Here is a 71852-nt window from a genome sequence, read left to right as displayed (position 1 = left end):
CTGGATGCGTCGTCCGGAGGGGGCCACTGCCCGAGTTCTCCTCCCTCGCCGTCCGGGACAGGATCGAGGCTGAGGATGGGAAGGATGTCCACTCCCTCGCCGTCCAGCACGGCCTGAATTCTGAGCCAAGGGAGCTCTCTCTCGCCGTAAAGGTCGGGCTGGAGGCGGGTGTGGACTTGGGGGACGCGTCCCCGGCCGAGGCGGTCTTCTGCCTCGCCGTCCAGAGGGGTCTCAAGGCCGAGGAGGTCATCCACCTCTTCGTCCGGAGCGGGATAAAGGCGGAGGATGCCATCGCCATCGCCTTCCGTACTGGCCTAAAGGCCGAAGGAGAGACACATGCTCTTCTGCTCGAGCAGCTGCTCGCCTCAATTGCTAAGCGACGCAAGGACCCTGAACTATATGAATGGCAGCACCCTCTTATTCGGTCAGCGAAAGGAAGAAGATAAACCCAAAGTGCCCCTTCTTTCTCTTCAAGATGAAGGCGTCAGCCAAGAAAGCCCCAAGTATCATGGTGGCAGAAGCAGTACACCCGCTTCCCTCCGGAGCGAGCAGGGTACGTATACGCTATGCGTGTCGCACGCCTGATTACCGGACCAGATGGACTTCATCTGGAGCAGCCAGGGGAGGGTGGGCAGCCCGGTGCGCTCTCCTTCCAAATTGATGGCACGTACATGTTGGAAATATGCCCTAAAGGCAATAATAAATATGTTATTATTATATTCCTTTGTTCATGATAATCGTTTATTATCCATGTTAGAATTGTATTGATAGGAAACTCAGATACATGTGTGGATACATAGACAACACCATGTCCCTAGTAAGCCTCTAGTTGACTAGCTCGTTGATCAATGGATGGTTACGGTTTCCTGACCATGGACATTGGATGTCGTTGATAACGGGATCACATCATTAGGAGAATGATGTGATGGACAAGACCCAATCCTAAGCCTAGCACAAGATCGTGTAGTTCGTTTGCTCAGAGCTTTTCTAATGTCAAGTATCATTTTCTTAGACCATGAGATTGTGCAACTCCCGGATACCGTAGGAATGCTTTGGGTGTACCAAACGTCACAACGTAACTGGGTGGCTATAAAGGTGCACTACAGGTATCTCCGAAAGTGTCTGTTGGGTTGGCACGAATCGAGACTGGAATTTGTCACTCCGTGTAAACGAAGAGGTATCTCTGGGCCCACTCGGTAGGACATCATCATAATGTGCACAATGTGACCAAGGAGTTGATCACGGGATGATGTGAGTTACGGAACGAGTAAAGAGACTTGCCGGTAACGAGATTGAACAAGGTATAGGAATACCGACGATCGAATCTCGGGCAAGTAACATACCGATAGACAAAGAGAATTGCATACGGGATTGATTGAATCCCCGACATCGTGGTTCATCCGATGAGATCATCGTGGAACATGTGGGAGCCAACATGGGTATCCAGATCCCGCTGTTGGTTATTGACCGGAGAACGTCCCGGTCATGTCTGCATGGTTCCCGAACCCGTAGGGTCTACACACTTAAGGTTCGATGACGCTAGGGTTATAGGGAAAGTATGTACGTGGTTACCGAATGTTGTTCGGAGTCCCGGATGAGATCCCGGACATCACGAGGAGTTCCGGAGGTAAAGATTTATATATGGGAAGTCCTGTTTTGGTCACCGAAAAAGTTTTGGGTGATATCGGTAATGTACCGGGACCACCGGGAGGGTCCCGGGGGTCCACCAAGTGGGGCCACCGGCCCCAGAGGGCAGCATGGGCCAAGTGTGGGAGGGGACCAGCCCCAGGTGGGCTGGTGCGCCCCCCACCAGGGCCCAAGGCGCCTAGGGTTTGGGGAGGGGGCGCCTCCACCTTGCTTGGGGGGCAAGTTTCCCCCTCTCCCCCCTTGGCCGCCGCCCTAGATGGGTTTTGGGGCTGCCGCACCCCTTGGGGTGGAAACCCTAGAGGGGGCGCAGCCCTCTCCCTCTCCCCTATATATAGTTGAGGTATTAGGGGCTGCAAACACATGAGTTTTCCTCTCCCTGGCGCAGCCCTACCTCCTTCTCCTCCTCTCCCGCGGTGCTTGGTGAAGCCCTGCGGGATTGCCACGCTCCTCCATCACCACCACGCCGCCGTGCTGCTGCTGGATGGAGTCTTCTCAACCTCTCCCTCTCTCCTTGCTGGATCAAGGCGTGGGAGACGTCACCGGGCTGCACGTGTGTTGAACGCGGAGGCACCGTTCTTCGGTGCTTAGATCGGAATCAACCGCGATCTGAATCGCTACGAGTACGACTCCCTCATCCGCGTTCTTGCAACGCTTCCGCATCGCGATCTACAAGGGTATGTAGATGCACTCCCCTTCCCCTCGTTGCTAGATTACTCCATAGATTGATCTTGGTGATGCGTAGAAAATTTTGAATTTCTGCTACGTTCCCCAACAGTACATGGGGAGACCATGGCGCCAAGATGGTGTCTTCGAGGAGGCCTGCTCTATGCCGCTAAGGGAAGTTGCCGTTATCAAGAGGTTGCCTAACAGTGATGGGATTTCTATCATGTCCTATATAAAAGGGCTTGGTGTGAAACTTCGTGACATTCTCTTTACGTTGCACTGCCCATCCGCCACCGTGGCCCTGACTTTCACAGAACGATGGTTCTATGTCTCTTCCGAGTTCACGGAGGAGCCACTATATGCCAGTGCTGGTCTTGATTTCATTGACATTGCTGTTCCCCTGGAGAATCTGATCAAGAAACTTTACCAGATGTATGAGCAAGACGAGCAAGAAAAAAAGGCCATGGATGAGAAACAACATCATGATGATACAGATACAGAGGCGATGATGCAGCAGCAAAAGGAGCTAACGGTTCAGGTGGAGGAGCATGAGAGGAACAAGTTGGAAGAGCTGCAGAGGAGGAGGGCCGAGAGCAAGAAACAGAAGCACCGGCGTAAGGAAATGAAGGAGGCAGCTAATCGGATGAAGGGGGTAGCAAGAACAGAGGAAGAAGCAAGAACAGAGGAAGAACAAGATGATGCTTACTTTTGCACCCCGACATTCACTAAACCCGAATAGAAGAGAGATCAGAGTCCCAGAGTATAGACAAGGAGTAAAAGATCCTAATACCACCCAATGGCGACGTGGGCCCGTAAGACACACAGCCATGTTAGTAAAAGTTTTTGCAATGTCTAGACTCGACTTCGGCCAAGGAGTTGGAAAGGGGGATTCCTACAGGCAGTCGGCTCTGATACCAACTTGTGACGCCCCCGATTTGACCGTACACTAATCATGCACGCAAATGTGTACGATCAAGATCAGGGACTCACGGGAAGATATCACAACACAACTGTAAAACATAAATAAGTCATACAAGCATCATAATACAAGCCAGGGGCCTCGAGGGCTCGAATACAAGTGCTCGATCATAGACGATTCAGCGGAAGCAACAATATTCTAGTACAGACATAAGTTAAACAAGTTTGCCTTAAGAAGGCTAGCACAAACTGGGATACAGATCGAACGAGGCGCAGGCCTCCTGCCTGGGATCCTCCTAACTACTCCTGGTCGTCGTCAGCGGCCTGCACGTAGTAGTAGGCACCTCCAGTGTCGTAGGTGTCGTCGTCGACGGTGGCGTCTGGCTCCTGGCTCCAACATCTGGTTGCGACAACCAGATAGGAAGGAAGGGGGGAAAAGAGGGAGAGAAGCAACCGTGAGTACTCATCCAAAGTACTCGCAAGCAAGGAGCTACACTACATATGCATGTGTATATGTGTAAAGGGCCATATCAGTGGACTGAACTGCAGAATGCCAGAATAAGAGGGGGATAGCTAGTCCTGTCGATGACTACGCTTCTGGCCACCTCCATCTTGCAGCATGTAGAAGAGAGTAGATTGAAGTCCTCCAAGTAGCATCGCATAGCATAATCCTACCCGGCGATCCCCTCCTCGTCGCCCTGTTAGAGAGCGATCACCGGGTTGTATCTGGCACTGGGAAGGGTGTGTTTTATTAAGTATCCGGTTCTAGTTGTCATAAGGTCAAGGTACAACTCCGGGTCGTCCTTTTACCGAGGGACACGGCTATTCGAATAGATAAACTTCCCTGCAGGGGTGCACCACATAACCCAACACGCTCGATCCCATTTGGCCGGACACACTTTTCTGGGTCATGCCCGGCCTCGTAAGATCAACACGTCGCAGCCCCACCTAGGCCCAACAGAGAGGTCAGCACGCCGGTCTAAACCTATGCGCGCAGGGGTCTGGGCCCATCGCCCTATGCACACCTACACGTTGCGTACGCGGCCGGAAGCAGACCTAGCCCCCTTAATACAAGCGCGAGCTTACGGTCCAATGCGGCGCGCGCCACTCAGTTGCTGACGTCAAAAGAGCTTCGGCTGATACCACGACGTCGGGATACCCATAACTACTCCCACGTAGATGGTTAGTGCGTATAGACCAAATGGCCAGACTCAGATCAAATACCAAGATCTCGTTAAGCGTGTTAAGTATCCGCGAACGCCGACCAGGGCCAGGCCCACCTCTCTCCTGGGTGGTCTCAACCTGCCCTGTCGCTCCGCCACAAAGTAACAGTCAGGGGCCGTCAAGAACCCAGGCCCACCTCTACCGGGATGGAGCCACCTGTCCTTTCAGCCCCCTCATCAGAATCACTTGCGGGTACTCCTCGAGCCGACCCGGCTTTAGTCACCACATGTGTCATGTATATAATGTATGTAGTATATACCCGTGATCACCGCCCAGGTGATCATGGCCCGATAGTATAGCACAGCAGACGGACAAGAATGTAGGGCCACTGATGGAACACTAGCATCCTATACTAAGCAGTAGGATAGCAGGTAGGGGAAACAACTGTAGCAACAATGACAGGCTATGCAACGGAATAGGATTAATCGAAAGCAGTAACATGCTACACTACTCTAATGCAAGTAGTAGAGAGTAGAGTAGGCGATATCTGGTGATCAAGGGGGGGCTTGCCTGGTTGCTCTGGCAAGTAGGAGGGGTCGTCGACTCCGTAGTCGAACTAGGCAGCAGCAGTGTCGGTCTCGTAGTCTACCGGAGAAAAGAGGGGGAAGAAACAGTAAATACAATGCAAACATAAGCATGACGATGCGTGACATGAAAACGAGCGGTGCTAGATGTGACCTAACGCGACAGTAGATGGTACCGGTGAAGGGGGGAAACAACCGGGAGGTATTCCCGATGTTTCTCGTTTTCGGACAGACGGACCGGAGGGGGAAAGTTGCTAGTTCGATAGGTTAGGGAGGTGTGGTGGACGAACGGACTGCGTATTCGGATTCGTCTCGTCGTTCTGAGCAACTTTCATATAGAAAACATTTTCATCCGAGTTACGGTTTAAAAGATATGAATTTTCAAAGTTTATTTGAATTTCTGGAATTATTTGAATTTAGCAAAAATGAATTATGACGTCAGCATGAGGTAATGCTGACGTCAGCAGGTCAACAGGTCGGCTGACCAGTCAAACCAGACAGGTGGGTCCAGTGGGACCCACATGTCAGCCTCTGTTAATCTAATATTAATTTAAACTAAACTAACAGTCTAATTAGATGGGTGGGCCCCATATGTCAGTGAGTGATTAGTTAATCTAATTATTTTTATTTATAAAACATTTTTTTTAATTTTTGCGGCGGGGCCCGCATGTCAGTGGCTGGGCCTGCCCAGTCAGCAGTTGACCGGGTCAACCCAGTCAACTGGGCCCACGGGGCCCACTGGCAGTGGCACTGGGGGTGGCCCCAGGCCAGCCACGTCGGCGGCCGGCGCCGGAGCGACTCCGACGAGCCAAACGCGGCGGCGCGGCTCGGGAGGGGCGCGGGTTTCGCGCACAGGGGGTCTGCGGGGTTGTGGCTGGGCGCGTTCGACGCGGCTCGGCGCCGCGCGTCCAACGGTGGTGGCCGGAGTGGCTGGAACGGGCGGGGGCGAGCGCTTCGAGCTCGCCGGCGGCGAGCTGCTTCGGGCTGGGGCGGGTGCGGCGTTAGAGCGCGCGAGCGGCCGAACTAACTAGCTAGGCGGGTGCGGCACGATGCGGTCGAGCTAACGGGCCTACGCCCATGACCAAATGGTCACCGGAGACCCGCCGGCGACGAGCTCCGCGACGCGGCGTTCGGGCGCGCGTGGGGAAGCCGCTAGGGGGCGCGCGAGAGAGAAAAGACAGGGGAGGAGGGGGGAGAGGCTCACCGCGCGGCACACGGAGGCCGGTGAGAGGCTTAGGAGCAGCAGGTCGGCGCCGGGGAAGAAGGGGGTCGCCGGCGTCCGAAGCTGAAGACGAGCTCGGTGTGCTCGTTGTAGGGGCTCCGGTCTCCAACGGGCTGCACCAGACGCAGCAGCGGGCGACGGCGGTCCTTGGAGACACCTTGGGGCGGCGAGGTGGGCACGGTGGCCGTGTGAACGACGGTGAACGGCGGCGACCGCGTCGGACGTGGGGAAGGGAGGAGCGGCGCGGACCTGGGGGGGGAAGAGAGAGGCGCAGAGGCCGAGAGAGGAGAGAGAGGGGGGAGTGGAGGTGCCCGAGGCGTCGCGGGAGGTGGAGGCCTTATCCTCTCGCGGCGATGCCGGCGAGGTGATCCGGCGGGGTCTCGCCCCTGTAGCGATGCGGTCGCTGGAACAGGGAAGACGACCGGGGAGGGGGAGTTGGGCTGGCTGGGTTGGGCTGGCTAGCTGGCCAGCTGGGCTAGTGAGCCAAGGCCCTTGGGGAGCCTGGGGGTTTCTTTTCTTTTGCTTTCTTTTTACTTTTTGTTTATTTTTCTTTTCTATTTTATTTCCAGTTTCTCTTTTATTTTGTTTTAGTAAATTACCAAAGTGACACCTAAATAGATTTTACAAATTATGCCACTGCCACAATAGTTTTAATACTTATAACAATTTAGTTTTGAAGATGTTTATTATTTTTAAAGCATTTAAATAATTGTATTTGCTACTGTTTTATTCATTTTAGAGTATTTAAACATTTTATAAAAGTGTGGTTTCTCCACAATAATTACCTATGCAATATTTGGTTCACTCCGAACATTTTAGTTTTAATATTTGAAAACTTTTATTGTTTTCTTTTATTTAAATTTTGAATTTGTTTCAGTTCTGAACTATCGAGAGTTTATCAACAGTAACCGCGGTGACATGGCATCATTAGCAGGGGATCACTGTAGCTTAATTATCCGGGCGTCACAATTCTCCTCCACTAGAAGAAATCTCGTCCCGAGATTTAAGAGGGGAGTAAGGGGGGAAGGTTTGGTAACGAATCGAGCGGGTCTTCTCATCCTGGCTTGCACTTCTGGAAGAGGCTGGTCCAATACATTGATGTCTTCATTTCTCTGCTGCGGTCATCATGATGAAGTCGGCGTCCTTTCTTCAGGAACTCCATCGTACTTACGAAAGAATAAGGGGTGGGCATTCTGGGAGAACGGGCCTCGACAAGGTTGTCTATCGGGTCGACAACATCGAGGAAGGTGGCGAAAAGTAACCCTCGAATCGAAACTTAAGAAAATATCGAGAGCAAAGTAACGAGGTAACCTGGGAAGTTTCGAGCGGGCAGGCAATCGTTCGATGCCTGTTATAGGGCGTGAAAGGGTCAAAGCAACGGGAGTAAGTATTGTGTCCGATATCAGACCTGAAGGTGGCTCGTGAATTACATACGAGGCCAGGTGCGAGGAACAACCTTGGAAACAGGGGGTGCACAGGAGAGTCAGGTTTCGATCCTGTGGAACTGTGGGTTATGGGCCCACTATGTGGGTTAAAAGTAGGAAGGCGGAGACGTCTTGCGTGATCAGGCAAGCAAGGCATGTCAGAGGGTAGCCTGTCAGTTATGTCGGCAACAACGTCGGTACCAAGGGCGAGGGACAAAGAGAACCATTTTCCTGCTCGTTGAACGAGGCGGACCAGTAGGCAAAGTTCTCGTCCATCAGTGGTTAACGAAATGTCACCAACAATATTAACAAGGTCTTACTGACAGAGTTGTACACCGAGGTGTTTACATAAGCAGGAGAATATTACTGCTTAGATCATATAGATCACCAGAAAGGTTAAATCAAACAATGGAAAGGAAAATATGATTATCAGATTAAACAGAAGAATGGAAAGGAAAATGTGTTAAAACACATATTTCAAGGGTATATTCTTCCCAAGGGTAAGCAGAGCATGATATCCATGACGGGATATAACGTAGAAAACTCTTTAGGTACGGGAGAGAAATTTCATGACATTACCCATACAACGGTGTGTGGATAATTGAGCAGGAAACAATTAGCTTTGGGCTTCAAATGTTCCAGTTTAAAATCAGAGTACCATAGACATGCTTCGAGATAGCACTGACATGGTCAACAGGTGAAGATCAGACTTTGGAAACAAAAAGGATCCATCAGGAACAACTTATAGAGTAAGTCTTACAATTTCCTCATGGAAGAATAGCTAACCTTGCTAAAAAGTAAAACTTATAACAATAGGTCCTCCCGCCAGGTGTGTTAGGCATGACATCACCTTACCGGGTCATAAATAGGCCAATGTTATAACTCTTGGAAATATGTTCCAACCATCATATCTGACCGAGATTCAGATCTGATTGATGTCAAGATAACTCAGACTCAGGATGCCTGAGAAGAAAGGTGCAACACAAATTGTCGAGGTGACATTGTATGATTCTCGGGAATTAAACTATGGAAGCGAGTTCCGAACAAGGGTTCATAATTAAATCAAGGAGAGGTGAGGAGGTGACTGGTTGACGCAGCGACAATCCAGTGAGATTTCCAAAGGATGGATTTCCACAACTATGTGCACAAGGAAATAACATTAGCTAGATCGAATGACTTAATGATGTATGCTCGAGGAAAACATACACAGTTAAATATTGGTTGAAATGTGCACCCAAAATATGGGCTAGGTAGCACGATCAATGTTCGAATGATGATTGATTAAGCCATAGACGTAGAATGAATCTATAGACCAATGACTTCAAAGCAATAGGGTTGCTAGAAGTTTAGAATTTACACATCACAGACCATTTGTTGGTATTCCTTTTAGAAACAACACGGGGACCAAGAAGAATGGTGATGGGGAGAAGTATCACTGTACCAAGATGTCATGCGAGGTGGTGAAATTCTTACGACATACTTGACATAAAAGATGGTATTACTCCAAGGTAAAGAAGAACAATTTCTGGATAGCAAGGAACTCAAGGTATAACACCAAACACGAACAAGCTTGTGTTGGTGGGAAGGCAATAAAGTGGTCGATGATAACACAGATCATCGAGGGCAAGGATGGTATTTCTCATCATGAACTCAATCGATATCCTGGAAGAGCGCATAAGGTTGATGATGATCACGACACATTTGTCGAGGGATTTCATGAAGATGTAATCAATCAGCGACGACATCAAGTCAAAGGAATGATGAAGCAGACGGTTATTGGAACCATGGGTAGGACACACGCTTGAAATCAAGCTAGTTGTTCCAGGTGAAATGGTATGAGAGGAAGATCGGCGTAAGCTTAGCTCATCATCGAAGTTGTGCTCCGGGGTTAAGGACCAGGTAGCACAGTTAAAATTTAGCACGCTAATGATATAGCCGATCAGGCTAGGAATGACTTAATGATTATTAAACTCGTAAGCAACGAAAATTACCTAGAGTTATTGAATCGGAGTGCGGACTTGATTCACTATTCGGTGTTCTCGGTTGACAAACAACCCCGAGCCCATGAAGTGACAAAGACAAGGTAAGGTAGTACTTCATCAAAGTTTATAAGATGTAGTGCAATGGTAAGATATCCCCGAGATATCAGGGGTAATACTCAAAGGTAGATCATAATAGAGGCTGGGCAGGCGTATTGACCTGCAGAAGACAAGTGATTTAACTTGACCAAGAAATGGTATTTAAAGGAGAACATGGTGGGAACCACGATTGCAAAAGGCCAGATCCCAGATATAAGATGAACTTATACCAAGGGAATAATTAATTTAAGAGAAGCTTTTAATGATAAGATCTACATCGTGTCCATGGGCATGAACACAAAGTTCAAGGTCGACTCCCACTTCTTCAATGCATAACCTTCCCTTCGCCTCTCGTATTTTGATAATGACATTAGTTGTCGAAAGTTTTACCTGGTGCAATACCAGATAAGTATGTCCCGCGAAATCTTTCGGGTTCACACAGATTAAGGAAGGCATAGGTTCAACCCATCGGGGCATCGAAGAAAGATATACTACAAACTTCAGGAGTAAATAACACAAGCTCAGAAGTAGAGCATGGTCGACAAAGCAGAGGATACAATTTACCAAAGGCATCATGTATCCGAGGAAAAGCTCACAAGCTTATTTAATATGGAGGACATTGTCGGATAAAATCCGACAAAAGGGTCTGGTGGTCCACAAGGGATCTGATGTGAGCATCAGTACTCAACCAGAGGAAGAAAGAATGCAAGGAGATCTGATTAAAGAAACAACTGACTAACTCAAAGTTCAAATGCCAAAGAATTATGGTTTCCAAATCATGGGGTCAGAAGCAACGCTCTGATCAAGGATGGATAAGTTGAGTAGGCTTAGGGGTACAATCGATGGCAATTTGATAGGTCGAGATCCAGCTCACGTTTAAAATGACGTCTGAGACGGAAGAATGAATTCTAGGATATGTTTGAGGATTGCGAGCATTCGCAACAAATTGAATCAACGGACTCAAAATGATAATGACAAGAGATGCCAATAAGATTACGAGACTTATGGGATTAACCATAATGCAAGCAAACAAGAATTTCGAGAGCAATAGGCTCCTGAGGATTTTCGGAAGATCGAATAGTATTTTGAAGACTATTGTGGAATACTTGAATCAATTGGGGATGACCGGATACTCGGTAAGTGCGAGAATTATCCGTAGGGGTATTCAGGTGACAAAGAACAGCAAGGCAGTAAGCTCAAAGGATTCTCGGAACAACAGAGAGAATTTCGGGGTATCTTGTAATAACAAGATCAACTGGGAAACATTTTATGAATGGCGAGTATACGTGGTTATCCATAGGAGTTTATCGATGAAAGAGAATTGCAAAAGCAATGAACACAAGTTCTCGGGTTATCAGCGGAGAGTATCTTCAGGGTCTTCACGTGCAGCAGACGATCATCAGTAATAAAGGGCTCTCCGGGTGAAAGTGATAACGAGATCCTAATGTTAGATTTAGTAAAATTCACTTAACCCGAATAGAAGAGAGATCAGAGTCCCAGAGTATAGACAAGGAGTAAAAGATCCTAATACCACCCAATGGCGACGTGGGCCCGTAAGACACACAGCCATGTTAGTAAAAGTTTTTGCAATGTCTAGACTCGACTTCGGCCAAGGAGTTGGAAAGGGGGATTCCTACAGGCAGTCGGCTCTGATACCAACTTGTGACGCCCCCGATTTGACCGTACACTAATCATGCACGCAAATGTGTACGATCAAGATCAGGGACTCACGGGAAGATATCACAACACAACTGTAAAACATAAATAAGTCATACAAGCATCATAATACAAGCCAGGGGCCTCGAGGGCTCGAATACAAGTGCTCGATCATAGACGATTCAGCGGAAGCAACAATATTCTAGTACAGACATAAGTTAAACAAGTTTGCCTTAAGAAGGCTAGCACAAACTGGGATACAGATCGAACGAGGCGCAGGCCTCCTGCCTGGGATCCTCCTAACTACTCCTGGTCGTCGTCAGCGGCCTGCACGTAGTAGTAGGCACCTCCAGTGTCGTAGGTGTCGTCGTCGACGGTGGCGTCTGGCTCCTGGCTCCAACATCTGGTTGCGACAACCAGATAGGAAGGAAGGGGGGAAAAGAGGGAGAGAAGCAACCGTGAGTACTCATCCAAAGTACTCGCAAGCAAGGAGCTACACTACATATGCATGTGTATATGTGTAAAGGGCCATATCAGTGGACTGAACTGCAGAATGCCAGAATAAGAGGGGGATAGCTAGTCCTGTCGATGACTACGCTTCTGGCCACCTCCATCTTGCAGCATGTAGAAGAGAGTAGATTGAAGTCCTCCAAGTAGCATCGCATAGCATAATCCTACCCGGCGATCCCCTCCTCGTCGCCCTGTTAGAGAGCGATCACCGGGTTGTATCTGGCACTGGGAAGGGTGTGTTTTATTAAGTATCCGGTTCTAGTTGTCATAAGGTCAAGGTACAACTCCGGGTCGTCCTTTTACCGAGGGACACGGCTATTCGAATAGATAAACTTCCCTGCAGGGGTGCACCACATAACCCAACACGCTCGATCCCATTTGGCCGGACACACTTTTCTGGGTCATGCCCGGCCTCGTAAGATCAACACGTCGCAGCCCCACCTAGGCCCAACAGAGAGGTCAGCACGCCGGTCTAAACCTATGCGCGCAGGGGTCTGGGCCCATCGCCCTATGCACACCTACACGTTGCGTACGCGGCCGGAAGCAGACCTAGCCCCCTTAATACAAGCGCGAGCTTACGGTCCAATGCGGCGCGCGCCACTCAGTTGCTGACGTCAAAAGAGCTTCGGCTGATACCACGACGTCGGGATACCCATAACTACTCCCACGTAGATGGTTAGTGCGTATAGACCAAATGGCCAGACTCAGATCAAATACCAAGATCTCGTTAAGCGTGTTAAGTATCCGCGAACGCCGACCAGGGCCAGGCCCACCTCTCTCCTGGGTGGTCTCAACCTGCCCTGTCGCTCCGCCACAAAGTAACAGTCAGGGGCCGTCAAGAACCCAGGCCCACCTCTACCGGGATGGAGCCACCTGTCCTTTCAGCCCCCTCATCAGAATCACTTGCGGGTACTCCTCGAGCCGACCCGGCTTTAGTCACCACATGTGTCATGTATATAATGTATGTAGTATATACCCGTGATCACCGCCCAGGTGATCATGGCCCGATAGTATAGCACAGCAGACGGACAAGAATGTAGGGCCACTGATGGAACACTAGCATCCTATACTAAGCAGTAGGATAGCAGGTAGGGGAAACAACTGTAGCAACAATGACAGGCTATGCAACGGAATAGGATTAATCGAAAGCAGTAACATGCTACACTACTCTAATGCAAGTAGTAGAGAGTAGAGTAGGCGATATCTGGTGATCAAGGGGGGGCTTGCCTGGTTGCTCTGGCAAGTAGGAGGGGTCGTCGACTCCGTAGTCGAACTAGGCAGCAGCAGTGTCGGTCTCGTAGTCTACCGGAGAAAAGAGGGGGAAGAAACAGTAAATACAATGCAAACATAAGCATGACGATGCGTGACATGAAAACGAGCGGTGCTAGATGTGACCTAACGCGACAGTAGATGGTACCGGTGAAGGGGGGAAACAACCGGGAGGTATTCCCGATGTTTCTCGTTTTCGGACAGACGGACCGGAGGGGGAAAGTTGCTAGTTCGATAGGTTAGGGAGGTGTGGTGGACGAACGGACTGCGTATTCGGATTCGTCTCGTCGTTCTGAGCAACTTTCATATAGAAAACATTTTCATCCGAGTTACGGTTTAAAAGATATGAATTTTCAAAGTTTATTTGAATTTCTGGAATTATTTGAATTTAGCAAAAATGAATTATGACGTCAGCATGAGGTAATGCTGACGTCAGCAGGTCAACAGGTCGGCTGACCAGTCAAACCAGACAGGTGGGTCCAGTGGGACCCACATGTCAGCCTCTGTTAATCTAATATTAATTTAAACTAAACTAACAGTCTAATTAGATGGGTGGGCCCCATATGTCAGTGAGTGATTAGTTAATCTAATTATTTTTATTTATAAAACATTTTTTTTAATTTTTGCGGCGGGGCCCGCATGTCAGTGGCTGGGCCTGCCCAGTCAGCAGTTGACCGGGTCAACCCAGTCAATTGGGCCCACGGGGCCCACTGGCAGTGGCACTGGGGGTGGCCCCAGGCCAGCCACGTCGGCGGCCGGCGCCGGAGCGACTCCGACGAGCCAAACGCGGCGGCGCGGCTCGGGAGGGGCGCGGGTTTCGCGCACAGGGGGTCTGCGGGGTTGTGGCTGGGCGCGTTCGACGCGGCTCGGCGCCGCGCGTCCAACGGTGGTGGCCGGAGTGGCTGGAACGGGCGGGGGCGAGCGCTTCGAGCTCGCCGGCGGCGAGCTGCTTCGGGCTGGGGTGGGTGCGGCGTTAGAGCGCGCGAGCGGCCGAACTAACTAGCTAGGCGGGTGCGGCACGATGCGGTCGAGCTAACGGGCCTACGCCCATGACCAAATGGTCACCGGAGACCCGCCGGCGACGAGCTCCGCGGCGCGGCGTTCGGGCGCGCGTGGGGAAGCCGCTAGGGGGCGCGCGAGAGAGAAAAGACAGGGGAGGAGGGGGGAGAGGCTCACCGCGCGGCACACGGAGGCCGGTGAGAGGCTTAGGAGCAGCAGGTCGGCGCCGGGGAAGAAGGGGGTCGCCGGCGTCCGAAGCTGAAGACGAGCTCGGTGTGCTCGTTGTAGGGGCTCCGGTCTCCAACGGGCTGCACCAGACGCAGCAGCGGGCGACGGCGGTCCTTGGAGACACCTTGGGGCGGCGAGGTGGGCACGGTGGCCGTGTGAACGACGGTGAACGGCGGCGACCGCGTCGGGCGTGGGTAAGGGAGGAGCGGCGCGGACCTGGGGGGGGGAGAGAGAGGCGCAGAGGCCGAGAGGAGAGAGAGAGGGGGAGTGGAGGTGCCCGAGGCGTCGCGGGAGGTGGAGGCCTTATCCTCTCGCGGCGATGCCGGCGAGGTGATCCGGCGGGGTCTCGCCCCTGTAGCGATGCGGTCGCTGGAACAGGGAAGACGACCGGGGAGGGGGAGTTGGGCTGGCTGGGTTGGGCTGGCTAGCTGGCCAGCTGGGCCAGTGGGCCAAGGCCCTTGGGGAGCCCGGGGGTTTCTTTTCTTTTGCTTTCTTTTTACTTTTTGTTTATTTTTCTTTTTTGTTTTATTTCCAGTTTCTCTTTTATTTTGTTTTAGTAAATTACCAAAGTGACACCTAAATAGATTTTACAAATTATGCCACTGCCACAATAGTTTTAATACTTATAACAATTTAGTTTTGAAGATGTTTATTATTTTTAAAGCATTTAAATAATTGTATTTGCTACTGTTTTATTCATTTTAGAGTATTTAAACATTTTATAAAAGTGTGGTTTCTCCACCATAATTACCTATGCAATATTTGGTTCACTCCGAACATTTTAGTTTTAATATTTGAAAACTTTTATTGTTTTCTTTTATTTAAATTTTGAATTTGTTTCAGTTCTGAACTATCGAGAGTTTATCAACAGTAACCGCGGTGACATGGCATCATTAGCAGGGGATCACTGTAGCTTAATTATCCGGGCGTCACAAAGATGATCCCTCACTAAAATTTCAAGAGAAGTGTTCCCCCTAACTGTGCACCGTTGCGAAGGTTCGTTGTTCCGAAGCACCACGTGATGATCGGGTATGATAGATTCTAACGTTCGAATACAACGGGTGTTGACGAGCCTAGCATGTACAGACATGGCCTCGGAACATATGCGAAACACTTAGGTTGACTTGACGAGCCTAGCATGTACAGACATGGCCTCGGAACACAAGAGACCGAAAGGTCGAACATGAGTCGTATAGCAGATACGATCAACATGGAGATGTTCACCGATGATGACTAGTCCGTCTCACGTGATGATCGGACACGACCTAGTTTGACTCGGATCATGTATCACTTAGATGACTAGAGGGATGTCTATCTGAGTGGGAGTTCATTAAATAATTAGATGAACTTCATTATCATGAACATAGTGAAAAGGTCTTTGCAAATTATGTCATACGCTTTAGTTCTACTGTTTAAGATATGTTCCTAGAGAAAATTTAGTTGAAAGTTGGTAGTAGCAATTACGCGGACTGGGTCCGTAAACTGAGGATTGTCCTCATTGCTGCACAGAAGGCTTATGTCCTTAATGCACCGCTCGGTGTGCTGAACCTCAGCGTCGTCTGTAGATGTTGCGGAACATCTGACATACACTTTTTGATAACTACGTGATAGTTCAGTGCGTAATGATAACGGTTTAGAATTGTGGCACCAAAGACGGTTTTGAAACGTCGCAGAACATATGAGATGTTCCGAAGACTGAAATTGGGATTTCAGACTAGTGCCCACGTCAAGAGGTATGAGACCTCTGACAAGTTTCTTAAGCCTGCAAACTAAGGGAGAAAAGCTCAATCGTTGAGCATGTGCTCAGATTGTCTGAGTACCACAATCGCTTGAATCGAGTGGGAGTTAATCTCCCAGATGAGATAGTGATGGTTCTCCATAGTCACTGCCACCAAGCTAGTAGAGCTTCATGATGAACTATAACATATCAGGGATAGTTATGATGATCCTTGAGCTATTCACGATGTTTGACACCGCGAAAGTAGAAATCAAGAAGGAGCATCAATTGTTGATGGTTAGTAAAACCACTAGTTTCTAGAAGGGCAAGGGCAAAAGGTATACTTCATGAAAACAACAAATCGTTTGCTGCTCTAGTGAAGAATCCCAAGGTTGAACCCAAACCCGAGACTAAGTGCTTCTGTAATGAGGGGAACGGTCACTGAAGCAGTACTACCCTAGATACTTGGTAGATGAGAAGGCGGGCAAGGTCGACAGAAGTATATTGGATATACGTTATATGAATGTATACTTTACTAGTACTCCTAGCAGCACCAGGGTATTAGATACCGGTTCGGTTGCTAAGTGTTAGCAACTCGAAATGAAAGCTGCGGAATAATCGGAGACTAGCTAAAAGTGAGATGACGATATGTGTTGGAAGTGTTTCCAAGGTTGATGTGATCAAGCATCGCATGCTCCCTCTACCATCGAGATTTGGTGTTTGCGTTGAGCATGATTGGATTATGTTTATCGCAATACGGTTATTCATTTAAGGAGAATAATGGTTACTCTGTTTATTTGAATAATACCTTCAATGGTCTTGCACCTAAAATGAATCTCGATCGTAGTGATACACATGTTCACGCCAAAAGATATAAAATAGTAATGATAGTTCCACATACTTGTGGCACTGCCACTTGAGTCATATTGGTATAGAACGCATGAAGAAGCTCCATGTAGATGGATCTTTGGACTCACTCGTTTTTGAAAGGATTGAGACATGCGAACCATGTCTATTGGTATACATGCGTGAAGAAACTCCATGCAGATGGATCATTTGGACTCACTTGATTTTGAATCACTTGAGACATGCAAATCATACCACATGGGCAAGATGACTGAAAGGCCTCGTTTTCAGTAAGATGGAACAAGAGAGCAACTTATTGGAAGTAATACATTTTGATGTATGCAGTCCAATGAGTGCTGAGGCATGCGGTGGATATCGTTATGTTCTTACTTCACAGATGATTTGAGTAGATGCTGAGTGTATTTACTTGATGAAACACAAGTCTGAATTATTGAAAGGTTCAAGTAATTTCAGAGTGAAGTTGAAGATCGTCGTGACAAGAGGATAAAATGTCTGTGATATGATCATAGAGATGAGTATCTGAGTTACGAGTTTGGCACACAATTAAGACATTGTGGAAAGTGTTTCACAAGTAATACCGCCTGGAACACCATAGTGTGATGGTGTGTCCGAACATCATAACTGCACCCTATTGGATATGGTGCATACCATGATGTCTCTTATCGAATTACCACTATCGTTTATGGGTTAGGCATTAGAGACAACCGCATTCACTTTAAAAGGGACACCACGCAATTCCGTTGAGACGACACTGTTTAGAGAAACCTCAGTTGTCGTTTCTTAAAAGTTTGGGGCTGCGATGCTTATGTGAAAAAGTTTCAGGCTGATAAGCTCGAACCCAAAGCGGATAAATACGTCTTCATAGAATACCCAAAAACAGTTGGGTATACCTCCTATTTCAGATCTGGAAGCAAAAGTAATTGCTTCTAGAAACGGGTCCTTTCTCGAGGAAAAGTTTCTCTCGAAAGAATTGAGTGGGAGGATGGTGGAGACATGATAAGGTTATTGAACCGTCACTTCAACTAGTGTGTAGCAGGGCACAGGAAGTTGTTCCTGTGGCACCTACACCAATTGAAGTGGAAGCTTATGATAGTGATAATGAAACTTCAGATCAAGTCACTACCAAACCTCGTAGGACGACGAGGATGCGTGCTACTTCAGAGTGGTACGTGATCCTGTCTTGAAAGTCATGTTGTTAGACAACAATGAACCTACGAGCTATGGAGAAGCGATGGTGGGCCCATATTCCGACAAGTGGTTAGAAGCCATGAAATCCGAGATAAATGGATCTTTAAGAAGAAGACGAACGTGGACGGTAAGGTTACCGTCTATGAAGCTCGACTTGTGGCAAAGAGTATTTTCACAAGTTCAAGGAGTTGACTACGATGAGATTTTCTCATCCGTAGCGATGCTTAAGTCTGTCAGAATCATGTTAGCATTAGTTGCATTTATGAAATCTGGCAGATGGATGTCAAAACAAGTTTCCTTACCAGTTTTCGTAAGGAAAGGTTGTATGTGATACAATCAGAAAGGTTTTGTCGATCCTAAGGATGCTAAAAGGTATGCTAGCTCCAGCGATCCTTCCATGGATTAGAGCAAGCATCTCGGAGTCAGAATATACGCTTTGATGGAGTGATCAAAGTTTTTGGGTTTATACAAAGTTTGTTAGAAACTTGTATTTACAATAAAGTGAGTGGGAGCGCTACAACATTTCTGATAAGTATATGTGAATGACATATTGTTGATCCGAGATGATGTAAAATTTCTGGAAAGCATAAAGGGTTGTTTGAAAGGAGTTTTTCAAAGGAAGACCTGGATAAAAGCTGCTTACATATTGGGCATCAAGATCTATAGAGATAGATCAAGACGCCCGATGATACTTTCAAAGAACGCACACCTTGACATGATTTTGAAAGAGTTCAAAATAGATCAGCAAAGAAGGAGTTCTTGGCTATGTTACAAGGTGTGAGTATTGAGTAAGACTCAAGACCTGACCACAGCAGAAGAGAGAGAAAGGACGAAGGTCGTCCCCTATGCTTTAGACGTAGGCTCTATAGTATGCTATGCTGTGTACCGCACATATAGTGTGCCTTGCCATGAGTTGGTCAAGGGGTACAATAGTAATCCGGGAATGGATCACATGACAGCGGTCGAACTTATCCTTAGTATCTAGTGGACTAAGGAATTTTCTCGATTATGGAGGTGAAAAGGAGTTTGTCGTAAAGGGTTACGTCGATGCGAACTTTGACACTAATCCGGATGGCTCTGAGTAGTAAACCGGATTCGTATAGTAGAGCAGTTATTTGAAATGGCTCCAAGTAGCGCGTGGTAGCATCCACAAGATGACATAGATATTCGTAAAGCACACACGGATCTGAAAGGTTCAGACCCGTTGACTAAATAACCTCTCTCACAAGCATAACATGATCAAACCAGAACTCATTGAGTGTTAATCACATAGAGATGTGAACTAGATTGTTGACTCTAGTAAACTCTTTGGATGTTGGTCACATGGTGATGTGACCTGTGAGTGTTAATCACGTGGTGATGTGAACTAGATTATTGACTCTAGTGCAAGTGGGAGACTGTTGGAAATATGCCCTAGAGGCAATAATAAATAGGTCATTATTATATTTCCTTGTTCATGATAATCGTTTATTATCCATGCTAGAATTGTATTGATAGGAAACTCAGATACATGTGTGGATACATAGACAACACCATGTCCCTAGTAAGCCTCTAGTTGACTAGCTCGTTGATCAATGGATGGTTACGGTTTCCTGACCATGGACATTGGATGTCGTTGATAACGGGATCACATCATTAGGAGAATGATGTGATGGACAAGACCCAATCCTAAGCCTAGCACAAGATCGTGTAGTTCGTTTGCTCAGAGCTTTTCTAATGTCAAGTATCATTTCCTTAGACCATGAGATTGTGCAACTCCCGGATACCGTAGGAATGCTTTGGGTGTACCAAACGTCACAACGTAACTGGGTGGCTATAAAGGTGCACTACAGGTATCTCCGAAAGTGTCTGTTGGGTTGGCACGAATCGAGACTGGAATTTGTCACTCCGTGTAAACGGAGAGGTATCTCTGGGCCCACTCGGTAGGACATCATCATAATGTGCACAATGTGACCAAGGAGTTGATCACGGGATGATGTGAGTTACGGAACGAGTAAAGAGACTTGCCGGTAACGAGATTGAACAAGGTATAGGAATACCGACGATCGAATCTCGGGCAAGTAACATACCGATAGACAAAGGGAATTGCATACGGGATTGATCGAATCCCCGACATCGTGGTTCATCCGATGAGATCATCGTGGAACATGTGGGAGCCAACATGGGTATCCAGATCCCGCTGTTGGTTATTGACCGGAGAACGTCTCGGTCATGTCTGCATGGTTCCCGAACCCGTAGGGTCTACACACTTAAGGTTCGATGACGCTAGGGTTATAGGGAAAGTATGTACGTGGTTACCGAATGTTGTTCGGAGTCCCGGATGAGATCCCGGACATCACGAGGAGTTCCGGAGGTAAAGATTTATATATGGGAAGTCCTGTTTTGGTCACCGGAAAAGTTTTGGGTGATATCGGTAATGTACCGGGACCACCGGGAGGGTCCCGGGGGTCCACCAAGTGGGGCCACCGGCCCCAGAGGGCAGCATGGGCCAAGTGTGGGAGGGGACCAGCCCCAGGTGGGCTGGTGCGCCCCCCACCAGGGCCCAAGGCGCCTAGGGTTTGGGGAGGGGGCGCCTCCACCTTGCTTGGGGGGCAAGTTTCCCCCTCTCCCCCCTTGGCCGCCGCCCTAGATGGGTTTTGGGGCTGCCGCACCCCTTGGGGTGGAAACCCTAGAGGGGGCGCAGCCCTCTCCCTCTCCCCTATATATAGTTGAGGTATTAGGGGCTGCAAACACATGAGTTTTCCTCTCCCTGGCGCAGCCCTACCTCCTTCTCCTCCTCTCCCGCGGTGCTTGGTGAAGCCCTGCGGGATTGCCACGCTCCTCCATCACCACCACGCCGCCGTGCTGCTGCTGGATGGAGTCTTCTCAACCTCTCCCTCTCTCCTTGCTGGATCAAGGCGTGGGAGACGTCACCGGGCTGCACGTGTGTTGAACGCGGAGGCACCGTTCTTCGGTGCTTAGATCGGAATCAACCGCGATCTGAATCGCTACGAGTACGACTCCCTCATCCGCGTTCTTGCAACGCTTCCGCATCGCGATCTACAAGGGTATGTAGATGCACTCCCCTTCCCCTCGTTGCTAGATTACTCCATAGATTGATCTTGGTGATGCGTAGAAAATTTTGAATTTCTGCTACGTTCCCCAACAGTACATGGGGAGACCATGGCGCCAAGATGGTGTCTTCGAGGAGGGCTGCTCTATGCCGCTAAGGGAAGTTGCCGTTATCAAGAGGTTGCCTAACGGTGATGGGATTTCTATCATGTCCTATATAAAAGGGCTTGGTGTGAAACTTCGTGACATTCTCTTTACGTTGCACTGCCCATCCGCCACCGTGGCCCTGACTTTCACAGAACGATGGTTCTATGTCTCTTCCGAGTTCACGGAGGAGCCACTATATGCCAGTGCTGGTCTTGATTTCATTGACATTGTTGTTCCCCTGGAGAATCTGATCAAGAAACTTTACCAGATGTATGAGCAAGACGAGCAAGAAAAAAAGGCCATGGATGAGAAACAACATCATGATGATACAGATACAGAGGCGATGATGCAGCAGCAAAAGGAGCTAACGGTTCAGGTGGAGGAGCATGAGAGGAACAAGTTGGAAGAGCTGCAGAGGAGGAGGGCCGAGAGCAAGAAACAGAAGCACCGGCGTAAGGAAATGAAGGAGGCAGCTAATCGGATGAAGGGGGTAGCAAGAACAGAGGAAGAACAAGATGATGCTTACTTTTGCACCCCGACATTTCCCCTTCTGGAAGAATCTGATTGGGGGAATCCATCGGAAGAGGAGCTGTCCCAAATGTAGGAATGCATGCTATTGCATCAGGAGACTATGAAACCTACAGAGTAAATTGTGTGATTTTGACTGCTAATATTTGATAGAAGTATAGAACCATACTTTTCGCTCACTTGTGCTGTCAAGTAATTCCTGTGAACTCACCTGCATTTACACCTAAAATATATTATATCTGATCATTCCTTGATATAGTAACGTACATTGTGAGTCTGTGTGACCTGGATTCCCTCCATAAGACAACATTAGGGAAATATAACTTCACTAATGAGGCGGTAAAAACAATATGAATTACTGAAATGTGTTGATCGTCTGCATTGTGTGATTTTAATTTCATCAACTGCAGATTGTGATATATGGCATGTTCTCACAGTTCCAATGGTGATGAAATGATCCCTTATGTTTATATTAATATTGTTGCCTTTCTGCGTAACATATAAACCCCAGCCATGGCTGAATGGATTATGTTTCCACTACACAGTTGGGACATGTGTCAGATATTTTGGCTAACTTCTCTGCTTTTTAATGTGCATCCCCTTTTAGTGAAATTTGCATGGGTGTGGATAATTATCATGAACCAGGATGCTTGATTTAACCTGATCGTTGATTGATACTCCTGCATACTCCTGAAATTAGGTGTTCATATTATCATATAGATGTCAAGTCAAACTGATTGTGTTGGAGCTAAATAGCTCAACACGTTCTCGCTGCAAATGATATGAGCTGTCTTAATTCATGTTAAAATAAATCTGTGCTGGCCTTGTGTTCCTGTTTTCCTTTCTGAACAGTATGTGCAAGGCCAAATCCAGAGCCAAAGAAAAAAAAAGAAAAAGGATCAATGTAGTTATTTTGCGCTTGCAGTCGACGATGTAGGCAAACCCATAGGCCATGTTGGCGAGGGTCGCCTCGTGCAGGTCCCGGCTGGCCGTGGCCGTGGCGTCGGCCGAGAAGAACACCCGGAAGCCCCTCACAAACGCGTCCCGCATGGTGGTCTCGCAGCACAGGTTGGTCATCACGCCCGCCACGACCACCTCCTCCACGCACATCCCGCCGAGCGCCTCCTCGAGCCCCCTGACGCGAAGGCGCTGTACGGCCTCTTCTCCACCACGAGGTCACCGGCGGTGCGATCTAGCTCAAATGCTCCTACGTGAACAGTAAAATTAAAAAAAATCTGTGATATATTTTAAGAAATGTTTGTTGTGCATACAAAATTTCATCACGAAATCACATTGGTGAAAGTCGTGGCAAAAAAACCAATATCAAAGGTACAAAATGTAAACATTTTCAGAGCATCAATTTTGTTCTTATATGTAACTATCACAAGGATGATGACTCAAAGTTTCTAGGATGGTGGGACTTGAGGCCAAACCATACAGTTTACTTTCAACTTCTCTTGTTGATATTTTTGGCACATACTTAATGAAATATGCATAAATATGTGCTTGTTCTTATATGTTTGCACCAGATGCATGCATTAGTTTTATGGAAATTGAAATGGAAAACACTTGCGTCTGAGCACTTGTGATCCTCATAATAGTAAGTTTGTAATAAATTTTGGAACCTGAAGGTTGAAGTCAGCAAAGATAGCATATACACCTATATTCAAATAATTGTACATAAGTGTCATCCAGGATTGAACCAAAGCTATGAATGCACATAAGCAAAAGAAGTGCACACCGGACCGCTTCAAGAGACGCGCCCATGGCATGTCCTAGCCACTAGTTCGGTTATAACGGGAAGCAAACAAACAAATTCCCTAAGAGTATTTGGTGCTTGCCCCAAGTGGGTACTTTTCTCTTACCGGTAACTTTCAGGTTATTTGAACATATATTCAGTATATATTTGAACATAAGTTCAAATTCAAATATAGTATTGATTTAAATTCAAATGCCCAAAATAAATCCTTAAAAATGTTCATTATTTTTGGTTTGGACCAAACCCTTGCCAAAATTATTAAACATTAATTAAGGAAATTTTGGTTTCATTGAATGCAATTTTCAAGGTTCTTGCCCTTCTTTTAGAAATGCACTTTCGAGGCTTTAAAAATCCCCAATTCAAGTTTCAAAAATTGAAGGACGATGCATGATGCTCACTAATGCAATTAATTGCCACAATCTACACTGCAAGATTCTAGGGCTGTGACATATACTTTATGGGTTGATGGCTCTCGATCCATCAGCATGTCATCTAGTGCTTCAACTCGACTTGATGGTGGCAGTTACGATGAGTATGTTACACTTGGTGCTTCTTCCTTGTTTTGTCTTTGTGGTCTTTTCTCCAACCATACGACAAAGAAACGGTTTCGGTAGCCCGCCTTACAAAAGGTGTGTCCATAGTGCATTCTAGGATCTAAGTTTCGTAAATATTGCGGTGAACGATTTATGTGGCTCTCAATATTTTTTATAGCCAAGGTTCTGCATGTTGGGTGTTTTGTAAACTTGGAGACAACAAACTTCAAAGGACCTAGAGTAACTTTTGGTTTTTTCATGGATCTTTGTTGTTCATATTTTCTCAGTTTGTTAATATAATGTACCCCCTTGTGTTATCTGTGAAGTTCGGTGGTTTGGTAAATGAAAGTCTATGTGCTCAGTTATATGGATGTGTTTCGGGGAATGAAAATGATATGGTTTTGTTGAGCTGGACCGGTGATCGCTGTTTTGGACACGAACGCCAGGGCCCGCAAGTAGGCAGTTGCAGATACGTGCTGCCACCCTCTGCCTAGGGTCTGCAGGACCGGGACCGGCATTTTGGAGAGTCTGATGCAAGCTGGGTACAATGGCCCAATGGCTATAACAGAATGAAAGAAGTATGTCCACGAGTATATATTGCACTATGAACGTCATTATAACAAAATGTACATAGAAATGTAATTTATATGTACAAATAATGTCTGAATACATCATTTGTATGTGATAATATGATACAAATGATAATTACAGGGTGTATATGTATTGAAGTTCCAATTTAAGCGAGAACCCAATTCGGTGCCTAGGCTCATCTGCACCCAGTCAAAAAAACAATCAAAACAAATACTAACAAAATTTAAAAAAATCCAATTTTTTTGTGTGATAGACAATTTTATGCGTGAGGTTCGCTCCAAATTTCAACTTATTTGGACATCTGAGCAGCTCTCAACAAAAAAAAACAAATCGGGTCAGAACAGTGTGTGAACAGTAAACTTTTTTATGGACCCTGAATTTTTCTTTTTTGCTGAGAGTTTCTCGGATGTCCAAATGAGCTGAAACTTGGAGCGCGCCTCACGCATAAACTTATCTACCACACAATTTTTTATAGAATTTTTTTAGTATTTGTTTTGATTTTTTTCGTCGGGGGGTGCAGATGAGCTCGGGAGCAAATGCCGCACTCTTTGTAGCTAGTAAAGAAATTTAGTGTGGTGCCGCCGGGGGGGGGGGGGGAGGGGGTGGGTGGGGGGGCAGAGCTCCCTCCCTCTGCTATCATAAGGTGGGCCAGGGTTATTAGTTAGATGTTCATCGGTAAAGTTATTTTTTATGTTTATCTTTTCTGATGGTGGTAGTGAAGTTATTTTGATAAGCTCAAAAGGATCATTAGTTCACTTATTTTCCAAACAAGGACCATTTTTGCAGCCCCAAATTTTGCAGAGCACAAAGGCAATACCAACAGTGATCAGAAGTCTCTCATGTTTCGAGAATTTCTTAAGCCAAACATAAAGAGACTATGCACATAAGTGGAATTTGAAAGCACATCGAATTAAGCTCGATTGCAAACTAGTTAACCAACTGAGCATTTACCCGCAAAAGAAAGCTGAGCATGTTAAAAACAATCGTTGGATTGGTCGTGCATGGTACACAAAACGTATGGTCGTGCATGGACGACGCACTCTTGGTCAGCCTCAAATTCTCCGTAAAGCACATCTCGGTGCAGTGGAGTACAAGGCAAATCTGGAAACAGGTAGTGTGCAGCGTAGGTGAATTGGGCGTGACTGCCGGAGATAAGTGGACACAAGTAATAAGAAACAATTTTTTTTTCGCAGCATTAGGGCATCTCCAACGAAGACCCGTAAATTTTCTCCCGCATCCATCCGCGGACAAGGGTACCGGTCTGCGTACATGAATGCGCGAGGACGCCATCCATTGTAATTGCATACATCCAGCCTTCCTTTTTTTTTCAAGTCCGCACGATCAAATAGCCGCATGCAAAGGGTACAGATGTTCAAATAGCCACATGCAGCACTAGTTACAATTTAAAAAAGTTCAGATATTACATCCCAACATTGTTGTCCCCTTTCACCGCCCACTGATGATCAATTAGATCTTCCTTCAGCTGCTCATGAGTTGGTCGATGCCGAATTTGTTGATGCATTTGAATAGACTCTTCAAACGTGGTCGGATTCTGCTCCGGAAGTTGGATAGGATCACCCATGTTCTCAAATTCCAGAGCTGCAGCAGCATCGTCACCCTCTTCCTCGACGATCATGTTGAGAACATGCTCCTTCGCGTCTTCAAGGACTATCTGCATCATCCCATCTCATCGGAGTACTCCTCCTCATCTGGCGAGTCATCGGACGACTCAACATACTGCTCGTATATGTACTCCAAATCAGAATCAATTGGTAGAAAGAAGACGGGACAACTGTTTTTACCTCTGACGATTCATCGAACAGTTGTTGGGCATGGTGAGACTAACAGTAGCGGATGGTACCTGGCGAGGCGGCCGGAGGACAGGGGTTGAACGGAGACAGAGGAGAAGCAGAGTCGAGCCCTGCTAGAGCGCTAGAGGTGGCGGTGACACAGAGTTCCTGCAGGGGTGTGGCATGGTGGCCAGGGTGGTGGAACGGCGGCGAAGGCAAGAGAGAAAGAAGGAAAGAGAGAAAACGGGGAGGATGGAGTCGCGGGGTCTGGGAAGGGTTTCGGGTGGGCCGGGGGTGTCGAACTCGTACGTTTCGCGTGTCCGACTCCCACAAAGCTCCCCCACTTTTGTCTCCGGAGGTGCCCGGCGTTGGTCGAGACGCGGTATTGTTCTCAGTTAGGACAAGCGCTTTTGTTAGCCGTTGGTGGTTGTATTTGGTCTTACTTGCTGTGGTCTCCCTGCTACGCTCGTTGTTCACAATGAGTGATAGTATTCTTGTACTTACGATTCTGTCTTCTATAAAGCTATGGTACGCCTAAGCGTACTATTAAAAAAAATTATCTCTAGTTCGCGCGAGAAATCGTGTCCAAACATCGCACGAACCGATACAACCCGTGTTGGATGACTTCTGCGGTCCGGATAGATAAGGGCCATATTGCCTGCAAGCTGCTACTGAGAGCATCTCCAGCCGTTGGCCCCCAGGGGGCGCCTAAAATCGCCGCCTGGGGGTGAGCCGGCGCAAAAAATCGGCCTGGGGACGAGTTGGTCCCCAGCCGCCCGCCCCAGGCGCGTTCAAAAAAGGCAAATATATAGCAAATTTCGGCGAAGTTCGGCATATATTACATAATAGTCGCGGATTTTTATTACATAATATATCTAATTAAATAAGAAACTGACTGAACGCGGAGTAGTCGCCGTCGTCGCCGCCATCCTCGCCGCTGTCGTCGTCGTCAGGCTTCTCCTCCTTGACGCGGCCGTCCCTGGTGGACCCCTGACCGGCGTCGCCAATGCGGACTGGTGGCGGCGGTTCGTCGTCGTCGTCGCTGTCCTCGATGACGACGACTCCTCCTTCGTCGCGGCCCCGGCGGCGCTTCTGCGCCGCAGGGCGGCGCACTGGCGCTCCCTCGCCATCTTCAGGGAGTCCGCGCGCGCCCATTCCAGGGCCGCGTCGTCGTCGAGCTCGACGTCGCCGCCGTGCTCCGTCTTCACCGCGGGGAGGCCCGGCTCCGTCTTCACCGGCGCGAGCCCCGGCTCCGTCTTGGGCTTGACGAAGCGCGGAGGAGCCGACGAGGAGGCGCGTCGGCCGCCCTCGTTGATGACGATGCCGGCGCTGCGAGTGCGCCGGCCGAGCGGCGTCTCCGCCGCGGGCTCGGCCTTGACGCCGGTGCTGGAAGTATGCCGTCCACGCCGCTTGGTTGTCGGCGGCGTACTCGGGGAGGGCGAGCTGGGCGTCGGTGAGGGAGGCGCGCACGACCTCGACCTCGTCGGCGAAGTAGGAGGGTTTCGCCACGGCGTCGGGCAACGGGGGAATGGGCACTCCCCCGTTGCTGAGCCTCCACCTCGTCGGCCCGGCGCGCATGTCCGGCGGCGCCGGGATGTTCGCCTGGAACAGGAGCCAAGACTCCTGTTCGCGGAGCGAGCGGCGGCCGAAGCCGTTGGCCGCCGCCTCATCTCCGGAGAAACGCTCGGCCATCGGGAGAGGGAGGGCTCGACGGCGGCGCTCGGGAGAGGGAGGGCTCGGCGGCGGCTCTCGGGAGAGGTAGAGCTCGGCGGCTAGGGCTAGGGCTGGTGTGGCCAGAGGCGAGGGAGGCCACCGGCTTATATAGCCGCGCCGCGCCCGTGTGTACGCGTGCGAGGGAGGGGAGGCGTCGGCGCGCCACCCCGTGACGCGCCGCCCGTGAGGAATCAATGGTAAGGCTGTCCGGAGGCAGCCTTGCCATTGATTCCCCGCGGGAAACCGAGGCGTTGGGGGAAGACGACGCGTGGTGTCGCTGATGCGGCGGGCCCGCGGCTCTTTCGCGCCAAAATCGGTTGCCCCGGCGGCCCCGAGCGCCCCCCAGCGTGCCGGGTTCGGCCTGGGTCCGCCGGCGCTAATTTCGGCCCAAGCCGGCGAAAATCGGGCTGCGAAAAATTCGCCTGGGAAGGCCTTTCTGGGACGCGGTTGGAGATGCTGCTCGCCTACGAAGTGATGGAGCAAAAAAGTTTCTGAAGCGAAATATTGTAAACAAATGGATGCGATACGTGAAAGACGGGGATGCTGCTCGCCTACTGAATCAGAAAGCGAGCAAAGGCAATATCCAAACGGTGGAGCTGCCGTCACGTGCAATGTGAATGCGATTGAATGTGGAACAGAAGATGGTGGCGCGCCGTTGGAGTGGAGGGGACGAATGATCAGGGATCAGGGTGGGGCGCCTCGACCCAACAGCTAATCTCCGCCTGTCGCTGGTCCAAGACGAAGAAGATCACACGCATGAGGATAAACTAACGCCCGGAGAAGGAGAAAAGGCGGCATTCGCAAGACAGAGGAGCGCCCCACCACGAGTGTGAATTGGCAGATGCCTTTGTGAGCCGGGCCCATGGATGCATGATCAGCGCAGCAAGCCTTCATCATTGTGAGACTGACGGTGCTCACTCGCAGGCGCCTAGCGGGGAGGGGGGTAAAACCGTCAAAACGAAGAACCTGCAGCAGCCTGGGAGAAAACGATTCTCGCTGTCTTGCACGCACGCACTGCACCAAAATTCGATGGATGGATGGATGGAGACCAACTGCGCCTGTGCGCAAAGTAAAGAATTGTCCGTCCGTCCGTCGTATATCCCGGCGGAAAAAGCGATCTCCCAAATGTAGGTCACCAACCACGGCTACTTTGCAGGACCGAGCATTGAAGGGCATCTCAGATGGAGATACCGAAGCCAGTCCAGATAGATAAACCCGTCCATGAGCCAGGTCCACGGTCCGCCGCTCTCCTGCCCCACCCCTCCACCACCGCCTGTCGCCCCCTTTCCCCGCACCACCACCGCGCCCGGCGTCCAGATCACGGCGCCGGGGAAGAAGAAGAAGAAGAAGTACAGCCGCGGTGCACGGGGAACAGGGAAGAAGTAGATAGAGGAGAGGAGAGGAGAGAATCTCCCACCACCCAGCAGCAAAGCAACCCAGGACAGACGTTGCGTCGTCGCCACAAACATCTTCACCGAATATCCATCGACCCGCCCGCCAGCCACCAGCCTTTACTGTTAAACCAACGGCCCGCCCCGTATTATCCGGTTTCCCGTTCTCGCACGAGTAATACTACTGTCGACACAGACTGTTTATAAACCCCATCCCGTCCATGGGATAGATATTTGGGAAGGAATCCCGGTAGGCCACGATTTCTCTCCCCGGCCGAAAACCGATCGCGAGTCAAACTCCGGGCGCATATATTTTTTGTAGTATATGGGCGGATCAGACGCAGCCCCAGCCGCAAGGGACGACGCCCAGGTCGTGGTGGTTGTGGGATCCCCCGTCGACGGCTCCCCCGCCCCCGCCCCCTCCGACCCGCCTCTCGCTGCCTCCGCGCCGGCCTCCACGCCACCGGCTCCGGCCCCGGCTGCGGCGGAGGCGGAAGCTAAGCGGGACCTCCCGGCGGCTGCTGCTGCTGCTCCGGCCGAGAATTTAGCGGTGGAAGGTAAGCAGGTGGAGGCGGCGTCGGCGGCGCAGGCCATGGCGGTCACCGTGGTGCGGGACATCGAGGCGGGACCCGAAGCCAGCACCAGCGGCTTCGCGGAGGAGAAGCCTTCCTGGTTCACCCCTAAGAGGTACTACAGTACTACTACTGCTACTAACCCGGGGCATAGCGAGATTGAACTGCAGCGTTGGCTTCGTAGTAGATTTGAACTGTTCGGTTGCACCGGTTTTTCCCTCTGCGGACCTCTGGGACGGGTTTGATATCGAATTGGGGCGATTTGGCTGTTTGTTTTGAAAATTCTGGGTTATCGCGAGCTCCAATTGAGCTGCCATTGCGTTGATTTGAGCTGCGAGCCTTCAGCGATGCCAGGTTGAGGTCAGATGGGAGCGCGCTAGGAGATTTGGCCAGTTTGTTACGCTTGATAACAAATCATTGCTCATACTACTAACAATCATTAGTGATATATGTGCTGTATGATTCCATCTCCTTAACCGAAATTTCTCTTGAATCTCTGTTTGTTCCTTTCGTGACTTCTGGTTTTAGTATTTGTCCGTTTCTCTATGTTGGCTTGCTTTAGTGCCGTGGACCTGCGTTTTGTACTAGTTTGGCGTTGGCGTGATGCAGTTTGTTCCCGTTTGTAGTGGTCTTAAAACCGTTTGTGCGCGCGTGGGCGTTATTTGGTAACAGTGGCCCAAGCCTTTTTTCTGGCGAGATAGTCTCTAACTCTTTTGATATGCATTGAAAATTGCACAGTAGATTTGTTCTCAATTTCGACAAGATAGAGTGGTGATTTGGCTGTTATCCTGTTGTTTGGCACAGTTTATCTTGTTAGTATATCATGTGCTCACTGTGGCTCTGATTTTTTCCCAAAGTTTTGGCCCTCTTCATTGCGACATTTAGCGGAACTGGAGGACATGGTGATGCAATGTCAATAATTCCACGTTGTGTGGGTCTTGAGTTCAAAACTTGTTATTTTGCAGACTGCAGTAGCAGTTTACTGCATGTGTGCTCAGTATCCCGTGGGCATTACCATTATCTGAATTTAGCCAATAATTTCATGTCAGAAGCTGTAATTTATGCAGATTAAATTAGCATGCCATACTGTCAGGTTTTGTGTTCTCACTGTAGAGTCCATTTATGCAGTGGTTGAGTTAATTACTTTTAATGGTTGCAGATTACTTGTGATGTTCTGCATAATCAACATGCTAAATTATGTTGACCGGGGAGTAATAGCAAGTAATGGTGTCAATGGCAGCCGTGGCAGTTGTTCTGGTGGCACATGCTCATCAGGTTCTGGAATTCAGTAAGTCCCGCCAGAAACTTTTCTACAAAATGCGACATTTCTTTGAACTTAATACACTTGCTGCATGTCTTAGCTACTATAAGCGAGAGCTTAGATCAGGAGAAATGCTCATATAATTTAGTTCGTTACAAATTGCAAGTTACCAAGCTGTGCTACATCCCTTTTCCAAATTAAATTGTTGTACAGTGCCATTATACACAATTCCCGTCTTCTTTTCCACATTATAATTTTCTTCTTTCTCTATCTCATGCCATGTTGTCTGCAGGGGTGATTTCAATCTGAGCAATTTTGAAGATGGTGTGTTGTCCTCAGCATTTATGGTAGGGTTGTTGGTGGCTTCCCCGATATTTGCGTCATTGGCAAAAATGTTAGTATCTTATGGCCCTTTTTTGATGTACTATAACTTTATTTCTATATATTGCTCATTGCAGTAGGAAAAGATATTATGGATGGACACATATTCTTCAAATAACAATACAGACTACAGACTAACATTGTTTTAATATGGTTTGGCGCAAGCCTTTAAGGGTGCTATTTTTCTGCATGTGATAGATTTCCCCCCCTCCTTGCAGTCACAATCCTTTCAGGCTTATTGGCGTCGGATTGTTAGTCTGGACTATTGCAACAGCTGGCTGTGGGTGCTCGTTTGATTTCTGGTCAATTACTATATGTCGCATGTAAGTACTTCCTATATGTTAATGATCTGTGTATTTTTTTAATAAAACTCTACTAATCATGTGATCTATTCCACAACATGTTAATTAGGTTAGTTGGTGTTGGTGAAGCTTCGTTTATAAGTCTCGCAGCTCCTTTCATTGATGACAATGCACCAGCAGCACAGGTCCTGTTAATCTTGTGATGCCTTTAGATTTCTAACACTGTTTTCTGTGTATATGTGAACATATCTTGTGTTTGCTTGGCTTTGTTTCTATACCCAAGTCCCATCATGAAGCAACATTCTTCTGGAAATAATCTACATCTTTGCACATGTATTATGTTTATGACGTTTCAAGGATATGAATGATCTTTCTCTGAATCATTATATGTCACAACAGAAGGAGCAAACTGTCAAACCCATGTCATTGAGGCAAAATTCTACAGGGCATTCAAAATGTGTTAATCAATACAGTACATAAATACCATGTAATCCAGAATTGTAATGGATCACTCATCCGGTAATTGCTTTCAGAGCCTGAGCTCATATACTCCCGCATGAACATTTTTCTAAAAAAAATAGCAAAAAATAATCTGAATTTGTTTGGTACCAAAGATGCTCGAGTATTCTAGGTGCGCGCAAAATTTCGTTAAGAAATGCCATCCATGGTGCTCTGGACAAAAAATAAATAAAATCGGTGCTCCAAAGAAACAAATAGGCAATTTGTAGCACTGTTTTCTTCCCCTTTTGGTCCAGAGCACCACAGATGTCATTTGTTCACAAAATTCTGCACACAACTATAGAACACTAAAGTGCCAAAAGTATCTGAATTTTTTGCTTTTTAGCACCATGGATGTCATTTGTTCATGAAATTGTGCACACACTATAGAACATTAAAGTGCCAAAAAATATCGAAATTTTCTGCTTTTCTCTTCAAATTTATTGTTCATGCGGAGTAGAAATGCCGTCCTCATCACTCATCTCTGTATTGAGCTGATTAGCTTAGGCTAAAAAATTCTTCAGCAGTTGCTTCTAGTTCTTAAATCAGGTGAATGAATTGTTCCTTGAATAATGCATACATTCATGAATCATGATGTTATGTAGTTTAATGTTTGCTTAGGAGGTTTGGTTACATAGTACTGTTTTTTTTCTCGTGTCTTATGTTAGTCAACAACTAACATTGCTGCTAATTATGTTACCAGAAAACTGCATGGCTTGCTATGTTCTACATGTGTATACCCACTGGGATAGCACTGGGTTATGTTTATGGTGGGTTGGTAAGTGTTATATATGCTACACTTTTCTTCTTTCTTGCTTCTTGGTTTTGCCTCAAGTTATATGGGTTGAGAAACAGGTGCATTACCAGTGTAACTTGACCTTGTATTGTTCAAAATGTTAAAATCTCATCAGGTTGGAGGTCATCTGCACTGGCGTGCTGCTTTCTGGGGAGAGTCAATTTTGATGCTTCCTTTTGTCATTCTGGGCTTTGTGATAAAGCCACTAGAGCTCAAAGGTGTGACTTTGTTTTACTCCCTCTGTCCCATAATATAAGTTTTTATTACAACCATTATACTCATATAATGGTTGTAATAACATCTTATATCATGGGATGGAGGGAGGGAGTGAGTATGTATTGTTTTGCGTATCAGTGTAGATAACACTACTAATTTCTATTTCGGTATTCTGGCACCCTGACTTTCTTCCATTTGTTTTCTCTTTCTTTTGGGATGGTGATTTGTTTACCAGGATTTACTCACAACAAAAAGACAAAAGAGTATGGTCCAATGCTCAGTCCGGAGCTTCAAGATGAGACAAGTATGTCCCTTTGCTCTTTACTTAGTTTGTTTGACGTTGTTACACCATCTTTGCCTTTAAAGAGTGCTTGAATACTCCCTTGAAAGGTTAAATTCATAATTTGCTCCATTCAGTTATCAGGTGAAAAGCACTTCAGAAAACATCTTCCAAATTAAATTCCTTTTCGCGACTTCTATCTCTCTGCGTGTTATGCTAAAATTTTGGGTTACAGGGCTACTACTTTTGTGATGAGTTGAACCGTGATAATATGCTTGACATTCTATGCTCCTAAGGATCTTAAGCATTTTCAATAGGAAAACAACTAAGGGCAAAACTGATGATTTGCTTAGCCTTCTGAATTATTTCGACCTCCCCTTGTATTCGAAATGCACAAAAGCAGCGGACTTTATTTTAGGGAAGAAAATAGTATGACTAACTTGCAATCATGTATCCTAGATGACCTTGTTCATTTGCTTTAGGGCTTATTCATCAAAGGCTACTTTCATTGACATTTCTGGATACAGCATCGTACTGAATTGAATTTGCCTCCTCCTGGCTGCTGGGGTGTGTAACTTCACAGAAGCTCAAGCGCCAGTAAACACCACCTTGTTCAATTGCTCATTTCCCTTCCAACTATTCCAGGTAATAATGGAATAAAGCAGGGTGTTCCTGCTATAGTTGAGGGCCTTGCAGAAAAGCTTCCAGAAAAGTCTTCCCTGTAAGCACCTCCTTTGTGTTTTTTCTTTGCTAGTTCGATCAGTGCCTTGATTTTATATCTTCATACAGTGTTGTTTCTCTCCTTTTCTTACCTTACCGGAATACACAGCACCTTTTCCTTGTTGATGATCTAGGTAAAAGTGAATGATGTTGTAGTTACTTAACTGATGTGCTAACCTATTCAAATAGATTAAGTTTAGTAGCTTACTTGCATTAACCTAGTACAAAATCGTTTGAATATTCACATTTTCATCATGCAGCTCCAGTTTCGGGAAGAAAGTTATGATTGAAATCCATCATTTTGGGAAAGATATGAAAGAATTGCTACAAGAGCGAGTCTATGTTGTCAATGTTGCAGGTCAGATCTTCTTTCACATGTTATGCAATTATTTGAACTCTATTATGCTAGATGCTTCTTTTTTATACTTAACATGAGGTTTTTAAATGCTAAACTCAGCTGTGTTCAGTGCTATACTTCATCCTTGATGTTAGACAAGTAGATCTTCCATATATGTCTGCATTTAAATATAGTTGATGAAACAACATGTACTCTGATCCACTGTTGTTTTCTCGCTCAAGTTAAGCACAATTGGTTCAACTTTTGTGGCAGATTCCACATAAAATGTTACTGTTAATCCATAGGTTAAAAAGGCCTGTCATATTAGTCACATCCTTGCCGATTTGCTGCCAAAATTTGTTGTCATTTGTGTCCTGATTCCTAATTCTGCAACATAACTGTTGTCCTGCAAAAACAATCAAGTGCCCGGACAAAAACATTTTCTAAACAAATCTTGGCTCTGGCTATAGATTCTTCATTCAGCACTCAAATATTTGGGCAATAAGGTTCTCTTGTGGTACATTGCTTCAAATGAATCTTTATAATTAGTAACACATGTCTTTCACGTCCAAATTCGGAGTATGATTGATACTTCTGAAATTCATTTCATTTGCAACTCTTTTTTGCGAAGTATAGTCTTCTGTTTGTAACTGCGGTAAATTTAATTGGGCAATTCCAGGTTACATCTTCTACAACTTTGTCATTGGTGCCTATTCCTATTGGGGCCCCAAGGCTGGTCAGGATATCTACCACATGGTAATTCCTTGTAGTCTGTTTTTCCGATGCATAGGGCCATATTTGTTGATTTTTATTTGAGCATTGATTATTATTTAGTTACCTGTATGAAAGTCCTGGTCTTCTGCTTTAGTGTAGCCTAGACCTACCACAATATTTATATTATCACACTTCAATACATTGCCATTTCACTGGATAACCTTTCATGCTGAACTTGTCATACCAGGCCAGTGCAGATCTAATGTTTGGCGGAATAACAATAGTGTGTGGAATATTTGGAACCCTTGCAGGGGGTTTCATCCTTGACAAGATAGACTCTACAATTTCCAATGCTTTCAAGGTAAGAAAAAAATTACAATCTCATATTTGCATTTGTTTGCCTTCTAACTGGAGTATTTTTTTAAGAAAAAAGAACCCAGCTTTTTTGTCCGATTTTAAGGTATGTTCTCAAATAGCTTGGGTGTGTGGTTATTCTATTAGCAAGAATAACTGATTCTAGGCTACTGACCTCCAGGCAATGATAAGAACCATCATCTTAAGTTGATGATTTTACGTTTGTTTTTAATAACTGATTCTAGGCTACTGACCTCCAGATGATTTATTTTTTTTGCTAACGACATGCAATCACTAGTTAATGTGTTGTTCTTTTTGGGCATGTGCCTAGGATTAGTTCTTATCATTGCCTGTTGCCTTATTTGTTCTTTAGCAGAATGACACTAGACCATTAAGTAGGCATGCCCAAATTTTCTTTTTTACTCCCTCCGTTCCTAAATATAAGTCTTTCTAGAGATATCAACAAGTGACTACATACGGAGCAAAAATGAGTGAATCTACACTCTAAAATATGTCTATATACATCCGTATGTGATAGTTCATTTGAAATCACTAAAAAGACTTGTATACTAGCCAGCATGATGTTGAACATGGGTGTGTTATACTCATGTCTACTGAGTAGTACTCCCTCTGTATACTTTTAAAAGACGTTTTAGATCACTACTTCGGGAGCACATGCCAGTCAGGAAGCTGGAGCAATGAAGCTAAAGGAATCTGTGTATGCTGGTTACTACTGTATTAATTATGTAATTCTTACTTCAATCGACATGGTTTCTTTTCTTGTAGCTTCTTTCTGGCGCAACTTTCCTAGGGGCGATATTTTGTTTCGGTGCCTTTTGTTTCAAGAGCCTTTATGGATTCATACCCTTTTTTTCAGTGGGGGAGCTCTTGGTTTTTGCAACTCAGGTAAATACTTCCTTCGCTTAACTATTTTCACAACACTTAACATTCTGACTCCTAGTACGTGGCTGTGCTATGAAACTATTGTTGCTAATTTAGGAACACAAAGAAACGTAAAGTCTTATTTTATTATGTTTATTATCTTGGTTCTCTCTTTTGAAAATCTTTACATTGGAAGTTAGTCTAGTTGCTGTACAGGTATTGGATGTAAAACGGACAATGTTTTTAAACAACTTGCTTCTATTTGTATGTACTTGTCATGCTGCTAAGCATTTCAATATGTTGTAAATGCACTATGCCTAGTTAAATTCTTCACATATACTTATCCTTTGAACCTACAGGCTCCAGTAAACTACATATGCCTTCATTCTGTGAAACCAAGTTTGCGGCCATTATCAATGGCTATGTCTACTGTTTCAATCCATATATTGGGTGATGTGCCTTCTTCACCCATTGTTGGGTTTATTCAGGTACTTGTTCTTGTGCTTGTTCGCAATGAATCATAGGCAAAGAATTACTTGCTCAGCAACTTAATTGCCCATGTTCTCTGTATGTAATCAGGTTCATTGTTTTCATGTACGGAGTAAATGAGATTACCCTCATATGCAAATATTTTGTTATGTTGATGTCTCAATGCCTGTCATAATGGATTGCTTTGTATATGTAAATACTCCTCTGTATTAAAATATAAGATGTTTTTTGGTCTAGTTTTAGACAAAAAAAGGTCTTATATTTTGATAAGGAGGGAGTATATTGTGTCCTCTTATCACTCTATTAGTGCCCTAGCAGATGTTGATGCATCATGGCTATAGCATTTTAGTTGCATCCAACACCACTTGGATGGTGATGCTTTTCAGTATTGTTGCATTGTGAGTCTTACATTGTGCTTTTACTGTTGGAACTTTGATGCAGGACAAAATCCATAACTGGAGAACAACGGCGCTTTTGTTGACATCCATCCTCATTGGTGCATTTGTATGTTGGTTTTGCGGTATGTTCTCTTAGTATAGTAATTATAAAACTTCATATAATCTCTGGGCAGTATCTCATGTTTTCACTTGCTGATTAAAAGGATTGTACTGTTTCAACTTCTCGAGACTACTTCATGTTTGGAAGTCACGTGCAAGCATGATTTCAAACCATACCAAATCACTACCATGCCCTAATGTGTAGATTGAATATGCTTATCCTAAAATAAATTTAAACTTGCCTTGCAGTAATGCATTTTAGTGTGTATTTGTGATAATTGGCTGAAGCTGGGACATATTTACTCTCTGCAGGCATATTTTTGCACAGTGTTGATCGTTTCAATGAGGAGAGCGAACATGGTGTTCCTGCCACTGAGAGATCAAACCTCAGGCCGTTGCTTGATGATGGAAACGATGAAGCGCGCACTTCACAATGATCAGTGAGGTCATCAAGCAAGATGTCTTTTTCTTTCTTAGCTGGATTATTTCGGCCGTGCCAGCAAACATGTGAAATGTAAATTTGCATGTCCGTTGGCTGTACCTGTACATAAATCATTTGCCCTCTTGGTCTTCTTGGCTTTTGTGTACAGACCGCAGATACTGCAACAGAGTATGTACCAATGGAATAACTTGGTTGATTAGAAAGGGTGGGTAATGTTTGCACATGTCAACAAAGTTTCCTCCGAATTAGTCGGATCTGAAGCTAGAATTGCGTGTCCGGTCTCTACTTATCTAGTGGTCGCCAAAACAGATCATGTGGATGGATCTCTCTCATCTACTCCGTATTTTCTGAGGTACAGTAGTTCTTCCTTCGAAACGCGAGGTTATTGGAAGTAGCAAGTGTACATGATAAATTTCTTCAGTTACAAGACGGTACTAAATGCACATGGGATTGAGCGCCCAGGGTTTATGGTCCCAATCATTCTCCATGCTGCTCGTACATCTGGTAGGTCATCAGAATAAAAGGAACGGGCGCCCAACTGCCGACTGGAACGGCGATGTACGCTGCACAAGGAAGAGGAAAAGAGGGTTGTAGCGCGATCATGACCCGGAACAACCAATGTGGTCCAGGCTGGGCGCAACAGCAACATGTCGCCTCTGGCGAGCCGTCAATCCCCCCGATGATCCAGTTGCTCAGCCGCGGCTCCACCACACATGTAGGCGAGCAGCGCCCTGCAATCCAACTACTACATGAATCGTTGCTAGCCGCCGCTACCACTCTCAGCGCTTCATGGACAATCGCCCTCCGTCTGCATCGCACCATCGTAACCTGGCCTTTTGTTTGAAAATGACTCGTAGAAATCTGTTTATCAGTCTCGCTGAATATCGGCTGAAAATGACCTGATCCGTAGCTGGGTCTCCATCAGACCATCCCCATTTCCAGGGTAACAGCATCCATGCAAGTCTTTTTTTTTTCCTTTCTTTGCACACGGACGGTTTGCATGAGCTAGGCATGACAAATGACAATTGAGAGGGCCTACCCGAAGCCAATGGAATGCAATGCGAATGCGAATGCGGCATGACAATTTTTTTTGTAAACCTCGAAAGTTCTTCTATGCAGATCAATGCTACAGGCTTGAGCAAGGTGAGGTGAGATAATAGAGCCGTCCATAGAGAGGAGAGAGCTACCGGACGAAGACCCCATGTGGCCTGCCCCCCAATGCCTACAGTGCACAGTGCTCCTGCTGCAGTGCTCCATGCCTGTCCCTGCACGGCTGCAGTGCTCCTGTCCTCTGCACTGCACTGCACTTCAGACTTCTTGAGCCGAGTGCCCAAGTGCTACATTCAGGTTTTCAGGGTCAGACTTCAGATACCTCCATCTGTTTACGTACTTCCCAATAATTGCATATGGAGCTCCCCAAAAGCTGAAACCTCATGTTCAAACCCGCAAAAAAACCGGCCACCTCATGTTCAAGCTGGACTCATAATTTTCGTCACAATTACTTGTAAATTATTTTTCATCAGAGAGACATGTGTAACCAACAACTTCATACGTGCATTTTCGACATAGTCAGCGTATTTTCCTCATGCAGAGTCGAACACGTAAAGCAGCTTCATATGTGCATTTTTTTCTGACATGCACACTCAGAAATGTGTATGACTTTGTGATACATACTTGTGACGTATCAGAGCCAGAGGGCCTAAAAAGAATATACAAAGAAAATGCACATGAAACTCCAGCCCTTTATAAATTTGCACCCCACAGGGCCAGGGACCAAGCGGACAAGGCCCTATCCATCCATCCCCATCACCTCCCCACACACATCTGTGCGCCACCCGAACCAAAGCTCAGCCACCAGCAGCCATGGCATCTCGCGACGCCGCCACCTTCCAGCTCTACCGGCCCATGGCAATGCCGACGGCGACGCCCATGTCCCAGACGATGGCAATGCCCGGCTTCTCGTCGGCCGAGGCCGCGGACGACGCCGTGGTGGCGGTGCCGGTGCCGGCGCCGAGAAAGGCCGGCGCGGCCAAGGGCGCCAAGGACCGGCACAGCAAGGTAAACGGGCGCGGGCGGCGCGTGCGCATGCCGATCGTGTGCGCGGCGCGCGTGTTCCAGCTCACCCGCGAGCTGGGGCTCAAGTCGGACGGGCAGACCGTGGAGTGGCTGCTCCGGCAGGCCGAGCCGTCCATCCTGGCCGCCACCGGCTCCGGCACCACCCCGGCCGTCTTCTCCTGCTCCTCGGCGCCCTCCGCCGCCGCCGTCTCCCTCCTCGGGAAGCGGCCGCGCGAGGAGCACGAGCACGAGGCGGCGCCGTCCTTCTGGGAGGCGCTGCAGGCCCGGCCCGTGCCCTGGGGCCTCTCCCCGTCGCTGGAGGCGCAGGCGTACGCGTCGTCGGTGGCGCAGGGGCACCACCACCACCTGAACCTGCTCTCCGCGCTCTCCGGCGCCTCCAGGCGGCCAGAGGAGGAGTCCCGGTGACCGCCGGCCCGCGCCTGTCTACGTGATCGCATGCGCTGACCTGCCCGTGCCCTGCTGCCTAATTCTTGGAGCCAAGCCAGCCAGGTGTTCCTGCTTGCTTGCTGCTGTGTGGTGTGGCTTGCCCTACGTACTTTCGCATTTTCTTTACCGCCCTTTCTCCTTTGCGTGCATCGTGTGTTTTCTTTTGCGTGGTTTTTGGTCTGGGAAGAAAGAATTAATCGAGAATCTGAGCAGCATCAGAGATTCCAAGGTAGCAACTGTAGATACAAGCCTGCTAGATCTTACCACCACTCCATCTCGTCGGATTTGTGATTGTGCTTGTCACTAGTTGTTACAACAGTGTATTACGCCACTGCCACTCCCTGCTGTCTGTGACGAGACGATTGATCTATCTAACACAGTGCCACTCTTGTACCACTCGATTGTTGTTTTGCTTCAATGGAAGTCCCTCTATCTGTGGGAAACGTTTTGCCGATGCAAAGGCTCTGGTGTGGTGTGGTGTGTGATTGGCATCTGCGGTAACCGTCCAACAATGATGGAACTAAATGACCCATTTGGCGCACCTCCATCACATTACGTACATGGCAGGGCTGCGCTTTGCTGCGAGACAATGATTTAGATTGATGTTTAGTAGATTTACTTTAATCGTGGGTTCGCTTTTATCTCTGCAATACTGCTGCTGCTGGGGCAAAAGCTGCGGCTGCCGCTGCTGCTCTGCAACGGCCTCTGCCACTTTGCCCTGATGAAAGGCTCCGGCTGTTTTCTCCGGCCATTATTGGTGCCAAGCTGTAGGCCATTTGGCTGAAAGTGAGCTGCCCTACCTCACCTGACGGAATGCAGATCTCTGCACTCTGTCTGCACCCCCAACGGTTTACGTCGCCATGCTCGCAGATATTAAGTGCTCCATGTAAATTTCAAAAAAGAAGAGAGAAAAATAGCGCTCCACGTTACAGAATACAGTTAGTGTATCCAGCATTCGACGCGGAGCATATTTTTGCTGCGGTTCGAGAGGCATGCTTTGCTCTGTGAGACTGTGACTGTGACCGCCGGTTGCACCAACCTGCCTGTCCTTCGCGTCCGGGCTGATTGGTGGCGGCCAGCTGCGTGCTCTGATGGGCTGATCTGAGGTCTCTGGACTGGATGGATATGCCCGGTGACTTAGAGCAACTCCAACACGCCGATCCGGGCGCGCCTATTTGGCTCGGCACGGACTAAAAAGTCGGCCCAATGCATCGACCCAAACGGACGCGAGTCCGTTTTTGTCCGACTGCCGATCCATTCCCGACCCAATTTCGAGTCTGATTTGTGTCGGCGCGGACACGCTCCTATTCCTCTCCTTGGCCCGCTAGTCGGTGACACATTGGTCATCCTCTTCCACCCATATCAACAACAAGCCCTCGCCCGCCCCACCCCGTCGCCACTGCCGCCCATTTCCGGTGCCTCTGCCGGCAACCCGTGTCGACACACCTCCCCCCGTCGCCGCCACCTCCCACGTCACCGCCACCATCGCCTCACCATCAGGCCACCGCAACTTCTCACCCCCTCCCAGTCCGACGTCGCCGCGAGCAGGAAGCCGCCTCCCCGCCCCCGACCAGCTCCTTCGTCCGACACCGCCCGCTGTCCTGACGCCGGCACGCTCGTCTGACGCCGCCAGGCCAGCCACCTGGTCCAGGGGAGGCGCGCATCTCTTCGCCGGCCAGCTTCTTCGTCGATGCCCGCAAGTTGTTCGACAGTTTGTCTCAAGGTATAAAATGGACTCTGCCGACGAGTTCTTTTTTCACAATTTCCTGTGCGACTCTGATGATTCCTCGTCCGATGAGGAGGAGGAGATGTTGGCTGCCATGTTAGTCATGACCACCTTAATAGGCAGCGCCCGTTGTTCCGGGGCTCGATCCCGGGCCATATTCCGACGTTGAATCGCAACCGAGAGAGCGACCATTTCCTTCTTTGGAAGGACTACTTTGCCACAACCAACCTGTTGTTCAAACATCAGAATCCCCGTCGGTGTTTGCGTATGGCTAGGCATCTTTTCAACCATATTAGAGAGGGGGTGGTCGGATACGATAATTATTTCGAGTGCAAAGAGGATGCCCTTGGAAAGATTGGCTTCTAATCTTATCAGAAATGCACTGTAGCCATCCGGATGCTTGCATACGGAGTGCCTGGTGATCTCATTGATGAGTACGTTCGTATGAGCGAGTCTACATCCCTAGAGTCCATGTACAGGTTCTGCAAAGCTGTGATTGCCGTGTTTGGCCTGAGTACTTGAGAGAGACGACTGCTCAAGATACAGCCCACTTGTTGGAGATGAATGCCAGCAGGGGCTTCACAGGGATGCTTGGTAGCATAGACTGCATGCACTGGGAGTGAAAGAACTGTCCTTCTGCTTGGCAAGGGCAGTATAAGGGCCATGTCAGGGCTAGCACTATCATACTTGAGACCGTGGCCTCACAAGATCTCTGGATCTGTCACTCTTTCTTCGGCATGGCCGGATCGCACAATGATATCAATGTGCTTCAACGCTCGTCGGTGTTTGCAAGGCTTGCCGAAGGCAACAGCCCGCCAGTGAGTGTTACCATCAACGGCCACAACTACGACAAAGAAGTTGTGGGAGGTGATGACTGCTTGTGTGAGCATGCACAATATGATCATAGAGGACGAATGCCCGGAATGTATTTACGATCAAGGGTTTCAGTTTCAAGGTGAGAGTGTTGTGCGGCTTGTGCCTGAGCACGGAGGAGGAGCCGCAATGTTGCACAGTTCACCCAAATTCATCATGAAATGCGTGATTGGAAAACTCACATGCAGCTGCAAAATGATTTGATTGAGTATATGTGGGTTCATGTTGGCAACCAATAGATGTATCTTTTTTAAAATGTATTTGAGACAATTTAATTTTTATTCGGCTTGTAAAACTATGCTAAATTTATTTGGTTGCGAAACTATGCTATTTTTGTTTGCTTGTGAAACTATGCAAAATGTGTGTATATTTGTTCAAAAACGGCGGCAGACTGGCCACGCGGGTAAATATGGGTCGGCGCGTTGGACACACTGCTGACTCAAATTGTAAACAGGACGGACGTTGAGCGGGCGGCCAACTCAAACGGACAAAAAGTGACAAAATCACCATCCATTTGGGTCGGCATGTTAGAGTTGCTCTTACCGGTGTTTCTATTTTTGGATGGACTGGGGCTGGTGACTTGGTGTTGCCACTGTTGGGCTGTCCAACGTTTCTATTTCAGAATTTTGCCTTTCTGCGGATGTTCAAATTCAGGCCTGCGGAACCACCTTCAAGCTCACAACGGTTTACGGCCCTACGACCTCTTCGAGAAAGGATGATTTTTTTGCTGAGCTTCTCACGCACAAGCCGGTTGCTGGGGTCAAATGGGTAGTGATGGGCGATTTCAACCAAATTTACAAGGCAAGAGATAAAAACAAGCGTAATGTAAACCCGAGCCGCATAAGCCGCTTCCGAACAGCCCTAAATCTCTGCGAGCTTAGGGAGATCCATCTCCAGAACAGGCGCTTCACTTGGAGCAATGAACGACAAAATCCGACCCTCTGCAAGCTTGACTCCATTTTCTGCAATGACGAATGGGACATTCACATATCCTACATGCCTTGTCATCGTCCCTCTCAGACCACTGCCCACTTCTCCTAGCAGAGGACAGTGGACCACGGCGGCCGCGCACGTTCAAATTTGAAAATTTCTGGGCGTCCATCCCAGGTTTCCAAGATGTGGTGAAGGAGGCTTGGCATCATGATTCTGGGCATTTCGAGCCATGCCAGAACCTTTTCCACAAGCTTAAGAGGACTGGGGCTTGCTTGTCCAAATGGAGCAGGACACTTTTCTCCCAAGCCAAGATCCACTTTCGCGCAGCACTCATGGTCATCCCCAGACTTGACGTGGCCCAGGAGACAAGAGAGTTGTCGGCCGGAGAGATTGAGCTTCGGGCTAGGCTCAAGAGGAGGGTTATCGGCCTCGCGGTGATCGAGCGCTCAAGGGAAAAACAGTGCTCCAGAATAAGGAATTTAAAATAAGGGGACGCCAATACAAAGTTTTTCCACCTAAGGGTGAATGCGCGTAGAAGGAAAAATCACATTCACTGTCTCAAGCACAACAATGGCTGGATCACTGGACATTCTGAGAAAGAGGAGATCATATTTGAGCACTTCTCTAGTGCTTTGGGCAGGGATGGCAGGCAGGAGAAGGACTTCAACTGGGATAACTTCAATTTCCCCGACGTGGATTTGCACGAGCTTGGGAACCCTTTCTCGGAGGAGGAGGTGTATGCGGCCATGTGCCAAATTCCCAAAGATAAGGCCCCTGGTCCCGATGGGTTCACCGGGCTGTTCTTCAAGAGCTGTTGGGAAATAGTAAAAGACGATATCATGCGCGTTATACACTCTTTTGGGACTCTGCGGACTTCCAACATGCATTGGCTAAACTCAACAAATATTGTGCTTCTGCCGAAGAAGGATGGCGTGGAAGGAGTTGCTGATTATAGGCCCATTAGCCTCATCCACTTATAGCCAAGACGCTAGCGCTTCGTCTGGGACCCCACATGAACAACCTGGTCTCCAATGCCCAGAGCGCGTTTATTAAAAAACGAAGTATACATGACAACTACATGTACGCCCGCAACCTCGCTCGACGCCTCAACAAAAGCAAGACACCTTCCTTACTCTTCAAACTGGATATCTGCAAGGCTTTTGATTCCGTACGATGGGACTACATCCTGCAACTCCTGCAGCGGAGAGGTTTCCCGAGCATCTTTAGGGATTGGATTGCAGCGCTCCTGAGCACGTCCTCGTCTCGCGTCCTTCTGAACGGTGTGGCGGGTCCTCCTTTTTTGCATGGTCAGGGCTTTCGTCAGGGCGACCCGCTCTCACCCCTTTTGTTCGTCATTGCCATCGACCCGCTCCAACAGGTTCTCGACTTGGCCACCAGGCACGGGCTGCTTCACAAGATAAGGGGACGTGGTTATACCTTTCGGACCTCGCTCTACGCCGATGATGCAGCAGTTTTCATCAAGCCTATCAAGGAGGATGTGGACAACCTTGCTTCCATTCTGAAAGGTTTTGGGGAGGTCACGGGCCTCTGTACAAATGTCTCCAAAAGCTCAGTCGTCCCCATTCGTTGCCGAAACCTTAACCTTGACGCCATTCTTCATGGGCTCCCCGCAAAGAGAGCTTCCTTCCCGCTAAAATACCTGGGGCTGCCCTTGTCGGTGTGGCAGCTCAAACGTGCCGACTTTCAGTACTTGGAGGATCAGGTCGCAGGAAGGCTTGTACCTTGGGAAGGGAGATACATTGCAACTCCGGGCCGAGTGGTTTTGGTCAAATCGGTCCTGACCTCGCAGGTTGTCTTTACTGCTACTGCTCTTCCCGTCCCTAGGGGCACCCTGAACAACATCAGCAAGATTGAGCGAGCGTTCCTTTAGCCGGCCTCGCACAAGACTACTGGGGCCAAGTGTAAAGTCAATTGGGAGCGCGTCTGTAGACCCAAAGACCTGGGGGCCTTGGGGTCCTACACCTGGACAAGTTCTGCCGAGCGCTTCGTTTACGCTGGCTCTAGCTCGAATGGACCGCGCCAACGAGTTTGTGGGTTGGTCTGGGTAACATATGTGATGAGGAGGATAAACTCTTTTTCTATGCATGCACGACCATCACCATCGGCAACGGCGCCCGTGCGCCCTTCTGGGAGTCCCCTTGGCTAAACGGGTGCAAGCCCAAGGACATCGCCCCCCTGATCTTTGAGGCATCGTCTCGAAAGCAATGGAAGGTCAGGGAAGCTTTGCACAATGAAGTATGGATTAGCAAAATCAACTCTACGGCTGCGTTCTCTTTTGACCACCTGAGACAATTCCTGGGGTTCTGGATTTCCATCCACGCTATTAGTCTGGATGAGCATGCCGAAGACTCCATCATTTGGAAGCATACGGTCTCAGGAGAATACACCGCTTCCTCTGCGTATAATGCGCAATTTCTATCTATCACTCGCACAAACATGTGCAAGGTTGTTTGGAAGACCTGGGCGCCCCCGAACGTCAAATTTCTCGCGTGGCTTGCTCTACAAAACATGATTTGGACAGCTGACCGGTTGGCCAAGCGGGGGTGGCCAAACTGTGGCCCTTGTCCTCTTTGCCGCAGGGGCCTAGAAACTGTCGAGCACCTCTTCTTTGGCTGCCGCTACACGCTGAGGCTATGGGGCTTGGTGAAGGACTGGCTTCAGCTTGTGAGCTTGGACGTTGCAGTCTGGGCGAACTATAGGAGTATCAAGGACTGGTGGTTCGACATGGTCGCCACCCAGAGGATCCACGGAAGGGCGATGTCTTCCCTCACTATGCTAGTATGCAAGTCGATCTGGGACGAAAGAAACGCAAGGGTTTTTCGACGCAACTTTGCTCCTCCAACCATCCTTCTTCGCACCATCAAAAAAGCGGCGATTCTTTAGGCGACCGCGGGGGCGAAACATTTGGGCCACATTCTACCGGGAGGATAGTGCGGATGTGATATGCACCCCATGCTTGGGGCTTTTATTTTCTTGTCCTCTGTAACTTTGAAAGACCTATTCCCTCTCCTAATTAATGAATCGCCATTGCCAGCTTCTCGCTGGGTCTGGGGGAAGATCCGCAACATCTGTTGCTTTCGTGCACTGGTTTCTTCTTTTCTTTATTGAGCACAGTTCTGTGCAGTGTTGTGTGCCTGCTGCGGGACTTGCCGATGGGAGGTGAAATTAACGAAGAGCGCGCTGCTGTCCTAGTCCTACACATCCACTTGCCGCCTGCGTGACGAAGGAGACAGGAGTACTTAGAACAGCCGACGCGTACGCCTCTGTTTAGGACCAGGCATACCAGTATATTTACGTGCCTCAGGCACAGATTACAACAAGCGGGGATAGCTCAGTTGGGAGAGCGTCAGACTGAAGATCTGAAGGTCGCGTGTTCGATCCACGCTCACCGCATGCCTCTTTTTTTTTTCTTTTTTTTTTCATTTTTTTCATTTTTTTAATGAAGCCTCGACGCACACCGCAGGAGCAAATGACAACCCATATGATTGATTTTTTTTCTACAAGCGACTAGAATAATACAAGGGCCCAAGTGCAAGCAAACACTAATGATCCACAAATCTGTACACACGTAACAACTCGCTAGTTTATACAATTTGCATGCATTTAATCCCCAAATAAGCGTGTTTTAATCGGAAGCGGAGCTGTAGCACCTAGATGCTCCACACCCTATATGAAAATTAAGTTCAAGAAATTATCGGGAAATTTAAAAAAAAACTGAAATTTTGGGATATGAAACTTGGGTGCCCAATCTACTTTCGTGTGATATTTCGTGAAAAAATATTTCAAGAAATTATCAGGAAATTTTAAAAAAATCTGAAATTTTGGGATATGAAACTTGGGTGCCCAATTTACTTTCGTGTGATATTTCACGAAAAAATATTCATTGCAAAAAAGACAAAAAAAATTCTATGTATAGAAAAAACTATTTGGATGGATTTTAGTTTGGGCTGTATTTTCTTCACCACGGATACATTTTCCGGTATTTTTCTATGAAACTTCATACGGGACTACATTGGTCACCCAAGTTTCATATCCCAAGATTTCAGATTTTTTTAAAATTTAATTTCGGGGGGGGGGGGGGGGGGGAGGGGGAGCACCCAGGTGCTTCTGTGTATTTTCCTGTTTTAATCCGCATATTTAAACATATAATGATGCTAGCCGACCCTCCTCCACGGAGCTCCCCTGAATTGGCGCATTTGTGATCGTCGGATGAGCTTTGACTTCTGCTGCTGGACATCGGATCGGTTGACCACGTGGTAAAAAGTGTTACTTCTCCTTTGCTTTCACGTTTGACTGACTTGTGGCCCTTTTGCTCGTGTGATTTGTCTCGTTGCTTGTGGGTTTTTTCGAGCCGTGGTGAAAGTCAACCAGTGCATTGGGTGCGCCTCGTCGTGTATGAGCAGTCTGTCCGTCCCTCTATGGCTGACGCCAGCGCGGGAACCGCGCGACGTGCGAGAGACAGCGCCCCGTGCGCGAGGTCTTTCCAGCGTCCAATCCCTGTGGGACTCACGCACTGTACTCATTCGTCGCCACCACACCGAACTCTATTCCCTTCCCGCCAAACCCCGCAGCTGCCCTCCTTCAGTCCTCCATCCTCTCGCGCCCCCCTCCGCACAGCCCCTCCCTGCTTCCTCCTCATCACCGTATGGCCGTGTATGAACAGTCTGTCCGTCTCTCTGTGGCTGACGCCAGCGCGGGAACCGCGCGACGTGCGAGAGACAGCGCCCCGCGCGCGAGGTCTTTCCAGCGTCCAATCCCTGTGGGACTCACGCACTGTACCCATTCGTCGCCACCACACCGAACCCTATTCCCTTCCCACCAAACCCCGCAGCTGCCCTCCTTCGGTCCTCCATCCTCTCGCGCCCCCCTCCGCACAGCCCCTCCCTGCTTCCTCCTCATCACCGTATGGCCGTGTATGAGCAGTCTGTCCGTCCCTTTGTGGCTGACGCCAGCACGGGAACCGCGCGACGTGCGAGAGACAGCGCCCCGCGCGCGAGGTCTTTCGAGCGTCCAATCCCTGTGGGACTCACGGACTATACTCATTCGTCGCCACCACACCGAACCCTATTCCCTTCCCACCAAACCCCGCAGCTGCCCTCCTTCGGTCCTCCATCCTCTCGAGCCCCCCTCCGCACAGCCCCTCCCTGCTTCCTCCTCGTCACCGTAGCCGCCGCATTCCTACCTTTCCTCCTTCTCGTCACCACAGCCGCTGGTCCCCTCGCTCCTCCTCCATCATCCCTTCCACTACCGCACGAACCTTCCGGGTCGGGGCGAGGCAGAAGGCCGTGGCGAATCTGGCGCCTGCAGGCAGAAGCAGCAGGAGTGGGTGGAGCAGCGGATGCAAACGGGGTCATCGACGGAGCTGCAGGAGCAAGGAGCTCGAGTTGGCTCATGGCTTGCCTTTGCATACTCTTTCTCCCCCTTCCCTCACTCACGCCTCCCCTTTTTCTCATGGGTGAGGGCTTCGGCTGCAGGTGCGCCACGAGGAGTGGAAGGCCGAATCCATGTGATGACCAGAGCAGCAGGAGCAAGGAGCCTCCTCTCTCGCTCTCTCTCAGTGGTTGAGGACTTCCTCAAGAAGAAAGATGAAGGCCAAATAGAAGAAGAATTTGGCTCAAAGGTCTTGCGGAGGTGCCTCTGACCGTCTCTACTTTCCTATTAATTTCTCCACCATGCACATTGGAATTAGATAATATATGTTTTTTTAAACATGGCGCGTACAGATCTGAGGTTTTCTATTTGTAGGTAGTGATTCTATATATTATGATGTAGTCTGATATTTTAAGATATTCACAAAAGGAGTGTTTAATATGTACACATTTATATAACTATGTAGTCAGGCATATTTCATCTCTTTTCTTGATCGAATGAAGCACTGGTCTTGATAACTTCATCAGCTCCGTACATTTGTTCGTGTAACTTCGGCTAGGCAATGAAAACTTAATGTGGCTGGAGTTCTACGCGCATTAAATCTGATTATCCTTATATTTCAAATCCAATGTCTTGGCCTTTAGAGGCTATTTTGGCCTCACAGGGTGAAGGCATGTTTGTGCAGGCAATGAAAATAGGGTACTCATTTTTATCTTGTAGAATGTGGTTCAGGAAAAGATATATGTGCCTTATGTGCCTTATAGAAGATACATTATATTAGCATGTTATGATAAGATATGTTTATATGTATAATGTGGATCCTTGATAAGTAGACTAGCCTGATCTCATGGCAATAACCATGCTCTCTGTTAATATGGTCTCTTCTAAAGTATATTTAACAAAGCTTTCAGTTTGTGTTTATACCACATTCTCTTACAAATTTACATTACAGTATGTCCTAGAAAAGGCACCAGATCACTTTATGCCTTGCATACATGTTTTGGTAGAAACAATGCATCGAAGTCTTCTACAAACTTTTTGGATTTGACAGCCGTACCGTATCAGGTCAATAGTAGTGGTGAAACCGTATCAGGTCAATAGTAGCGGTGAAAAATCAACGGGGTATGGTGGCGGCTAGGGGGCAGAGTCGCCCATGAGTCGCCGGAGTCAAACGATAGACAAAGCAAATAGGGTCGGTGATAATAGCATGTTTTCTGGGCAACACATTTTTTTTCTTCTACTTGTTGTTTATTAGTAGGCAGCAAATGGCTTTTAAAAGAAAAAGGTGGTGGACAGGTGGCGTTCATGGCCACCTTGCAATCCTACATTCAGGACTTCGTGTTTAAATTTGGTAGTTCTGCACTATCATTTTCATTTCTTCTGTAAGTTTTTTACCTTGTGTACTAATGCACGTTTTGTGCTTTTTTCAGAGTGCATAATGTCCCCTCAGGTTCGAATTGCTCTGAAGTTATCAGGGCATTTCCTTGTAGGGCTTGTTCGCATTTATTCATGGAAGGTGAACTACCTGTTTCAAGATTGTAACCCACCTAAAAATCCCTTCTGCCTTCCTGTTTTTGTTTGTGTATGTCGCTCTGTAAAGATTGGTTAGCCTGACCATGAAAGGGTGCTTCAGATTAGAAAAGCATGGTTTTTCTTTGTGTAATTTTCAGGACAAAGGAGGCTGTGGAGGAACTCATAAATGACGTGCTAAATTATTAATTAGCCGTATTCTTGATTTTTCGTTTTTTAAAGATAATTGAGCAACAAGTCATGTAGAGTTACTACCGTATAGTATATTTCTAACTGCATGATCGAAACTGTACATTCTGAAAGTATATTGGACTCTTGCCCTTGGGAAATTAGGCTGTTATATCATTACTTTGTAAATAAATCACATGTTAACTTGCTGGTTCAGTTTAAAGCTGCAGGCAGAGGCTTGCGGTAGGGAAAAATAATAATTGTGCCAGTTGAAAACCAAAGCGTTTATTTGTGACTGTATAATCTGGACTGTGGTTTTATGAAAGTATGTTAGGCTCCTGCTCTTAGGAGATTAAGAGTTGTTGTGGTTTGCTTGGTCCAGTGCCCCGAAGGGAGCTCACGTGCTAAAAAAACCAATGTTTTTTTTATGGTTAGTTCACGTGCTAAAAAAACCAATCTCTGCGAAAATAGCATGCTCATTTTAGTTATATTGATTAATAGCATCTCTATGTTATTAGATACTCCCTCCGTTCTTTTTCAACTGCTTAGATCATATTTGATTCCAATGCTTGCTTTCATATCATTGGTTTGTCCAAAGTTTATGTTCAGAGATTATGCTTCAAAGATATGTTCAGATATCCTACAAAAAAAAGTAAGATGATCGCCCAATTCTAGCTTCATCTGCTTTACCTATTTTTTTTATTTTTTTATTTAGATCACCTGAGTTCTAGGCAGTGAGTACTAGAAAGCATTATCACATTTCAGTGCATTTTCATACTTTGTGAAGCATTTCAGTTTTATGGATATGGGCATTCAATTGAGAACTGGGAACAATTTTGTTTGACTTTTCAGATGATAATTTTTATCGGTTATAGTTACAATTACTAGAAGTAGCAAAGGCATGGGTTAATTTAGAGCTTGAGTTGGCAGCTATGCTTTTTTGCATTCCAGATTATGCAAAGAGATTGCCATGTTTTTTTTTTATTTCGGTTTAGTTCATTCCCTTATATATCCAGTTGTTTTCTGCAGAATTTTTTTTAAATGTTCATGTTGTAATGGATGGATATGTTGATGGCATCGTCATGTCATGTAAATTACATGCAGAACAAATCTATATTTTTGTTGGGACTAAAAGTGAAAACTATATTTGGGACCCAAACTTTTCAAATAGCTCTGAATATGAATTGGGACCTTGCGCTGTTTGGGGTGGAGCTGTTGGGAGTGAGAGGCGGATAACAATAGGGCGAAGAAGCATGCCATCGAGGAGTGCAAGCAGCAGTGCTCCTTCGCAATGGGGTGTGGCTATAGGGGAGGGGAGGCGGCCAACGACGGGGAGAAGGAGCAGGTCGTCGAGGAGTGCAAGCAGCAGGGTAAGATGTGTATTTTTTCAGACGATCTTGACTGTTTTGCAACATGTATTGCATTTCCAGGGATAATCATTTTTCTTATTTATTATTTCCCATGTTCGCTGAAGATTAATTTAGGCCCATACAGTTTCCGTGGACTGGAAGTCTGAAACTGAAGATAGGGCATATTGTTTTGGTTCTGAGTGGTTGGAGATATTGCGGATTGATGTCCCTAGAGCAGTCGGACCCTTCCAAGATAGGTGAGTCTGATTTCTTCTGCAACTCTTCCACCACAGTACATGAAAATGAATATGTTCTACCTATCAGCACCATTTCTTGAGGAGAATTGTTGCTTCCCCTTTATTTTGTCACACTTTGGTTTCTTTGAGTTCAGAATAGATTCACCTTTATTCTGATTTTCTTTATATATTCCCAGGTGCTAAAATCCTAGGTGTCAAGGGCATTGTGGTGGCGCGATCCATGTCTACTGCAATCGCTCGGCATGGCGTCCATGGCCCCTTTTGCTGCATTTTTTGTTTTTCGGCAAATATGTTCTTGCTTGACCCCTGGTGAATATGTTCATGATTCATAATCATTGTATCTGATTCATAAGAAATAGTGAGATGCTTTGTTATGAGTTACGATATAGGCTTTGTAAAATTTGCATGCAATTTGTTGATGGTTAGGCTTCGAGCTCCATTTCAATAATTAGAGCTTTTTTCTGATCCTCTCGAATTTTCTCATCTATTACAATGAATTACTGCAGATCCAATTTACATCTACAGTCCAAGGAGGCAAAGTTCTTGTGGCTTAATATCATTTAGAACCTGTCTTTCATTAATATGGTCATTCCTTTGTCTTAATCTTGCTATGGTTAACTCCCTGGCTGCAACATTGTTGAGAGTGGATGCAAGATTTGTTGTGTTTCCCAATACATCATTCTATACAATTCTTAGAATCAACGCTGATGCCTATACGACAGGCTATACACCTTTGTAATGTAATCTTGTGCATGTCAATGGCACCGGCAGTGGTTTAAAACATAAGCTGGTGCGTCTTGTGCTTGCTTGTTGCTTTTTTTTCAACTAGGCATGGTCTCTAATACTCCCTCCGTTCCCAAATACAAGTCTTTTTAGAGATTCCAACAAGTGACTACATACGCAGCAAAATGAGCGAATCTACACTCTAAAATATGTTTACATACATCCGTATGTTGTAGTCCATTTCAAATGTCTAAAAAGACTTATATTTAGGAACGGATGGAGTAGATTAGATATCCATTAAAACTTGTATATGTGGTCTGCTTCCTTTTGCCTCCATCAACATACGTGTGCTGTTCTTATTATCTTTACATGCTTATTTGGAGGAAGGCCCCATCGTCTAATACAAACATACATGCTGCCCGAGATTCAGATTTTAATGTAAGATTATAAAGAAGAAGAGATATCATATCGTATTGAGTTAATAGCATACCATTCTTTTTGTTACTGCATGATCTGAATGGTGGCTTTATGAAATATACATGCCGACCAAAAGTTATGTATGAACAAAAACTGATGCATATACTCCCTCCGTCCGGTGAAGAGTATACATCTAATTTTTTTAGGACAAATTATGGAGTTGACTAAAAAATGCATTGAAAAGGTGCAAGTCACTGTCTCTCTTCTCTTTAATTACCCACCCTTCAATGAGCTAAGTGTATGTAGAAATTAAGAAGACCATGTGTAGATTGCTATTGGTCTTGATTACCATGTGATGGGAGAGAAATATTTTTTCCTACTTTAAAGTGCATTGGAAATATGAAGTACACTCTTTTGTGGACAAATTTTGAACCTAGATGTACACTCTTCACCGGACGAAGGGAGTATGTAACAATATAATTGGGTTCATCAGAACTAATTAATGTTTGTTTTTATGAGAAATAAACATTTGCACTTGTTCTTCAGTTAGTTAGGTTGTTAGATTGCTGCTTCTCTTCATGTTGGTTTATGATCTTTTGGGTGCAGAATGTTAACAAATTGCTGCATCATCATGGCTAAGGTGTCAATACCCCTAAGTAAGCCACCTATTAACTTTAAGAGTAGCATAGTGAGTGCCTGCTTTACATTTCATAACACAGATGAGCAATAGAGCATCATTTTTCAGTACCACCATACTGACCCCACCTAGGCGTGTAACAAACAACATGGTACTCAGTCTGGGCAGAGTTGCAAAAAATGATAATCATATTTAAAGGCAACATTACATGGTCGTCTCATACTTTTCATACCTGAGTTTGACAACAGAAAATGGCTGACAAGATACATCACATGCACTCACAGTCACAGATTCATATTCTACTCCGGATGGGCCACACACAGAATTGTTCTTGGACCGGGCAAGGTAGCATATGGGCTTTTCAAATACCTATGTTTGACACAGAGAGGGATTTTTTTCATGCACATGAAAAATAAAAGTTTGGTACAAACACTGCTAAAAAAATTCATCCTTAACTGGTCTACACATCTTATAAAAATATGTTTATTTTCCAAAACTCAGATTTCTCAGCTTGATAACCATATTTTAAACTGAAAAAGTGCTTCCTTAACTGGTCTATGCATGCTATACAAATATGATTTTTCTCAAACTCAGATTTCTCAGCGTGATAAACATATTTTCAATATAGCATGATTTAACACATGGGCTTTCTACTACCAATATCGAATATGTCCTTGCAAAATGAAACTATTTTCATCGACAACATGGCTTTAGAGGGTCTCTGCGCCATTTGGCGCAATGGGTCAACTAGTACACTAATAATAGCCATCCGATCTATGCATTTGACGCCTATAGCGTGTTTTAATCCGCAAACAAAACTTACGCATGCATACAACTTACACTCCGGTAGTCAGTCCAGTACTCCACCAAAAGAAACTGACGCATGCGTGCAAATTTTGTTTTGTTTTGCTTCAATTTTGGACTTATACAGAAAGACATACATTTAAAAAAAATGATAAACACAATATCTTGCTACATGAACAACCATAAAAGCACTAGATAGGTTGGTTAGTTCAACACAATTTTTATTTAATACTTCCTGCGGTCCTTTTTAGTCCGCATAAAAGATTTATCTGAAGTCAAACCTCGTAAAGTTTGACCAATTGTTTAGAGAAAAAATACTAACATTCACAATATGAAAATATACAACCTCCTCCAGCCCATCGCGTCCCTCCCGCGAGCGACAGGAGGGAAAACCTAGCTGCCAGCGGGGATCCATCGTCCTCTCGCGTGGTGGACATGGCGCGGGGCGGGGTTGCTGGGCCAGAGTGCGGCGCTGCCTTGCCTGGCGTGGCTGTGGAGGCTGCTCCTCGTGGCGGCGGCGGCATGTCTCCCGACCTGGCGCGGCCTTCTGATGATGCGGGTTGTTGTGTATGACGAGACGGACATACCCTGCACCTACTCAACATCGTCAAAAGGTGGATGCCTCATCATCAACGGATGGCAGGAGATCTGTGACATCTGCGACTTCACCAAGGTTGGAGACAAGATAATCGGCGCCATCCACGTAGGACATGCAGGCCCCATTCTCTTTGTGCATACCATTGCTAAGACGACTACCGACGAGTAGGTGTCTTAAGAGTCCAACATGCATGCATGTCTATTTACATCAATTATGATTGCACTTGTGTTGAGTACTTTTTATGGTTGTACCATTATGCGGATTTTTCTAGAATTGCTAGCTAGGTACTATGTGATGCTAGTTATGTGTGTTGAAGATTTCATATGTTTAGTTTATGATCCGATAATAATTGCTACATTTGATTTTGATGGTCTAAATGATGCCATGCCGGAAAATTTGTGTGGTAGAACATCCTGCCAAACAAAATAAATGCATTATATATTTTTTTGGGCATTTTACACCAGTAGTGCATGGCGAAGGGCGAACGCTACTACATCGACGCGTAACTAGCCGCGTTCACGCACACCGCACGCTGCAGGCCGAGATGGTACTAGCGGCGTCCTGCCCCGACCGTTGCTGGAGAGCTACTGCTTAGCAGCATTTGGCCACTCACACAGCAGGAGAGAGTGAGAGAGAAGTGAAAAACGTTTCCCCTTTCGGGTTTCTCTTATCCTCTGGCGACCTCGTCGGAGTCCACCAAATCCTCCCGTTTGACCGGTGGCGTTCGCTGGGGACGGGAGTCCACCAAATCTAAGGAATCAAAGATGATGCGTGAATGGCAGAACCATCCCTTCTGGGTGGCAGCGGAGAGGAGGTCTGCAGGAAGGAGGAAGTAGTGGGCGATTTAGGGAAGACAACGGATGAGGAGAAGACACCGGCGGGTGAGGCAGGAGGAGGGAGCAGCGCTAGCGGGGGTCGAGAAGAAGATGAGAGAGAGGACTATACTTGGGGCCCCATGCCAAATCTTGAGGACAGATTCGAAGGCCTAAATCTCTGTGGGGAAGAAGAAACCGATCTAGATTTTTCTGCAGAACTAGAGGACCTAATCAGGGAGGTCAGATGGCTGGCAATCTTCAAGGTTCATACCACACGTCAGTTCAGTCACTCGGTGCTATTTAATTCGATGCGTAATGCTTGGTCACCGGCCCAACAGGTTACTTTCAAGCCGAAGGGGGCGAATTTATTCATAGTGCAGTTCAGCTATTTGGGGGATTAGAGAAGGGTGATGGACAGCGGCCCGTGGCTATTTCGCAAAGCGGCTGTCGTGATCCAAGAATATGACGGCTTCAGTAATGTTAGTGACTATAAACTGGACGAAATTCCAGTTTGGGCAAGAATTCAGGGGGTTCTAGAAGGCTTGATGAAGAAGAAAGAATTGGCGGAGAAGGTAGTGAGAAAGGTTGGGGAACCACTCATAACAGTGGTAGTTAACGAGAGGTTCATCAACACCTCTAAGTTTTTGAGAGCAAGAGTGTTTCTGGATGTTCGAATCCCTTTAGTAAGGTTCGTACCTATAACTCTAAAGGAGAGGAAGAAGTACCCGGTGTTCTACGAGAAGTTGCCGGATTTTTGTTACTGTGGACGGATGGGTCATGTTGTGGAGGAATGTGGAGATGGGTCCATGACCCAGCTAAGTGCGAGTGGGGAGAATGGCTCCTTTGGAGCTTTGTTGGACCCGCCGGGGGACAGACCCATGGCAGGGGAGGAGGGAGAAGCGGTGTAGACAGGGGTGGGTGTTTTGGTGGAGGAGGAAGAGGAAGTTGGGGGAGAGGTGCTGGAGAGAGAGGCAAGGATGATTTCGATCGGGACGAGCATGAAATGAATGAAGATTACTCTTCCCAAGATGCAAGATCGTGCAATGAACTAGTTTCAAGGATAGCCAGGAAGAGGCTAGTGAACAATGATGGTACGATGAATGGACATTCGACTATGCCAGTTCTTCCCGGTACAGTCGCGGGCAAGGTTTTGCAGATTGAGGGTGTAGTACCAACAAGTCAAATTAATGTCTTGTCAACTCCGGGCAAGGTTCCTGTTGTGAAACGAAGGCGACATGGAGAGGGAGAAGTGGCGATAGTTGATGATATGATGAATGAGGCGGCCTCCCTTGCGGAGGGCCGCCCGACCCAATGAGGACCTTCTGCTGGAACTGTCGCGGGATTGGCGAGGGAGATCCGGGAGCTCATCAGGGAGTGTGTGCCGTCGGTGGTTTGCATTGTGGAGACACAACTGTCAAAACAACGAGTGGAGGGTCTGACAGCAACGTTAGGCTTTAAGGGAGGATTCGCAGTGGCTAGCTCTGGAAGGAGCGGAGGTTTGGCAGTATTCTGGAAGGACGGGTTAAATCTCAGAGTGAAAAATTTCTCACGATATCACATTGATGCGTGGGTCGCTGAGCCGGGGAAGGAGGATTGGAGGCTGACTTGTTTTTATGGGGAGGCTAATAGAAGCCTGCGACAAAATACATGGGACACGATGGCAAGACTCCGTGGAGAATCTACACTTCCATGGGTTTGCATCGGAGACTTTAACGAGGTTTTGAGAAGACAAGAACAGATGGGTCCCAATGAGAGAGACGTTGCTCAGATGGCTGGTTTCCGTGAAGCGGTTGATCTTTGTGGCTTGAGTGATCTAGGGTACATTGGCCTAGACTGGACATTCGAGAAAAAGATAAATAATGATCAATATTGCAGGGTGAGATTAGACAGGGATCTCGCTTCAGCGGAATGGTGTTCTATGTTCCCTTTTGCGACAGTCAGACATCTATTTTCAACTAAGTCTGACCACAGCCCCATAGTCTTAATGAATGAGGTCGATAGTGCTAACCGGAAGATTGGTCTTGGGAAGATCTTCCGCTATGAAAAGATGTGGGAGCAGCATGAAAGCTTTTTCCCTATGTTTGAAAGGGTATGGAAGGCTGATGGCCACTGTGTCGGAGTTCAAGACATGCATGAAAAATTAATTAAGCTAGTCATGTCTCTTAAAGAGTGGGGGTCACGTGAGTTTGGGTGTGTGAGGAGGGAGTTGAGGTAGCTCAAGGCTCATTTGCAAGTGTTGAGGGAAGTTGTAGGCCGTGTTGGCCCATCATATGAAGAGAGAAAAATGGAAAGCCGTATAGTTGAACTCAATTACAGAGAATAAATAATGTGGCGTCAGGGCTCCCGGATCCAGTGGTTAGCAGAGGGTGATGGCAATACAAAGTTTTTTTTATCAAAAAGCAACAACCAAAAGGAGGCGGAATCATATTTCACAGCTCACACGACCTGATGGTTCAATCTGTACGGATGGGGATGAATAGGCTCAATGGCTACCGGGTTCTAGAAGAATCTCTATAATTCTGAACCGATGGTGGGCATGGAGGAGGTGTTGTCTCATATACCGTGTAAGGTCAATCATGAGATGAACAGGATGTTGATGGACACATATACAGAGAAGGAAGTTAAGGAGGCTCTGTTCAAGATGTTCCCCACCAAGTCGCCCGGTCCAGATGGGTTCCCTGCGCATTTCTTTCAGAAGAACTGGGATGTCTGTGGTGATGAAGTCACTAGGGTAGTACTGCGTGTTCTGAATGGGGAAGACTCTCCGGAGGTCATTAATAGGACGTTCATTGTTTTGATTCCTAAGGTACGGAATCCGACCTCTCTTTCACAGTTTCGACCAATAAGTTTGTGCAACGTAATCTTTAAGATTATTTCTAAAGTGCATGCTAACCGGTTGAAACGAGTTTTGCCGGAGATTATTTCACATGAGCAATCCGCATTTGTACCTGGTAGACTGATTACGGATAACATCATTGCTGCTTATGAGTGCCTTCACTTTATGAAACAGCCGAGAAGCAAAAATAATTCTCACTGTGCATTGAAGTTGGATATGATGAAGGCCTATGATCGCGTTGAATGGAACTATTTAGAGGTTGTTTTGATCAAGCTCGGATTTAACTCACAATGGGTGAATAAAATTATGGCTTGTGTGTCAACGGTATCTTTCTCTGTTTTGGTAAATGGTGTGAAGATGGACGATTTCAAACCATCAAGGGGCTTTAGATAGGGAGACCCTATATCTCCATACCTGTTTCTGTTAGCTGCGGAAGGTCTATCATGTTTACTGAAAGCTAGTAGTCAAAATATGAATGCTCGAGGTGTTGTGGTAGCCCCTACTGCTCCTCCCGTTAATCATCTTTTATTTGTTGATGATTGCTTATTAATGTTCAAGGCAAACAAGGAGGGGGAAAAAATTATCAGAAATGTTGTCCGCACTTATTGTGGTGCTTCTGGTCAGAGGGTTAACCTTCAAAATCAAGTATCTTTTTTGGGAAGGGTTGCCCTAATAGTATGAGAACTGTGATAAAAAATCTTCTGGATGTCCCAAATGAATCGCTGGCTGAACGGTACCTGGGGTTGCCGTCTGATGTTGGGAAGTCAAAAAAGGTGCTTTCAAATATTTAAAAGACAGAGTTTGGGCCACAGTGCAAGGTTGGATTGAGAAGTGCACGGTGTCCGCAGGGAGAGAAGTTTTGATAAAATCAGTGGCTCAAGCTATACCCACTTTCTCAATGTCTTGTTTTCTGCTACCCCGTGGTTTATGCCAACATATAGATATAGTGTTGAGGAAGTTTTTTTGGGGCAGTAGGAATGGAGAAAGAAAGGTTGCATGGGTATCCAGGGAGACTTTAACAATGCCCAAGTACTTGGGTGGTTTGGGTTTTCGGGATACATAGGTCTTTAATTTGGCAATGTTGGCAAAACAGTCATGGAGGTTGTTGCAAGACTCAGAATCGCTTAGTGCTAGAATTTTAAAGGCAGTGTACTACCCTCAGTCAGATTTGCTTGAGGCGGAGCTTGGAAGCCATCCTTCTCAGGTATGGAGACAAATTTTTGAAGGCACAATTGTCTTGAAGCAGGGCCTAATCCGGAGAATTGGAAACGGACAGAGCACACACATTTGGAATCAGAACTGGATCCTGAGGGATCATATGCTTCGAGCGCTGCACCCACGGTCTCAAAAGCCACCAGTGTTGGTATCCGATTTGATGGATCATTCTATTAGAAGCTGGGACAAAATTGCTTTGAGGGAACATCTACAGGAAATTGATGTGCATAAAATTTTACAAATCCCTTTGAGTTCCTATAACAGACCTAACACATGGGCATGGCACTACGAGCGGTCTGGAAATTTTTCTATACGTTCAGTGTATATATTGCTAATAGAGACTAAGAGGACCAGAGAAGCTTGGCTCTATGAGGCTCCTGGAAACTCTAATACCGAGGGTGACAAGAAGCACTGGAAGAATCTCTGGAGTTTGAAAGTTCCAGCTAACTTGAGCAATTTCACCTGGCACCTTGCGAGAAACTCGGTGCCAACGGAAGAGGTTAGAGCTCATCGGAATATGACTGAGTCGAGTGTATGCCCAATATGTAACTTAGCAGAGGACACCTGGAAACATGCTTTGGTTCAATGCTCTATGGCAAAGTGTGTGTGGTCCTTGGTGGATGAAGAGCTGGTGGAACACATGATTGCATGCAACCACAAATGCTAAGCTATGGTTAATTGAACTTCAGGATTCCATGGGACAAGACACGTTTGTGAAGCTGCTAGTTACTCTCTAGTCCATATGGTGGGTGAAGGAAATATGCCCTAGAGGCAATAATAAAGTTATTATTTATTTCCTTATATCATGATAACTGTTTATTATTCATGCTAGAATTGTATTAACCGGAAACATGATACATGTGTGAATACATAGACAAACAGAGTGTCACTAGTATGCCTCTACTTGACTAGCTCGTTGATCAAAGATGGTTATGTTTCCTAACTATAGACATGAGTTGTCATTTGATAAACGGGATCACATCATTAGGAGAATGATGTGATTGACTTGACCCATTCCGTTAGCTTAGCACTTGATCGTTTAGTATGTTGCTATTGCTTTCTTCATGACTTATACATGTTCCTATGACTATGAGATTATGCAACTCCCGTTTATCGGAGGAACACTTTGTGTGCTACCAAACGGCACAACATAACTGGGTGATTATAAAGGTGCTCTACAGGTGTCTTCGAAGGTACTTGTTGAGTTGGCATGTATCGAGATTAGGATTTGTCACTCCGATTGTCGGAGAGGTATCTCTGGGCCCACTCGGTAATGCACATCACTGCAAGCATTGTAACTAATGAGTTAGTTGCGGGATGATGTATTACGTAACGAGTAAAGAGATTTGCCGGTAACAAGATTGAACTAGGTATTGAGATACCGACGATCGAATCTCGGGCAAGTAACATACCGATGACAAAGGGAACAACGTATGTTGTTATGCGGTTTGACCGATAAAGATCTTCGTAGAATATGTGGGAGCCAATATGAGCATCCAGGTTCCGCTATTGGTTATTGACCGGAGACATGTCTCGGTCATGTCTACATAGTTCTCGAACCCGTAGGGTCCGCACGCTTAAAGTTCGGTGACGATCGGTATTATGAGTTTTTGTGTTTTGATGTAACGAAGGTAGTTCGGAGTCCCGGATATGATCACGGACATGACGAGGAGTCTCGAAATGGTCGAGACGTAAAGATCGATATATTGGACGACTATATTCGGACACCGGAAGTGTTCCGGGTGGTTTCGGAGAAAACCGGAGTGCCGGAGGGTTACCGGAACCCGCCGGGAGAAATAGTAGGCCTTATGGGCCTTAGTGGAGAGAGAGAGGGCTGGCCTAGGGCAGGCCACGCGCCCCTCCCCCTCTGGTCTGAATTGGACTAGGAGAGGGGGGGGGGGCGGCGCCCCCCTTTCCTTCCCCCTCTCCCCTTCCTTCCCCCTCCTAGTAGGAGTAGGACAGAGGGGAGTCCTACTCCTACTAGGAGGAGGACTCCTCCTCCTGGCGCACCTACAGGGGCCGGCCGGCCTCCCCCCTTGCTCCTTTATATACGGGGGCAGGGGGCACCTCTAGACACACAAGTTGATCTGTTGATCTCTCCTAGCCGTGTGCGGTGCCCCCCTCCACCATAATCCACCTCGATCATATCATAGCGGTGCTTAGGCGAAGCCCTGCGTCGGTAGCACATCATCACCGTCATCACGCCGTCGTGCTGACGAAACTCTCCGGCGAAGCTTTGCTGATCGGAGCTCGTGGGACGTCATCTAGTTGAACGTGTGCTGAACTCGGAGGTGCCGTGCGTTCGGTACTTGGATCGGTCGGATCGTGAAGATGTACGACTACATCAACCGCGTTGTGCTAACGCTTCCGCTTTCAGTTGACGAGGGTACGTGGACACACTCTCCCCTCTCGTTGCTATGCATCACCATGATCTTGTGTGTGCGTAGGATTTTTTTTGAAATTACTACGTTCCACAACAGTGGCATCCGAGCCTGGTTTTATGCGTAGATGTTATATGCACGAGTGGAACACAAGTGAGTTGTGGGTGATACAAGTCATACTGCTTACCAGCATGTCACACTTTGGTTCGGCGGTATTGTTGGATGAAGCGGCCCGGACCGACATTACGCGTACGCTTACGCGAGACTGGTTTTACCGCCGTGCTTTGCACACAGGTGACTAGCGGGTGTCAGTTTCTCCAACTTTAGTTGAATCGAGTGTGGCTACGCCCGGTCCTTGAGAAGGTTAAAACAACACTAACTTGACAAACTATTGTTGTGGTTTTGATGCGTAGGTAAGAACGGTTCTTGCTCAGCCCATAGCAGCCATGTAAAACTTGCAACAACAAAGTAGAGGACGTCTAACTTGTTTTTGCAGGGCATGTTGTGATGTGATATGGTCAAGACATGATGCTAAATTTTATTGTATGAGATGATCATGTTTTGTAACCGAGTAATCGGCAACTGGCAGGAGCCATATGGTTGTCGCTTTATTGTATGCAATGCAATCGCCCTGTAATTGCTTTACTTTATCACTAAGCGGTAGCGATAGTCGTAGAAGCAATAGTTGGCGAGACGACAACGATGCTACGATGGAGATCAAGGTGTCGCGCCGGTGACGATGGTGATCATGACGGTGCTTCGGAGATGGAGATCACAAGCACAAGATGATGATGGCCATATCATATCACTTATATTGATTGCATGTGATGTTTATCTTTTATGCATCTTATTTTGCTTAGATCGACAGTAGCATTATAAGATGATCTCTAACTAAATTTCAAGATACAGGTGTTCTCCTTGAGTATGCACCGTTGTGAAAGTTCGTCGTGCCCAGACACCACATGATGATCGGGTGTGATAAGCTCTATGTTCACATACAACGGGTGCAAGCCAGTTTTGCACATGCAGAATACTCGGGTTAAACTTGACGAGCCTAGAATATGTAGATATGGCCTCGGAACACTGGAGACCGAAAGGTCGAGCGTGAATCATATAGTAGATATGATCAACATAGTGATGTTCACCATTGAAAACTACTCCATCTCACGTGATGATCGGACATGGTTTAATTGATATGGATCACGTGATCACTTAGATGATTGGAGGGATGTCTATCTAAGTGGGATTTCTTTAATAATTTGATTAACTGAACTTTAATTTATCATGAACTTAGTACCTGATAGTATTTTGCATGTCTATGTTGTTGTAGATAGATGGCCCGTGCTGTTGTTCCGTTGAATTTTAATGCGTTCCTTGAGAAAGCAAAGTTGAAAGATGATGGTAGCAATTACACGGACTGGGTCCGTAACTTGAGGATTATCCTCATTGCTGCACAGAAGAATTACGTCCTGGAAGTACCGCTAGGTGCCAAACCTGCTGCAGGAGCAACACCAGATGTTATGAACGTCTGGTAGAGCAAAGCTGATGACTACTCGATAGTTTAGTGTGCCATGCTTTATGGCTTAGAACCGGGACTTCAACGATGTTTTGAACGTCATGGAGCATATGAGATGTTCCAGGAGTTGAAGTTAATATTTCAAGCAAATGCCCGAATTGAGAATATGAAGTCTCCAATAAGTTCTACAGCTGCAAGATGGAGGAGAATAGTTCTGTCAGTGAGCATATACTCAGAATGTCTGGGTATAACAATCACTTAATTCAACTGGGAGTTAATCTTCCGGATGATAGTGCTATTGACAGAATTCTTCAATCACTACCACCAAGCTACAAGAGCTTCGTGATGAACTATAACATGCAAAGGATGGATAAGACGATTCCCGAGCTCTTCGCAATGCTAAAAGTTGCGGAGGTAGAAATCAAGAAAGAGCATCAAGTGTTGATGGTCAACAAGACCACCAGTTTCAAGAAAAAGGGCAAAGGGAAGAAGAAGGGGAACTTCAAGAAGAATGGCAAACAAGTTGCTGTTCAGGAAAAGAAACCCAAGTCTGGACCCAAGCCTGAAACTGAGTGCTTCTACTGCAAGCAGACTAGTCACTGGAAGCGGAACTGCCCCAAGTATTTAGCGGATAAGAAGGATGGTGATACGTCTCCAACATATCTATAATTTTTGATTGTTCCATGCTATATTATATTCTGTTTTGGATGTTTAATGGGCTTTATTATACACTTTTATATTATTTTTGGGACTAACCTATTAACCGGAGGCCCAGCCCAAATTGCTGTTTTTTTGCCTATTTCAGTGTTTCGCAGAAAAAGAATATCAAACGGAGTCCAAACGGAATGAAACCTTCGGGAACGTGATTTTCGGAACAAACGTGATCTGGAGGACTTGGAGTGGACGTCAAGAAACGAACGAGGAAGCCACGAGGCAGGGGGCGCGCCTACCCCCTGGGCCTGCCCTCCACCCTCGTGGGCCCCTCGTAGCTCCACCGACCTACTTCTTCCTCCTATATATACCTACGTACCCCCAAACCATCAGAAACAGAGCCAACACCCTATTTCCACCGCCGCAACCTTCTGTACCCGTGAGATCCCATCTTGGGGCCTTTTCCGGCGCTCCGCCGGAGGGGCATCGATCACGGAGGGCTTCTACATCAACACCATAGCCTCTCCGATGATGTGTGAGTAGTTTACCTCAGACCTTTGGGTCCATAGTTATTAGCTAGATGGCTTCTTCTCTCTCTTTGGATCTCAATACAAAGTTCTCCTCGATTCTCTTGGAGATCTATTTGATGTAACTCTTCTTTTTGCGGTGTGTTTGTCGAGATCCGATGAATTGTGGGTTTATGATCAAGATTATCTATGAGCAATATTTGAATCTTCTCTGAATTCTTTTATGTATGATTGGTTATCTTTGCAAGTCTCTTCGAATTATCAGTTTGGTTTGGCCTACTAGATTGATCTTTCTTGCAATGGGAGAAGTGCTTAGCTTTGGGTTCAATCTTGCGGTGTCCTTTCCCAATGACAGCAGGGGCAGCAAGGCACGTATTGTATTGTTGCCATTGAGGATAAAAAGATGGGTTTTATATCATATTGCATGATTTTATCCCTCTACATCATGTCATCTTGCTTAAAGCGTTACTCTGTTCTTATGAACTTAATACTCTAGATGCATGCTGGATTGCGGTCGATGTGTGGAGTAATAGTAGTAGATGCAGGCAGGAGTCGGTCTACTTGTCATGGACGTGATGCCTATATACATGATCATACCTAGATATTCTCATAACTATGCTCAATTCTATCAATTGCTCGACAGTAATTCGTTTACCCACCGTAATACTTATGCTATCTTGAGAGAAGCCACTAGTGAAACATATGGCCCCCGGGTCTATTTTCCATCATATTAATCTCCCGTCAACAAGCTATTTCTATTAGCGTTTATTTTGCTTTCTTTACTTTTAGTCTTTATCATAAAAATACCAAAAATATTATCTTATCATCTCTATCAGATCTCACTCTCGTAAGTGACCATGAAGGGATTGACAACCCCTTTATCGCGTTGGTTGCGAGGTTCTTATTTGTTTGTGTAGGTGCGTGGGACTCTAGCGTGGTCTCCTACTGGATTGATACCTTGGTTCTCAAAAACTGAGGGAAATACTTACGCTACTTTACTGCATCACCCCTTCCTCTTCAAGGGAAAACCAACGCAGTGCTCAAGAGGTAGCAAGAAGGATTTCTGGCGCCGTTGCCGAGGAGTCTACGCACAAGTCAAGACATACCAAGTACCCATCACAAACTCTTATCCCTCGCATTACATTATTTGCCTTTTCCCTCTCGTTTTCCTCTCCCCCACTTCACCTTTGCCGTTTTATTCACTTCCTTTTTCGTTTGCCTTTTTCTCGCCAGATCTATTGTTTGCTTGTGTTACCATGTGCCTTTTATATGCTTGCATCTTCGCTTGCTAAAAATCTAATGATATGGATCCTCATCCCCTTGCCAATCTTTTTAAGAGATCCAATTATGATGAACCAATTCCTAGTGATTTGGGTGCACTAGATTATCTTTATAAGGTTTTTCTTGAAATCCATGAATCTGAAAATTGTGATGAAGTGCTTTATGAAGTGATTCACGATAGACCTTTGAATAAAAAGCATGATTGCAATGATGCTATTATAAATTCTATTAATGTCAATTGTGTTAATGATATGCAAAACCCTAAGCTTGGGGATGCTAGTTTTGCTATGTCTACTACTTGTTGCAATGATCATGATTGGGGTGATTCTTCTTATGATCCTGAAAATTTATTTAAGCCCCATGATGAATATGAGATTGATAATAATGTTTGCAATAATATTGAAAGTGGGTTTGGAAGAGTGTCAACTTTAGATCCCACATATTTGGATAATGTTCAATCTTATGAAGTTTTTGATAAAAGTGGGTTTGGAGAGGTCATGACTTTAGTTAATGTTAATCCCACTATTTTGGAAGAGTGTCAACTTTGCATGCATGTGGATCATGTAGAGAAAATTTTATGTGATAGCTATATTGTTGAATTTGAATATGATCCCACATGTAATTATTATGAGAGAGGAAAATATTGTTGGAGAAATTTTCATGTTACTAAATTACCTCTCGTTATGTTGAGATTGCTATTGTTTCTCACTTCTTCCTTGCATATGCTAGTATTTGCTTGTCTTGATAATTTGTTTGCCTATAAGATGCCTATGCATAGGAAGTATGTTAGACTTAGATGTGATTTTCACATGTTTTATGATGCTCTATTTGTGTTTCAATTACTATCTTTTATGTGAGCATCATCGAAATCTCAATGCCTAGCTAAAAAGGGCGTTAAACGATAGCGCTTGTTGGGAGGCAACCCAATTTTATTTTAGTTTTTTGCTTTTTGCTCCTGTTTAGGAATAAATCTTTGATCTAGCCTCTGGTTAGATTTGTTTTTGTGTTTTAATTAGTGTTTGTGCCAAGTTAAACCTATAGGATCTTCTTGGATGATAGTTATTTGATCTTGCTGAAAATTCCAGAAACTTTCTGTTCACGAAAACAATTGTTAAAAATCACCAGAACATGATAAAATACTGATTACCAAAAAAGGCTTTCGCCCCGCTTTATATATAAAGCATCAATCCACAAGCATTCAGTACAAACACACGCTATGCCACTGCAACACACGCACACACCCAGGACATGATACATAGGCGCTGAGCGCAGCAACACCACTCCTAGCACTACCGCCCCGAAGAGATGAAGCTACATATGACGAACCATACGTTCCAAGGCGGCGCCTTCAGGAAGGGTATGACGCCGGAGCACTGCCACCGCCCGATCCAAGGATCAGAGTTTCCCCCGGAGCCGCATGACGGGCAAAGAGAGCCGTGACGACGCCTTCAAGAAGGGAACGATCTTCGCTGCCGCTGGTCCGTCCGAAGATAGAGCAGGTTTTCACCTCGGCCAATATTCACCGCCACCGAACGCCACACCTCGGCAACCACGCCGCCCACACGACCATGGTGAACGGGCAGCACCAAGGCACGGGCTCTGCCCAAGAGTACCGCGCAACCACCACCAGGGCCGCCGCCCCAGCATCCAAGACCTCGACACCACCTCACCCGAGACCCGCCGCACCCCAACGAAAGGGACGAGCGGAAAGGTCCCACCTTTCGCGCCCTTGGGCAACCCCCAACGTCGAGACCCAAAAGGTCGGCCAGAACTGGCATCCACCGACCCATCCTACTGCCCCAAGCGCAAGACGAGCTCGGTCCTACAGCACCGAGAGGGGGACGGGGTCAGTTTTGCTGCACCATGCGCGAGACGAGCTTGGTCCTGCTGCATCGTGCGTGAGACGAGCTCGGTCCTGCGGCATCGGGCGCGAGACAAGCGGTGGACCGCAGCTGGGAGAGGATCAACCCATTGATGGGGGTAGCGCCGGGGCGACGAGGAGATGGGGTGAAGGTCGAGACGGCCGTTGCCGCGGGCAGATCCATCGAGCCACCGTGAAGCCGCCACGACACCGGTAGTCCACCACCGAGACCTACCCCTGCCGCCGCCCACGGCCGGAGCAGCGGCCACGCCCAGCCGCTGCCCTACCCGCGTCGCCCGGCGAGCTCCAAGCGCCGGAGCCGCCGGGCACGCACCACCGGAGCCAGGCGCCGCCGGCCGGCCCCCAAAGCCAGATCCGGTCGGATCCGGCAAGAGACCGGTTGCGCGCCACCTCCCGAGACGGGAGCACCGCAGCCGCCCCACGCGCAGAACGAGGGACGCCGGAGCGCCGCCACCAGCAGGCCACCCCGCCGCCCCGCGAAACCGCCACCGCGCCACTGGATCCCGCGGACGTCCAGCGCCGCTGCTCGAAGGAGCGCCCCGCGCCGGCACCCCCAAGCGGACGGGGAAGGAGGCCCCCGCCGCCGCCGCGCCCCCCGGGCTTTGCCCGACGGAGCTCGCCGGCGACAGCGGGGGGAAGGGGAGGGAGGCGGGGCCGAGGGCTGCAGCCGCAGGGAGCCCCCCGGGCACGCGCGGGCGCACCGCGGGAGCGGTGGGGAGGAGAGGGGGGAGCGGGGCGGGCCGGGAGGCGCGCGCCCGGCGGCGGCGGGGAGGCTAGGTCGGGGCGGCGCGGCGAGGGGAGGAACCCTAGCGAAGCGGGTCGCTCGGGGGAGTCTGTGTATCAATCGGCCAGAGGATGAGATCTATCCATGTGTTATCCTTTGGGTTTGTGAATCCCATAAAATACTGATTCCAATTGCAGCAGATCAATAAACAAATTATTTAGGTCGTCCTATTTTGGTAGATTTTTCTGAGTTCCAGAAGTTTGCGTTAGTTACAGATTACTACAGACTGTTCTGTTTTTGACAAATTCTGTTTTTCGTGTGTTGTTTGCTTATTTTGATGAATCTATGGCTAGTAAAATAGTTTATAAACCATAGAGAAGTTGGAATGCAGTAGGTTTAACACCAATATAAATAAAGAGTGAGTTCATTACAGTACCTTGAAGTGGTGTTTTGTTTTCTTTCGCTAATGGAGCTCATGAGATTTTCTGTTAAGTTTTGTGTTGTGAAGTTTTCAAGTTTTGGGTAAGGATTTGATGGATTATGGAACAAGGAGTGGCAAGAGCCTAAGCTTGGGGATTCCCAAGGCACCCCAAGGTAAATGTAAGGACACCAAAAAGCCAAAGCTTGGGGATGCCCCGGAAGGCATCCCCTCTTTCGTCTTCGTCCATCGGTAACTTTACTTGGAGCTATATTTTTATTCACCACATGATAAGTGTTTTGCTTGGAGCGTCTTGTATGATTTGAGTCTTTGCTTTTAGTTTACCACAATCATCCTTGCTGTACACACCTTTTGAGAGAGACACACATGATTCGGAATTTATTAGAATACTCTATGTGCTTCACTTATATCTTTTGAGCTATATAGTTTTTGCTCTGGTGCTTCACTTATATCTTTTAGAGCACGGCGGTGGTTTTACGGTCTGATCGTGGAGGAGAATATTTGAGTTACGAGTTTAGTCTTCATTTGAAACAATGCAGAATAGTTTCGCAACTCACGCCACCTGGAACACCACAGCGTAATGGTGTGTCCGAACGTCGTAATCATACTTTACTAGATATGGTGCGATCTATGATGTCTCTTACAGATTTACCGCTATCGTTTTGGGGTTATGCTTTAGAGACGGCTGCATTCACGTTAAATAGGGCACCATCTAAATCCATTGAGACGACTCCTTATGAACTGTGGTTTGGCAAGAAACCAAAGTTGTTGTTTCTTAAAGTTTGGGGCGGCGATGCTTATGTGAAGAAGCTTCAACCTGATAAGCTCGAACCCAAATCGGAGAAATGTGTCTTCATAGGATACCCAAAAGAGACAGTTGGGTACACCTTCTATCACAGGTCCGAAGGCAAGACTTTGGTTGCTAAGAATGGATCCTTTCTAGAGAAGGAGTTTCTCTTGAAAGAAGTGAGTGGGAGGAAAGTAGAACTTGATGAGGTAACTGTACCTGCTCCCTTATTGGAAAGTAGTTCATCACAGAAACCAGTTCCCGTGACATCTACACCAATTAGTGAGGAAGCTAATGATGATGATCATGAAACTTCAGATCAAGTTACTACCAAACCTCGTAGGTCAACCAGAGTAAGATCCGCACCAGAGTGGTACGGTAATCATGTTCTGGAGGTCATGTTACTAGACCATGACGAACCTACGAACTATGAGGAAGCGATGATGAGCCCAGATTCCGCAAAATGGCTTGAGGCCATGAAATATGAGATGGGATCCATGTATGAGAACAAA

At 46.9% G+C, this 71852-nt stretch overlaps 2 protein-coding genes, 1 long non-coding RNA gene and 1 other non-coding gene across 5 annotated transcripts; all 4 read left to right on the top strand.

Moving 5' to 3' along the window:
- The first annotated feature begins 29349 nt into the window (after positions 1-29349).
- On the top strand, positions 29350-38581 carry LOC109764345 (probable sphingolipid transporter spinster homolog 2). The gene is made up of 16 exons (XM_020323184.4): positions 29350-30324; positions 31369-31497; positions 31763-31864; positions 32070-32174; positions 32263-32338; positions 33355-33429; positions 33563-33665; positions 33899-33967; positions 34589-34664; positions 34924-35021; positions 35680-35756; positions 35962-36075; positions 36855-36974; positions 37310-37438; positions 37881-37959; positions 38249-38581. Exons 1-16 carry the CDS (start codon positions 29963-29965, stop codon positions 38371-38373), a joined length of 1839 nt encoding a protein of 612 aa, XP_020178773.1. The 5' UTR covers positions 29350-29962; the 3' UTR covers positions 38374-38581.
- Positions 38582-40143: 1562 nt separating this feature from the next.
- Positions 40144-41334, top strand: LOC109764353 (uncharacterized). Its single transcript, XM_020323193.4, has one exon. It carries the CDS (start codon positions 40242-40244, stop codon positions 40857-40859), a length of 618 nt encoding a protein of 205 aa, XP_020178782.1. The 5' UTR covers positions 40144-40241; the 3' UTR covers positions 40860-41334.
- Positions 41335-47753: 6419 nt separating this feature from the next.
- On the top strand, positions 47754-47826 carry TRNAF-GAA (transfer RNA phenylalanine (anticodon GAA)). The gene has a single exon. It is a non-coding gene; the product is annotated as a tRNA-Phe (tRNA).
- A 1684-nt stretch (positions 47827-49510) lies between these two features.
- LOC109764346 (uncharacterized) lies at positions 49511-53575 on the top strand. 2 transcript variants are annotated; one of them, XR_012203110.1, is made up of 5 exons: positions 49511-49816; positions 49908-51154; positions 51234-52871; positions 52976-53107; positions 53284-53575. It is a non-coding gene; the product is annotated as an uncharacterized lncRNA (long non-coding RNA). The 2 variants fall into 2 exon arrangements; XR_012203111.1 differs by having other exon boundaries at positions 49528-49816; positions 49908-50064.
- The last annotated feature ends 18277 nt before the right edge of the window (positions 53576-71852 follow it).

Source organism: Aegilops tauschii, chromosome 2 (assembly GCF_002575655.3).
Source record: "Aegilops tauschii subsp. strangulata cultivar AL8/78 chromosome 2, Aet v6.0, whole genome shotgun sequence".
Classification (NCBI taxonomy): Eukaryota; Viridiplantae; Streptophyta; class Magnoliopsida; order Poales; family Poaceae; genus Aegilops; species Aegilops tauschii.
Note: the sequence above shows the minus strand (reverse complement) of the source record. Positions and strands in the feature narration are given on the sequence as shown.

What these genes read in the sequence shown, in the direction of transcription:
- LOC109764353 (XM_020323193.4), top strand. Translation starts at nt 40,242, where the DNA reads ATGGCATCTCGCGACGCCGCCACCTTCCAGCTCTACCGGCCCATGGCA.
- LOC109764345 (XM_020323184.4), top strand. Translation starts at nt 29,963, where the DNA reads ATGGGCGGATCAGACGCAGCCCCAGCCGCAAGGGACGACGCCCAGGTC. An exon ending in ACAATGCACCAGCAGCACAG is followed by an intron (nt 32,339 to 33,354) that starts GTCCTGTTAATC and finishes TTATGTTACCAG; the next exon opens with AAAACTGCATGGCTTGCTAT. An exon ending in CTATGTTGTCAATGTTGCAG is followed by an intron (nt 35,022 to 35,679) that starts GTCAGATCTTCT and finishes GGGCAATTCCAG; the next exon opens with GTTACATCTTCTACAACTTT.